Genomic DNA, 72,089 nt, shown 5'->3' with positions numbered 1-72,089 from the left:
TTGTATGGGGGTTCCTGGCATAAAATCATTTCAGATGGAGGTCCACAGCCAAAGACACAAATTTAGAACCACTGCCAAACAACTGAATGGATTGCTATGGAATTATCTGAGCATGAATGAAATGTCCCATACTGATTTTGGGGACCCCATGGCCATGGCCTTTCATCTAGTGCCACCATTTGGCCTAAATGCCCACTCCCAAACCAGTGTGAAAGTGACTTGTTGGATTGCCATAGAATTAACTGTTCCGCTTTGTGCTCCCAGGTGATGGTTTCCACTGATGTTGGTGACTCACCTTTCTTCTACTGCCACCATTAAGCCACATGAACCATGTTGATTTAGGTGACTGACAGCTTTACTCTGGTATCATCCGACTGGCCAATTTCCAGTTTAGTGTGATGAGCAGCACAGCCTCTGGGGGCTGCTAGCGGGGCTTTGAGACACTTGGTATTATTTTCTTGACAAGGTAATCTAAGAGAAATGCACTTCGGGCAGTCACTATAGTCAGGGGCAGAACTCTTATGTTAATATTGGCGAATAGGAGGACCGGCTTTGCGGGCCATGTCCATGTTTTCTTCCCGTAGCTGCCTTATACTCGATCAGCGGTGCAACGTAGGTGTAAGAGCCGCACAGAGTGGCCCGAAGCTCTAGTTACTTTAAATTCACAGAGAATAGAGACTAACATAAAAATAAGATCAAGTAGAATATGATTAAAACTTTCAACAGCTTTCTTCTGCAATTCATTAGCTAAAAAAAACATGGACACAGGATACAGTAGTGGGCCGTCAAGCAATTTGATAGGGAATATAGAACCGGGACTATTATTTTTAGATTTGTATCTAAAGCTAAGGTGATGAAACTCAGGAAAACACCTCAGCTCACAGGCTTTTAATTAAGGAGTTGCATTTGTACGTGTAAGGCTGAGAGAGCGAAAATGTGTTAACCGTATAAATAAAAACATCTTGGGTTTGTGCATATAATGTGAGATCCTTTCGATAATAGAAGTAAGATGGTGTGTTTGTATTAACTTCACCCAGCTGATGGCTGTTTAGAGGGGGGTTAGTGATTAAGGTGTCTTGCTCAGGCAAACAACACGCTGGGCCGACCAAGAAGCAAACCAGGGCAGGCGGCCTTCTGATCACCAGACGGCCCCTAAGCTACGGCCACCCCGCTAAAGCTGACTGGCAATCTGTTGAACTTATATCAAAGATGGCTATTCTGTGCTTCATATAAACAGCACATAGCATTAGTTCTGGCAGGATATGATAGCCAAGCCTTGCGTCACCTGCTGAGTATCAGCGTATTGCTGCCAAAACCATGGGGTTGGCCTGGCTCGCTCCTCTGTCATTCTGTCATTGGCCATTCACGTTACATAGCACTCTTAATAACCGCTTCATCTGGCATATTTCTGCCGCAGTATAAGCAAGCTACCCAAGCTTCTTCTTCTTAATGCCTGTCTGGTTTCATCAGTGTCTGTCTGATGCCATTATTGTCGCTTCTGCTCCGTTATGTTGTATACTGTTCGCCATGGGTCTTCAACAGGGGGTCTTGAGGGTCTCAGAGTTACTACTGGGGGTCCTCTAAATCTTTGAGTGATAGAAAGTTTTTTCCTACTTTTTTATATTATATAATATATCCATATATTCCGTGAACTTTAGCCAAAAATAGCCGATCTACAAGCACAACACCTCGCGCTGCAAGGCGTGTGAGCTTGTAGATCGGCTGTTTTTGGCAAAGAGCTTTGGTTTAGAGGGAAAAAAGAGCAGACTAAGTACAGAGTGAAAAGTCATCTATCTATAAATGCGAGAAGTCTCTGCGTGTCTGTCTGTCTGTCTGTCTGTCTGTGTGTCTGTCTGTAATCCGCGTATCTCGAGAACCGTTCGGCCCACCGGCTTCAGATTCGGCACGCGCGTTCCCCGCCGCGGCACGGAGTGCAGTGCCGGGTCTCGACCCGACCCGACGCGCGGTTTTCCCGAACCGGCGCGAAACGTTCGGAATCTCCTTATTTGATTGTTGGTTTATTTGGTTGATTGTTGACATCAGGCTGTTCCGGAGGAAATCGGCGAAAGCTCTGACTCATTGTGACATCACTTCATAAAAGGCTCTGACATCACGTACGCCACATGAGTCAACAAAAAATCTCTGTGAGTGTGTATGTATGTATGTAATCCGCGTATCTCGAGAACCGTTCGTCCCACGGGCACGCGCGTTCTCCATATATGGGCATAAAATGAATGCCCCCATATATGGGCATAAAATGGATTGCAGACAGACAGATACAGATATCTCCATATATGGACATAAATGGACAGAGGCAAACAGATGGTCAAAGATCTCCATATATGGGCATAAAATGGACGCAGACAGACAGATACAGATATCTCCATGTGCATTAAAGGGGGAACCGGCACTGTGTCTGCAACACAGTTGGAGGCACAGACAGATACTCCATATATGGGCATAAAATGGACGCAGATAGACAGATATCTCCATATATGGGCATAAAATTGACCCAGAACTATAACTGCAGTGATCTCCATATATGGACATAAAATGGACAGCGACATACAGACAGACAGATACAGATAACTCCATATATGGGCATAAATGGACACAGGCAGACAGATGGTCAAAACGGGTCCTATGAAAACAGGTATAATGGGGTTTGCATTAAAGGGCGGGGCATTCATTCCCTATTTACATTGTTCCGAGTTGGCCAGGTCGCCGACTAGACGCTGGGCCGCCCGAGCTTCTAGTGTTTATTAATTATTGAAAGGTCAAGTGGTTAAATATCTGAAAACACAAATTGACATGAATCGATGATGATTGTGCTGTCAAACAATGAAACTAAATGGAATTCTATGAAAAAGTTGTGTGGGTCCCTGCTTCATCTCTCTATCAACTTAGGGGTCCTTGGCTTGAAACGTTGAAGACCCCAGGTATAGGCTAACCATGTCAGAATCTGTCTCTGTCTCTCCTCACCATGTAGCCGCAACTGTCTCTCTCTGTCAATTCATTCCATCTGTCTCTCTGTATGTCTATCTCTCTACTCCATCTGTCTGCTTGTCTGTATCTCTTTCTCTCCTCTGCCTCTCCTCTCCATCTGTCTCTCTGTGTCTCTGTGAGGCAGGTGCCTGACCACTGTCCACAGCCCTCCTCTGAGACACAGAGCGAATAGACAGAAAGTGTGCCATCTTGTAATGAGCATTATAGTGATGAACACTTATATGAAGAAGATAATTATTTTGAAAATGGGAGATGTGGTCCTCCATACTATAGATCTCCATATATGGACATACTGTATCAGTCAGATCGGCGGTGCGACGTAGGTGTGAGGTAGCAGCCCAAACTGTAGATGTGAGGGCCACTATTTATTAACCCCTAGTATTATTAACACATTTTTGCTGAGTTCCCCCTGAAACCCTCTAAAGGACCGATGTTTGAGAACCACTGCTCTATCTACATCGTTGTATCTCTGTCTCTGTCTCGCCTCTGTCTCTGCTCCCCATCCACATCTCCTTCGACTCCCCAGACCTGCTGTTCCCCCATGTTCCACCAGATGCCCTCAGACCTCCCCTCCGTTCCCCACCAACTGCTCACATTCCCTCCACATCACCTCATTCACCATAACCAATCAGACCGTGTCCTCCCTGACACACACCATGACAACCATGCGGGGTCTTTGCTTGCTGCTCTCAGACCCTGCCGACTGTATATAGCATTCCAATTATGCACATGTAAGAGCAGAACAGAGCCCTGCCACCACTGAATATTGCATGATTTACACACATTCGAATGTGCAATTGAAATGTTTCGCTTTGACAAAAGTGGTCCTGACAGAAATGACATTTTGCCAAATAGCTACTGTAGGTTCAGGGGTTATAGCAGGCATTGACACTAAAGGCCTGTCCATACTATGACCGAAACCGCCGTTTTCGGTCAAAAGGTAAGGTTCGACTACAAAATGACGTCACTCGCAACTTCTGAAAAGCATTAGACCGAATGAGAGTTCGGAAATTCGCCCAACTCGCCGAACATTTCTGTCAAAGTATGGAGAGGCCTTGAGGCTTGCCCACCTTTCAGGCAGGTGAAGTTTCCTTTCAGGTTGAACTGGGCAAGGGCAAGTGCTCATTTGAGAGGGGACGCAACCATCTATAAACACAACACAAGATATCTGTCTAAACACATGAACGTGGCTAGCTTGCTCTGTTTTCTGGTGTGTGGAATGTAACAAGTGTGAAACCATAGACATATTCCCATCTGGTCTAACCAACTTGGAAATGGAACTGTCACAGTCTGCTGAATCTGTAGCTCTAACAAGTGAGAATGACAATGTAGATCCTCTCAATAGTTATTTTAATGACAAGATATTCAGTCTCATTGAAATTGACGTTAATAATAAATATAACATCTGCATTGATCCTGACCTGAATTGTCTGAAATACGCAAACGAATCGATCACTAGTGAATATTTCAATGTTGAAACATTTAACAGATTACAAGAAAGTATTAACTCCCACTCAAATATGTTTTCTACTTTTCACCTGAATGTTCAGCGCCTTACTAGCAGTAATAAGTATGACCGTCTTGTACATTATCTATCTTCACTGAATCAGGAATTTTCTATCATTGCTCTCTCAGAAACATGGCTCTCAGAATCAACAAAAAACCTATATGACATGTCTTTATATAATGCTATTCACTCCTGTAGATCAGAGAGAGAGGGAGGTGGTGTGTCAATTTATGTTCATAACAAGCTTCAATTTTATGTAAGGGATGATCTTGCTTTTGAGAGTCATACAACTGATGTTGAGTCACTCTTTATTGAAATACCTTCATGTTCACTTTTGGATGGCAAGAATGTTATAGTGGGATGTATCTATCGTCCCCCTGATACAGATATAACAACTTTCAATGATAGTTTGTCACTGATATTAGATTTAATTAATAAAGAAAACAAGTTATGTTTCCTGCTAGGAGACTATAACATTGATTTATTTAAAAAAGAACATGCAGCAATTGCTGATTTCCTAAATTCCATGTACTCTAACTGTCTTTATCCTGTGATTTACAGGCCAACAAGAGTGACCAGTTCTTCTGCCACTCTTATTGATAACATCTTTACAAATTCTTTGAACGATGTAGCACAATCAGGTATTCTACTAACGGACATATCAGATCACTTTCCTGTATTCCATTTTTCCTTGCCAAATAAAAGTGGACATGTAGAAACAAATAATAGCTATAAATTTCGAATTTTTAATGCTAAAAACATGGAGCAGTTTGGAAGGTTGATTGACAACATTTCCTGGGATGATGTTTATGAACATTCTTCTGTACAGCATGCTTATCATTCATTCATTAATTCTTTTAATTCTGTCTTTCATCGCTGCTTTCCTTTGGTTAAACCCAGGAAGAAAGCTGGTGAAGGTCTTTGGAAACCCTGGTTTACAACAGATCTCAAAAAATCCTCCATTTTAAAAAACAAATTGTATAAAAAATTCCTCACTAATCCGACTCCACTTAATTCTGCGATTTATAAAAAATATAAAAATAAATTCATTCATCTATTGAGGATGTCAAAGAAAATGTACTTTTCTAATAAATTCAGAGAATCATCAGACATCAGATTCACTTGGAAGGTTGTCAATGAACTTCTTAACAAAAAAAAGTGTACTGCATCCCTCCCATCTCAGTTTAAAGATGGTGAAAAGATATATAATGACCCTGTGGTTATAGCAAATGAATTTAACCATTTTTTTGCAAATGTGGGATCATCTCTGTCAAAGGATATGGGAGTTCCCAATTGTAATCATTTAGATTACATTAAGGGTAACTTCCCTAGTATTTCGCAGTTTGAAGAAACTAATGAATCAGAGGTGTTGGAATTAATTTCCAACTTGAAGATATCAGCAGCTGGTCACGACGATATTGGTGCTTCATTGGTCAAATCAGTATCTTCTTCAATCATTAAACCCCTTATTCACATTTTCAACTTATCTCTGAAATCTGGGGAGGTTCCAAATGATTTAAAAATAGCCAAAGTTATTCCCTTGCATAAATCTGGTGATTCAAGAACTTTCAATAATTATCGCCCAATATCAATTTTACCATGTTTCTCTAAAATATTGGAAAAACTGGTTTATAACAGAATTTTGCACCATTTAAATGAACATAATATCTTATATGAGCACCAGTATGGTTTCAGAAAAAATCACTCCACAGATATGGCCCTCTTACAGCTGGTAGAAAAAATCTACTCATCCATTAATGACAAAGAATTTGCTCTTGGCATATTCTTAGATCTTTCTAAAGCATTCGACACTGTTGATTATACTATATTACTTGATAAATTATATAATTATGGTTTTCATGACGTAACATTGAAATGGTTGTCTAGTTATGTTTATAACCGTGAACAGTTTGTCTATGCTAATGGTTGTTGTTCATCCAAAGTTAAGATGTCATGTGGAGTTCCTCAGGGATCTATACTTGGACCCCTATTATTTCTTATTTATGTAAATGACCTAGCTGCTGTGTCTTCATCCTTTACACCCATTTTGTTTGCTGATGATACCAATTTGATTCTTACCCACAAAGATTTTGATTCGCTCATCAAGGAAGCTAATTCTGGCATAGCTATGCTTTCAGAATGGTTTCTTGCAAATAAATTATCTCTAAATATAAAGAAATCCAATTTTATTGTATTTGCAAGTAAAAACAAAAAATACTGTCATGATAGAGCTAAGATTTCTATTGGTGGGATCGAAATTAATCAAGTTTCATCCACCAAATTTCTAGGTGTCCTAGTCGACGAAAAACTGTCTTGGAAAGAACACATTCATACGGTAACCAACAAAATTTCAAGATCTCTTGGTATCATCAGAAGAATCAGGGGTTTGGTTAATCAGGCTTGCCTCTTAACACTTTATTACAGTTTAATTTATCCATATCTCATTTACTGCAATATTGTTTGGGCAAGTACATATCCATCAAATTTACACAAATTACTCATTGCCCAAAAGAAATTTGTAAGAATAGCTACTTCTTCTTCCTATTTGGCCCCATCTGCCCCTCTGTTTAGAAAATTAAATGTATTATCTATCTATGACATTAACATAGTCCAATCCTGTTCTTTCATTTATAAATGTACATACCTTTCAAATATGCTTCCTAGACCTTTCAAAGAATATTTTAAGACCAATTCACAATTTCATGATTATAATACTAGACAATCGGACAATCTTCATCCTCCCTTTAGTCGCATCACACATAGCCAGTTCTCCATTAAAGACAGAGGTTCTTCATTCTGGAATACACACATACTTATTGCCAAATCCTCATCTTCAATTAGTAATTTTAAACATAGATTGAAGGCCAGCCTGATAAATCAAGCCTCTACATTTAATTCTACCACTTAAAGTGGCCATGCTTCTGCATACGCGCAAGCACGCACACACGCACACGCACGCACGCACACACGCACACGCACACATACGCGCAGACACACACTTTCGAGGGAAAATTGTTTTTTAGTTTTCTAGTTTGAATATTGTGTTTCAACTTTACTTGTTTATTACTTAAGGTGAGAACCTTGTATAAGCCCTTTATGGGCTTCCTTTCTCGCCTGCACATATTTTCATGCTTTTTTTTAATAATGTTAACATGTATTGTTTGTTTTCTTATTGTGCAAATAAATAAATCAAAAAAAATCAAAAAAATAGCTATGGAGGTATTTGTATATGTATATGGAGGTATTGACATTTTTATCGCACCGCCCCAGAGAGTAAAGAAATAAGTGTTCAATTGAGCGAAAATGTAAATCTTACCTATCATTTTAAAATGGACGATTTACTTTTCGGGCAAGTGGGCATGACCTTTGGGCAAATAGAACATGACCTGTACTTTCCCAACAGGCAAGTGCCTCTGAGACCTTAGTGTCAACCCCTGTTATAGTAAGATCTGGATTCCTTTATGTATGATTACTTATTTGCATTTTGAGAAGAAAAAATTAAATTATTACTAATCCATACCATATAACTTTAATGGAGGCAGTGGGTGCCTACATTCATTACAGTTGTACACAGTCTAAAACCTGATTTATACCTTGTCCTGTACGACAGAGTTGTGCACTCTAAATAGCCCATATGCAACCTCACTACACGGTGTGAACGCGATGCGTTGTGAGCTTGTACTGCTATTTTCAGTCTGCGACACCGTCATATGACAAAGCATAAATTAAGCATTACACAGCAGGTGAGTGTAAGCGCCTTTCACTTTGTTGTTCAATACCAAAAGCTGCTGCCAAGATAGAAACTGGAGCCCAGTTTGTTTTGGTGATGCTGTTGTGTTCGAAAGCACTGCACAATCCATCAAACACAGACTCCAAGCCTCTTGGATTTACTTTGAGATTGATCTGTGTGAACGTTGCCACATTGGCCTTTGTTCAAAATCCAGGACAAATAAGGGCAATTAGATTTTACAATCCATTTAAGACCTGGAGCTGATGCTTTTACCTCGTGTGACTTACAGTGAGGGAGCTGCCAGGGGTTCAGCATATGGCTGCTGGAACACATTTGGACACTTTCAAAGATCCTTTCCTCGCTAATGGTATGAAAGGGTACATACTTCTAGTCCGATCTCCTACATCAGTGGTTCTCAACTTTTTCAGACTGTGACCCCCTAAAATAGTCATATTTTAACTGTCTGGGACATCCCCACCCTGACAAACACTTGGAATGTAAGAGTTGAGGCATTACACATTTAGTTTGCTCGTTTCCACAGATACATATTGTGGGAATAGCATGTAACTCGCTTGAGCTTGTAAGAGACTTGCGTCCTGCTTCTGGTCTCCTAAACCAACATGACACAGAAAGAGGAAATCAATCAAAGTTGGAGGTTAAACCCGTGCCTGTTTAGTTGTCTGGCTCACGCTGCCTCCAGCCAGTACCCTGCTACACATCCCATAACTCAGTGCCTCTCAACCTTTTCAGGCCCCCCCCCCTCCCCCCCAATTAATCATAATTTCAATTGGGGTCTGGGGACCCCCCCGCCCTGATAAGCTCTTGGAATGTAGGAGTTGATGCATTCAATTTAGTTTGACTATAACAGATAAACAGACAGATAAATATTGTGAAAATAGCAGATCTACAAGCTCACAACGCCTTGCATTGCAAGGTGTTGTTAGCTTGTAAATGTTTGTCTCTTTATATTATTTGACAATTTGGCCAATATTTGACCACTTTTTAGAATCATGTGGGGACCCACTGCCATAGCTTACCTCTGTTTTGGGATTCTATAATATACCAATTTCAGTCTGCTGGATGGATAAAATAAATACTCTCTCTCTACAGTTTTCAGTCAAGGTGTCCCTTGAGCAAGGCAATTGACCCCCAAATGTCTCAGTGGCTGTTAAACACTCCACATTATGTCTGGGTAGGTGATCTGTGTCCTCCTTCTCTGTGAGTCTCTCCTCTCTGCAGGCCCCTCCAGTCTTCAATCACCTCGCTGTCTATTGCCAATCAGCCTGTTATCTTTCACTCCGCTGTCCACCCTCCCATTCGCTGCTCCTGGTCCTCTACCTTCTCCTCTTTCCTCTGCTGGCTCATAAAATAAAAGGCCTGGGTGGCTGGGTCTGTGCCACCGACCGCCCACTCTCTCTCTCATCCACTTCACCTGTATTGATGTGCTTTTTGTGCTTGTGCAACCCAGGGCAAGTTTGAGTAAACTTTGGATTGATTCTCCTACCTTTACTGTGTGTATGCCCTGGTAGTGGTACACATTAAACAGGGGCATCTATATAGAGAGCATGACGAAGGAGGGTCTTTGTTATACACACATGACACACATTTGCACTTTTTGGACACTTGTTAGACTGTTAGTTAGGCAAGCAGGCTTTTGTTTAAGTAACACTTAATTATGTCTTTAATTATATAAGTCAGTCCGTCTTGTTTTCTAACTTTACATTTTTTAGCTTTTCTTTTTTCTTTTATTCTTTTTTCCCCCTCAGCACCTGTGTCCCTCGGCTTGTGGTTTTCTTATCAAGCCTTGTACATTTTGTAAATACAACTCACAGTAAAGCACATTCTTGAATCTGCAACCCTGTTTCTCTTATACCACACACACTCAACGTTTTAACTCAGTTAAAAACAACAGTTTGTAACAGAGTTTGTAACAGTGGCCAACAAGAAAAGACTGAGGTTAGACTGGCCAGAATAAGCACTTTGTGCGTTGCTGTAATGTAAAGCAGGTAGTTGGTTCAGGAAAATAACATAATGTTACTTTTTTTAATCTCTTAATGGAATCGTAATGAAAAAGAAAGGGGAAAAAACAGACCTTGATACTGATAGTACATATGATACCGTTAAGGGAAAAAACTATCAAAGGAATCAAAGGAAGTGAATTCAAATCGGTCCTTTTATATTGTACCTTATTTCTAATCTCTGTTTGCTGTCCATAGATATCTTCACCGAGAGCTCTCTGCCCCTATCTATATCTGTCCTGTGTCATACTGCGCTGCTGCTAACACAATTTCCTTTGCGGAATCAATAAAGGTTAATCTATAATATACTATATCTCTCCTCTTGCAATACCATCTTGTTTCTCCACAATCTCTACGAACATTGACACCCTGTTAGTGTTCATGTTGCTTGGAGGTGATTATTATATGCCATGTACATGTGACAACAAGGTTTACACATGATGGGTTATCAAGTTAGGAAGTAAGTGATGCAGTTCGGAGGGAAAAAAACAACCATGGGGTTTATTTCAATGCGAGAGAGGTCACTGCCAATGACAATGAAAGGGATATAGTCCTCTTTCCGGCTTGATGAGCGACTGTGATAGCTACATCGCTGAGACAGATAGGGGGTAGCGAGATATAAAATCTCTCAAGGAAATTGAAGTCCAACTGACATGCACGATTGCACGTGCACTCTCACTCACACACACACACACACGCACGCGCGCACACACACACACACACACACACACACACACACACACACACACACACACACAGACTTAGAAATAGCACGTCATTCAGTGATCTTTATTTCCAAAAGGCACTCACTACATTTAATGTAATGCCAGGTTTATACTTGGTTGTATGCCGTATTGCATACCAAAAATAGCCGATGTACAAGCTCAAAATTCTTCACACGATGTGAGCTGATAGAACTATTTTTGGTGCGCAACATCGCGCACAGCTATGTATAAATCCTGTGTAATGGTTGCAAGTTAATACCGTGAACAACGTCCAAATACTCGCTGTGTGTTGACTTTTATTGTCTGTGCCGCCTCAAGGCTGACAAAATAAAAGAAAGATCCTACATTAAAGAGTGTCCTCTTGAAGCAGGTGGTGGTGATGGTACAATCAATACCATATACATCAGAGTTTCTTTTTTCTTTTCTTTGCAATATAGCATGCTTTTTGGAATTCCACATCATAAATTTAGTTCGTTTTTTTATAAGCATTGAAGTTTTTTTGTTTGTTTTTTTCATCCTTAGAAGCCTTTTTACAAAAACACATTGATAGTTCTTTGACGCTGCATTCACACTATAGGCTAACTCTGTACCCAAAATAATGCACACAATAGGATCTGGGACAGTGTACTATGTGGAGTTTTGGTGTGAGTATATTGTGAGGCTGGGGGAGGGGGGGGTTAGTGTCTGAATGTGTGTGAACAAAGGTGAGTTAATCAACCTCGCACCTTGCAAGTACAATCAGTGACCAAGCTCACAAACCGTTATGCATAACATAGTGTCATTCCCATTAGTACTATGAGACTGTTATGACAATATAACTGTACTTTGCAGACATAAAGGTGGTGCACTTGGGTCAAGTATGGTGATATACAATGCCACCGTTAGCATACTGCTTTCAAGCTTAACCACTGCACTGGTCGACTCAGGACACTTCCATTGACCAGCACCTGCCCTTAAAAACCTCCAAGTCGTCCATCGCGCCATTGGCATTCGGCCAACGACTTTAGGATCGTACCGCAACTTGCATTATGGCTTACTTAATCGTCCAGTTCTGCCAGTTTGAATCTGTCACCCTCAGAGTGCTTCCCCTGCAGTTACTTTCTTTTTCTTTTGTTTAGTTAAGTGTGAATGCAGCATTCAGTAGACATGTCAAACAGCAAAGTTGCCTGATTTATACTTGTCTGCGCGCTAGTGTCGCGCACCAGAAATAGCCGGTCTTCAAGCTCACGCGCATCAACGCAAAACTTTGTGAGCTCGTAGATCTGCTATTTTCGGGGTAAGTACTGTATAAACCAGACTTTAGGACAAGCCCTGAGATTGTTAGTGTTAAAAGAGGTCATGATCTAGGTAGCATATTGGTACATCGTACTCTGGGACCATGCACAGACGACATGTGGCGGCTTGTTTATGTAAAGTGATTTTCATTCATTTTTGCAAGTGCATTTTTCCGCAATTTGGGGTCGAACTGGAGCAACAACAAAAAAAAACGTGGGAACAAACACATTGTGGAAAAGATATGTTTAACGAAGACTCATTGGGTGTTTCACCATTCAAACTCTTCCTCTGTGGTGTCCTTTTAGTGCGCGTGGAACACAGCGCCAAGCCAGCGGTCCTCGTGCTCATATCAGTCCCGACACGCATGTGCATCTTCAAAAAAGTCTGCTACAGAATTTTATTTGCTTCGCCTCACTGGCATCCATCCATACTGGCACTTTTTTTATAAGGAGTCATACTTAATGTCACAACCAGTGTCACAACCATTGACTCTTATTCATAATTATTTATGCCAAGGTCGTTCTTTTCCATGAATTTATTGCGTTACAACAAGCCCATGGATCTGACATCAACTGGCAATCAGGCTTGCCTTCTGCCTGACCTCGCTACAGCAGACAGCTTTTGCTCTTTCAACTGTATAAGACACCGCAGAAGAAAGGCTCCCTGCACACCGTCTTCAAATGCAAAGAAGTTGATTTGCCTCGGTCTGCCCTGTGGCCTCCTCCCAGTGGGACGAGCCCAGAGGACCTCTCTAGGGAGATGCCCAGGAAGCGTCTATACTACAGTAGATGCCCCAACCATTTGAACTGCCTCCTTTGTTTCCACGTGTAGCAGCAGCGGCTTTACTCTGACTGTCAACAGAGTGACTGAGTTTCTAACCCCATCCCTAAGGGAGAAGCCAGCCACTCGTCAGAGAAAACTAATTTGGGACGCTTGAATCCACAATCCTATTCTTTCGGTCATGAACCACACTTCATGAGCATGTATGATCGGATGGGGGATTATATATCTCCACTCTGGGCTTGGAATGCTTTGGGATTCCCCAGGATGAGGTGGCTAATGTGGAATGTAAGTCTGGAGCTCTCTGTGCCTGTTTTCACTGCTGTTGCCCCCGCGACCTGACTCCGTTTGAGCGGTTGAAGATGGATGGATGGGAGTTTAATTGCAAACACAACGTTTCAGAACAGAGAATTTCATCAAGTTATCTGATCGGTCTCTTGGACCGAAACGTTGCGTTTCCCATTCAACTTTACCTTCGCATTTAAAGTCGGTGTGCGGGAAGTCTTTCTTCTTCGTTGGTCTCCTGTCGTTCTGTAGGCGTGCAAAAGTCTTGAAAATGTTTTACTTTAACCGACAATCATTTGGCATAGTATAAGCCCACAGTACAAACCTTAGCCAGGCTCACCGTCTTTCCTTGGAACAGACCTCATCCTGTAGCTGTCATGAAGCCAACTCAACAATGCATCCCTCAGATCATTTGGGCACAGTGAATACTTGAACATTACAGTATACATTACAGTATATATCGCAGAAAGGGACTCGTGTAGCCCCTGCATAAGCACACAGAGGAATAAGAACATAAGGCACATTGCGGTGGTGTTTAAAACCTCCTGTGTCTTCACAGTAAAATCCTTAGTGCTAATTTTACCCCGGAGAGTGTACAAATGTGACCTACATTCAGGGTCCGTAGAGGATTTGTAAAAAGAAAACAGAGAGGGGTACATTTTCTTAACCACTCAAGCCCTACACACTTTGTTGTACAACAAATAGCAAAAATAGCCAGTCTACAAGATTGCAAGCTTGTAGATCGCTGCTATTGCTATTTTTTATTTGAAAATCGATTTGTGGTTAACAACACTTTTTTTGTATTAAATTGTTAAATTATGATATTATCAAACAATTTCAATCTGACTAGAAGCGGGGATGGGGGGGGTATAAAAACAGAGGCATGGATGTACCCTCCATCTCCTCCAGGCCTGTCCACATTTGTACACTCTTAAATGAATAACACTGAGGATTTTACTGAGTAGGAGTGAGGGCGGGGGAGGGATGCTCGATGTCGACCTGCACCTCTTTCTCTTCAAGTGTTATTTCTTCGCCCTCGCTTTCTTTGGTCTGTGGCGTCGGCAGCACAAAGCCGTTCAGGGGCTTGCACACCTCCACGAACAGCGGGAAGTCGGACAGGCTGGTGTTGCACTCCTTGTCTTCGATCTCGATCTCGTCCTCCCCGTCGTCCTTCGCCCGGCCCCCGTCCTCGGGAGGCGGCGTGCGGCAGTTGTAGGTGGGCGTGCTGCAGCCGAAGGTGTCGCTGTGCGGCCGCTGGTCCGGGATGTTCTTCTTCAGGTCGCGGTTCCGGTTCCGCTTGGTCAGCTTGGTGACCGAGCCCAGCCGGTTGAAGATGTTGTCCTCGGAGGCGGTCTGGGGGCTGCCGTCGGCGCGGCTGGGCTCCAGACCCTTAAGGCGCAGGTTGTTCAGCTTGATGTCGATGCTCTCCTGGGAGCTCTTGAAGCGGGTGGGGTCCAGGCTGTTGAAGGCGGCGCGGCGCTCCGGCGAGAGCATGTCCAGCGAGACGGCGCGCTGGTCCAGGCCCAGCTGCCGGCGCTCCATGCTGCGGATGGTGGCGGCGCGCTGCAGCTTGTCGTGCACCTCCACGCTCATGCGCCGCCGCGTCTCCCGGAACTCAGCCCGCACGTTGGCTTTCCATTCCACCGCGTGGGCTTTGATCTCCCCAACCTAGGACGTGTGGGGGACAGTGAGGTCAATAATGCATTTGGCATTTACAGCTTTGTTTACAGCAGGGATCTTCAACGTTTTCAGGCCAAGGACCCCTTAGTTGAGAGAGAGAGGAAGCAGGGACCCCCACAACCTGTTCATAGATTCCATATAGTTTCATTGTTTTATTTTGTCAATGTGTGTTTTCAGATATTTAACCACTTGAACCGTCAATACTTAATAAACTTGACCTTTCACTCTGTACATAGTCTGCTCTTTTTCCCCTCTACACCAAACCTCTTTGCCGAAAATAGCCGATCTACAAGCTCACAACGCCTCGCAACGCGAGGCGTTGTGAGCTTGTAGATCAGATATTTTTGGCAAGTGGTTAATATAAAGGAGAAGTTTCTATCACACAAAGATTTGGAGGACCCCCTGTAGTAACTCTGAGGACCCCCTAGGGGTCCCGGACCCCTTGTTGAAGACCCTTGGTTTACAGGGTTTAAAGCTCAATTCACACCAGCAGAAATATTGAGTTCCTATGTTCTCAGAAAGCGGCGCTTTCCCCACCGCGGCAGGAGGCGGTGCCAGCAAAAAGCAGAGCGCCGAAGTTGAGAAAGGTTCAACTTTGCCGCTTTTTATTGCATTTTGTGATAAATCGCCTCCGCTGCTGGTGTGAATTCAACATTAGGCTTTAACCATGAGATATAAGTATTCCAGCAGTTATATACTGTACTATGCAACCTGGTCTCTGTACATCAAAGCTGTCAGAATTCATCGATTGTCCAAAACGATCAAGTCGAGTCCAAAACGTGGACCATGTCAATGTATTAATAATAACATCACTCTAGCAGCTGTTCAATTGGTTAAGGTTAGTGTAAAGATGTGTGGGGTAGGTTTCCCCGTGGTCTGTCTCCATCAAATATTGATCTCAAAGTTAAATTTTTATTTCAAATATTGGACTGTGGTATTGGACAAATGTCAAATTCTGAGACCAGGCTGAGATACACTTCAAGATTGGATTCAGCTCCAATGGTATTTTTATTACCACCGAATGACGTTTTAGTAGTTTCTATTCCTCAGAGCCACTTCAGCTCGAAATATCACCCTCGAAACGTCACCTTCAGCGGTAATAGAAATACAGTTGGAGCTATATTTGCTTTTATTATTTGTCTCTGCCCAGCACCTGGCTTTTAACTTTGGAATGTGTGTGCTTTATTTACTGTTTTAGATACATTTCAAACTTTATTTATTCTCGAAAAGCATAGAGGTTACCCTGAGTTTGACAACGACCGCTTGGGAACCGGAAGGTTCACAGTTTGATCCTAGCCTCCCCCAGAGTTACTGTCTAAGTGTCCTTGAGCAAGACACTGAAACAAGTCCTCTAGATGAACAGTTCGTGGATATGAATACACCTTTTTACAATACACTATCATTAACAGGAAACAACAATAAGACAACAAACACAGACAGGAGGTAGTAGCTACTAAATACTAAGATACTAAAAAACTATGTTTGAGCCCTGCAAAAGAACATGGCATGTGGCTAGTAGCATACCTCTTCTTTTGTTTTCTTGGATATAACCCTCAGCCAGTCTCCGATCATGCTCAGCACTGCGGCAAAGTAGGCCAGACCAACCAGTATCCAGAACCACACCAGTGGTCTGTACCACTTGCGGTACTCAATCCTCCGGTCTCCTCCTGAAGGGGGGGTGGGGAAAGAAAAATCGATAAAATATTCATTGTCTCTGCACTGGCAGCCAGCGTGTTTCATATAATGTATTATTTATTTGTTACATTTTGGGTTGGTCATTATCTAGGCAGAAAGGCAAAAAGTCTGAAACGTTTTCTCCAAATTCTGGAAATTTCTGAAAGGTTCTGGAAATGTTCCCAAACGTTCAAATATAAAAAACAAACCTTTTCTTAGCTTAAAATAGCTTCAGTAGCGCACAATGCGTTGCATCACGACTTGTAGATCGTCTATTTTCATGCAACACTGTGTTACTAATTTTAGACACTCAGTAACAAGACATACGTATACGCACTTGAATATTTATCCTCTTTCTTGCAGCCAAAGTCAAATTTCTAGTGTTGAGGAGTGATTGGACCAGAAATCACTGGTGATGTGCAGACACAGCGAGCACGGCCTGCGCAGCTCCATTAACGTATTCCATTGCGCTAAAGCAATAAACAACCGCTGCTCACATTAACTGGATGTCACCGGTCCACAGAGAGGACTACATCCATCACACAAGAAAGCCACACTCTGTGGAAAGTTAATCACTCACAGGCAGCGGAGATGGAACCCCAACTCTTGCCAAGCCCATCTATGCAATGAAAGCATTCCTATAAAGCAGCACTGACCTCACATTAGGTCAGACATGAATAATGATTGCGTGGAGCAGATGTTGGAGACCATAATCAATAGGACAACTGAGAGGAATAGAGGATGAAGCCACACGATCGAATTTAACCCCTTTTAAGCTCTATTCTGGGCTTATCATTATAGGCTCAAAGATTTTCAAAAATATGAATATACTTGGCTAAGATAGCAGATCTACAAGCTCTTTTTTACAATGTCTATTTCCACCATTCCTTGTATTCAGTGAAGTAGGCTACAATATAAATAGGGCTAATGCTGGGCTCTCACTACAGGATAATCGGAAACGGAATTATCTGGCAAGACAATCCTGTAGTGTGAGAGGTTCAAAGATCCAATCATAATCCTCCCAGTTTGCTCACAGACGATCAGGCCGCCCCTATAAATTATTAAGCATGTCTGGATGATGTCTGGACGATTACATCACTACTGTCCGAGTAGAACGGCAGGAGTGGAGTGGCACCTCACAGGGACAAACAACTAAAAGTAGACGTTCAGTGAATGAGAACACATTTGACACGGTGACCTGTCAAAACAAGGGGGCGGTGGCCGGGGTGCACAGCTGAGGCTTGTTGATACAGTATGTGGGAAGAACACAACTATATAACCTGTATTATCCTCCCAGAATGTCGACAGGTTCTGCTGTTTACACCTGCTTTCGCACGTGATTTGAATTAATTCAATTGATTCCTAGGAACATTCTATTTGTTGATGCAGATCTACAAGCTTGCAGATTGAGATTTGGTGTAGAAGGAAAAAAGAAGGGTACAGACTGCTGGCTGGCCCGGTCAATGAAGCACTGCATATACCTGCTTAATAATTAAGTAATGTACTTAAAGGACAATTTCAGCACTTCAACCTATCTTCATATAATTGGTCCTCATTAATGTTCATGATACAACAGCACCATTTTTTCCTACTCGGTCTGATTCTCATAGGGGGGCTGTGGGCAGGTCAGAAACCATCATCCAGTGACAGCATCGATGGGGAATCCAAGCTAATAGAGAATGCAGGTTTTCTATTCCTGAAAAGTCGCAATGTTATAATGGAAGCCATAGTTCTCGTCATAATAAAAATAAAAATATTCTTTCAAAAATATTGTTAAAAAAAAATCAATGATGTCACTGGATGATGGCGAGTAGAAAGAAATGGTAATATTTTATCATGAACATTAGTGAGGACCAATTATATGAAGATAGGTTGGGGTATTTGTACTTTACTTGAGTATTTCCAATACTTTTACTTCTACTCCACTACATCTCAGAGGCAAATATTGTGCTTTTACTTCACTATATGTATTTGAACACTTTGGTTAGTTACTTTGTAGATTTCGATTATTATTATTATTGCAAAACAAATACTTCAGCCCATTTGAAAATAGTCGATCTACAAGCTCACAATGCATAGCATTGTGAGCTTGCAGATCAGCTTTTACTTTTGGTACTTTTGGTACTTTAAGTACATTTTGATACTTTTGTATTTTTACTCAGGGTACATTTTGAATTCTGGACTTTCGCTTGTAACAGAGTATTTCTACATTGCAGTATTGATACTTTTACTTAAGTAAAACATGTGAGTACCTTTTCCACCACTGTTAATAAGCAACTCCTCCTTACCTGCCACATAGTCACCAATCCCAACAGTAGTCAGGGTGATGACAACGAAGTAGATGGCGTCCAGAGCCGTCCAGCCCTCGATCTGTTTGAAGATGACAGCTGGGATGGTGACGAAGACGATGCAGCCGGCCAGGATGAAGAGGAGGGTGGAGGCCACGCGGATCTTAGTCTGGCTTATCTGTCTGTGTTTGTTCTGTGAATGTGACGGACACATATCCACACACACATTGAAAACCTCAGCGTCCAAGCAGACGATACAGACGCAGATAGACTGAACGTCCTTTTGAACATACTCTATTCTTTTCTTTTTTGTTTTCTGATAATATCAAATATACATAACCTTCCTTTTTTTTACCCACGCTTACACGCACACGCACACACACACACACACACACACACACACACACACACACACACACACACACACACACACACACACACACACGTAACGTGTCCGTGTACTGTATGCTGTGACTGTCCGTGCGCATAGGAATTAAAAGTATCAGAAGGGCTTTGGAGAGCTGGCTATTACTTTCTTACCAGACAGATAACCTCAGGAAACAGGTATCCATGACAATTTTTTTCCCTAGTTTTAGTATGCTTGTGGGGTGCATTGAAACACATAAAGAACACACAGAGACATAATGTACACACACAGCATGCGCAATTAAAGCCATAGAACACCAAACACATAAAGAACACACAGAGACATAATGTACACACACAGCATGCACAATTAAAGCCATAGAACACCAAGGCCATGTCACGCAGGGGGCAGATTGTGTTTTGGCTTTGCTGGCAACGACAGAGGACATTATATGGCACTGACGAGCTACTGTTGTTAGCCCATCAGCAAGACCACTCATTATAATAAGGAAGGAATTTTCAATCTGCATCAACAAGCTGCTAGGAAGGCTTTGTAGCTGCCAGGAGCCTCCTGCAGGCTGCTTATATGCAGCCAACTTCCTCCACAGGACTTCTCATTTGTCTGACCTCTAGCTGAGAAGAAGTATTGAGACGAGGCTAAACACATCGCACTCTAATCAAGAAGAAGGACAATCAAGAGGAGCTTATTAATTGTCACTCACTCATATGTAGGTACTGTACAAGCAGCAACAATGTTGGAAGGACATTTTCCCCAAAGACTAATACAACAATACAGCAAGATAATAATAATAATAATAATACTGGATGTACTGAAATACAAAGGAAAAAGAATAAGATAAGATACAAAACATTACACCTATATAATGTACTTTAGTGCAAGTAAGCCTAAGGTTTTACAGATTGATTGCAGTTTGTTTCTGTCCTTGTCCTTATCCTTACTCAGGGCTCTGACTACCACAAGGGAAAAAACTCATTTAACTATAAATTAGATAACGCAGTGTTAAATGGACACTACAACTTTTCAAAATGGCCATTCACTTACCCTGAACATTTTCTCTACCCGGGCGATGCTTTTCACAAAGAGAGTCCCCAGCTGGTCCCCAACTCCAGCCAGGAGGAATCCAAAAAGAGGGATGCCAAATATTGCATACAGAATACAGAAGATCTTCCCTCCCTCTGTGCTTGGGGCGATGTTACCATACCCTAGGGAGAGAGAAGAGAGGTGTTTATCAATGTGTTATGTTTGGTGAGCACCAGTATTTTAGCACATGTCTCAAGGTCGAGGTACAACTTCTATAGTTGAATTAACAATGTTACAGCATGTGTCTGCAAGGTAACCCGAAGGCTCGCTCCAAAACATAGTCGCCCCCATTTTTGTGGTGGGCCGCTCGCCCCCAGCAGTTCTTGTGTTCTATTAGTTTTACTGAGGTTAAGGTTAGGAATAAGGTTAGGTTTAGGCATACTTTTACTGAGGTTACTTTTAGGGATAGGGTTAAACTTAAGGCATAGTTTTACTGAGGTTACTCTTAGAAATACCTGGTGCCGACCATTCCAAGGTTGGCGGATTCTACCTAGGGCGAGCGTGTTTAGGAGTGAGCGTTCTTCTTTTCGTCTGAAAGAGTCTGTCTGTCAGTCGGTCTAAGGAAAGAATGGGGGTGGAATCAAGCTGAAACCTTGACAAATATGGAGTCATACATCATAGACGCATCATAGACGACTACTATCATAGACTTTTCACATGAAAGGTTCACATAAAGCCACGTCATTATTAACCCTCAACTTATTTTATACTGGTAAAAAAGATATATATCGTAGTGGAAACAAAATAATATGGTCTGTTTTCAAAGACACACATACAATACATCCAGCTTGTATGTGATATTTGACAGCCAGCTTCTGTCGGTCTGACAGCTTCCATGGAATCAGATTTCATTTGGAGTGATGTATGGGGGTCATGAAGGACAGGGTCAAGCATGCAGGTCATGGAATGGACAAGAGCCGAGGTTCTATTTGACGAGACACTGACTGACACCTGCTGAACCTCATTAGCCTTCTCCAGCTGGTGGGAGAGAGAGATACTCTGGAGCACGCACTGTGCAGCAACAACAACAGTCGCGTTTACAGTCAGTTTACAATAAAAGTTCCCTATGTCCTCTCAACGTATTAAAACGTTTCACACAGGCTGGAAACTGGACAAAATATCAATACCTGTAACAACGATCAGGTACTAAGTGTAAATATGTAGACAATTGTTTGTTTTCTTTGATCTCTCTCTCTCTCTCTCTCTCTCTCTCTCTCTCTCTCTCTCTCTCTCTCTCTCTCTCTCTCTCAATAAGGGTGATTATGCGATTTATGTAATAATTGTGACAGCCTAGCCTGGAACCAGACCAATCCGTCTGGGCAAAGAAACTAGCCCTTGGCGAATATGGGCCCCACTCAATTGTGAATCCATTTCCTCTCCCCCAAAATGTGGGGGAACCAATCAGGGCCCAGCATTGGTCTGGTCTAACCAATCGTGTCCCGAGCCATTTCTTTAACCCACCCCTTGGAAATGAAAGTTCTGCTTGCGAGTCCATACTAATATCCGATACGCAGTGAGGAATTAGTATGAGCAACGCCAGGCTATGACACCCCCCCCCCCCCCCCCCCCCCCCTCCCCGGCTTTCTTCTTCTTCCCTTTCTTTTGTTATGGAAATAACAAAGCTTGCAAAACAACAACTGTCACCCATTGTTTTACACCAGTAAACCTGTGATGTGACAATAAAGCTGATTCTGATGATAAAACCTCTGTCGGGTTTATTTGAACATGTTCCATGGCATTCATCGTGATGATTCATCCAGACATCTGACAGGGTGTGAACACAGGATGATGTCATCGTGTGCAATCAAGGGTTCCAGTGGGTTGAGCTAGAGTACCGTGTTCTGTTTCCATATCAGTTCATCTAGCAGCTTTAATCATGTCACTTATAACCATGCACATGAAACAGTTTTTATATCCACCTGCACCAGAGGCATTTCTGCCTTCCATCATGCTATTAATCTATTGGTATTTCTAATCATATACGCCTTATTCATATTTCATTCATTTAACCGTGCCTTCATGTTATGTAACTGTTCTTGGTTCCTTTTTTCATTTTCCTTCCAGCTCCAAATGTTGAGAGCTTGCTCAATCTAAATGATTGATTTCACCAAATCCTTTACACCTGTAATCCAACAATGTGACAATAATGTGATTCTGATTAGTTGGCTACCTGCTAGACAGTGCAAGTATCATTGTTTGTTCCAACTCTGATACTGATAATCTGAATTTATTTTCAGGTGTATTATTATGTTAATCTAAGGTCACATTATGATTTGAATTCCTTCCACAATTATATTTCTACAAGATGAAGAACAACATTGGTATTGGCTGTGTGGGTGCTTGAATATGGTATGCATATAAATAAGTAAAAACAAGGTTGTTTAGGGATACAGTCAAGTCGAGATTCCTTCACATATAGTATCTTGTGCAGGGCCGGATTAACCCTTTGTGGTTCCCAGTGCTACAACCCGTTTTGCATACTTGGACCCATATGCATGGTAATCAATTATAAAGTAATTCTACTACTACTGATATATAGAAGAGCTCACTACTCATTTCAGGATGTAATATTCCAATAATATGATATGTAACAACGTCATTACTTTATGGTAGAAACTCAAGCTAGTGCTAGAGACGTCGGCTAGTTATTGAATCCATCAGCCTGGTGACAGGATGCCATTTTGATTCTATGTTGTTAAACTTGCCAGCGAGATGGATAGCATTGTTTTCAAACAGTGGCGGGAGAGAACAGAATGATGGAGCGGTGTGTAAAACATGTCAAGTGCAGTCAATGCATGAAACTGGAGGACAATAAACGGAGGTAATGGTGCAACCAAATCTGCCTGCAAGATGTAGTGTAGGGATGGAACGATATAACAATTTCATATCACGATTATTGTAACAAAAGAAATGGCGATTTACGATATTATCGCGATAATCTACATCCATTATCCTAGGGTGGAACATTTGCCAAAGAATAGCAGATCTACAAGCTCACAACGTGTTGCGGCGCGACCCGTTGTGAGCTTGTAGAACGGCTATTTTTTGGCAAAGAAATTTGGTAGAGAGTGAAAAAAAGGATGCGTATCAAGTAAGTATATTATAAGTACGTTTTACCAATAGAGGGTTTAAATGGTACCGGATATGCAGTTCGGCAAATAAAAGGTGAATTGATCCCAGTGCACAACGGAGGATAATTTCACAATAAATTAAATCTACGTACATGGTGTTAATGTGGTTAAGAATAAACCTGCAACAAGAATCAGCCAGGATCCATACTAATTGATAATTGATCAAAAACTATTGTTTGGCTCTATTAATGTAAGCACATTTCTTAAGATGTTATTTAAATTGATTGGGTCTCAACATGGTAGCACCAATTTAACATGGTAACGGGTAGACCATTCAGTAGAACTAAAGTAGAAATAGAAAAATCTTGCTTTTCTTCCTCATAAAAACAATCAAAGAAGGTCTGAATGGACAAATGTGAAAATATGAAATCAAAACATTTCCCAACAGCACAGCTTCATTATATATGATAATATATGCAAAACAATTCCCTACATCCTGAGGGATATTTTGTTCAATTTTGCCCAAACAGCAGAAATATCACAGCGGGTAAATTACACTGTCTGCTACTTCTAATGCTTCATTTGACCATCGTATGGCAGCCGATGTACAAGCTCAAAACACAACACAACACAATACAATACAACACATCCACAACTGATTTCCTGGTTGATGGGTAAAAATAAAAATAAAAGAAATACTATCTTCATGGCAAAGATTTCTCCCTCAAGACATATGATGCTGGAATGGTTCTAAATGTGATCTCCAGGCCTTTATTATATTGATCCAATAAAATACGATATGGAATGTGATAGCCACCAAGTCAGCTTTTCGAACACATGGGTAATCTATCATGAGAGACATAACAAACCCACAAACCGAACCCACAAACATGAATAGTCTTTTCTACTAAGCTATCGATCTATTCCCTCTCTAAATAAAGATCTGCCAAAAGTCAGTTTAGATTTCGGATGTCTTTCAGGACAGGACATTCCAAGATGGTGGATTTTAATTCTCTTAAATAGTGGTTTCAAAACTGGTTTGCAGACACCAATGGGTGACGTCACGGCTCCCATTGTCCATATTCTTTACAGTCTATGGTCTGAACCTCTTGCTGCAATCCAGTGAAGTGCCATCGGTACACTTACCTATGGTTGTGATGACGGTACCAGCGAAGAAGAAGGAACTGCTTAGGTCCCAGTGGCTTGAGTTGTAGGACGTATCTCCCATGGGACTCACCCCAGCATTCACTGCATCAATAGAAGTCTGTGGTTGTAATATAAAAAAAAAATAATAATGTCAAAGCCATTGTTCTTTAGTCTACAGTTTTTTATTCTACTAGGTGGTTAACCACTTCAACCCCATATACTTTGCTGATCGGGGTCTCCCAGAGGTCTGTACTTCTTAGTCCCCTACTTATTTCCCTCTACACCAAATCATAGTTACTCTCTACGCCAAAAATAGTCGATCTACAAGCTTGCTTTTGCTGTGCAGAATGTTAGCCTATTATAATAACATGCTGAAAAGGTACACTAGGGTTCATGGGGTTAATTCGTTCTCTGTTCTGGTTCTGTGGACCCTGACTAATGCTAGCTTTGTATAAGAATTCAAGGGTGCGTACGCATAAAAATTATGCAAAGATGGGTGAAAAGGAAAATTGACATGAGCTGTGTGTGTCCCCCTTCCCTGTTATTTTTCTTTCCTATCCAGTGTGGCCTGTTGTGACTTCAAATATTGGTTTCCTGTGTGTTCCTTCATTTTGGGTCCTTAGCTGATCCTGAGCCTTATCGTGAGAGCATCTCTCCACATTGTACTGCTGGTGGTTTATACAGGTTTTCAGGTAGTGTGTTTTGGCGACAGAGTCAGAGGAGAGATTATAAAGAAGCAATTATAAAAGCCTGTGTCAATATACTGTAATTTAAATTGCAGTGTCTGTGAGTTTGTCTGTGAGAAAAGTGTTACTTTAATACACATTATAATTGCATGAAATCAATCTGAAATGTTTCTCTTCAGTTCAATGCACGTTTCCCTGCCGGTGCAAACCATTATGAATGAGCCAAAACATTTCTCATAAATACTACTTATTGCAGGATGCCAGTCTAGTCTGATCCAGTGGAGAGAGCTCTGCAGTCCCCTCTCCTCCTCCAGTGGCTGACTCCTATCGTGTAGGCACTGTTATGCTTCTTGTCCTCCCTTTTTAAGCCCCCCCCCCCCCCCCCCCCCATTTCTTCCTCTGAGCCAACGCTATAGCGTAAATATATTTACTGCATGAGTCAATTGACTCAGATCATTACAGCTTCATCATACTCAGGATGAACAGGCTATGATCAGCATAATAAGAGTCCTCAGTGTCTCAGTCAGTCAGTGTAGCACTCTGCCAGGTGCACAGAGACAGCCCTCAGGAGCCTTTGACATCAAGCTCCATCAGAATGTTCCAGTCCATTACACCCAGTTGTGCTTTTAACCACTTAAACCACTGTTTTCCAAACAGTGGTTTAAGTGCTCACATGTTTATGGGTCTCTTAATTATTATTACGGTATTTCAAAACATTAAAAAAAAAACTACCACCAAACAGTGGTTTAAGTGCTCACATTTTTATGGGTCTCTTAATTATTATTACGGTAGCCTATTTCAAAACATTTTCAAAAAAAAACTACCACTGACTTAAACCATATACTTTGCTCACCTGTATCACCCAGGGGTATACCTTGGTTCCCTCTCATTCTTTCCCTTCTACACCACATTTCTTCCCCAAAAATAGTTGATCTACAAGCTCTCAGCGTGTCGCGGGTGCATTGGTGAGCTAGTAGATCCGCCACTTCCATCAAATGCTTTCCTATTTTGTCCTACAGTTATATCGTCTACTGTGACATGCCCAGAATAGTGACGCTATAAAGAGGTTCATTCTACAGCTGCAGGGCAGCACCTCTGCATGGTCAATCAATGTGACAAGAAGCGCCAGGATAGAAGGATGGATGGTTGGAGGATGGAGAGAGAGAGAGAGAGAGAGAGAGGGAGAGAGAGAGAGTGACCAGGCAGTGCCAGGTAGGTCTTCATGGCCATAGCAGTCACGCTCTGTGGCAGGGTGCCCTGAGTGATGCCACCGTTAACAGATGGGACTCGGTGTGCGGATGTTCTCTCAGGGCGTGAGGAATAGGTGTGTGTAGTTAGTTGGCTGAAGGGCAAAGCGAGGACGTGCATCCGTTGATCTCCTCGTGAAGCATCAAACTCTAAGAAACGGTGTTTGTAACAATTGCCGCAGTGAACTAAATACAGTATACAAGAAGTGTTTTTGCTCAGATCAGTGAGAACTAAAAACTAAGAAGTTGCTGTACGAGTGGTTGAGCAATTAAGCAAAGCCTTTTTCCTGCACCTCAGCACATGCAACGCTACACTGGCACAAAGGAACTGCCTAATTATGCACCAGTCACCATTTCCACTCATAATTGCATTTGACAGCCACAGCATGCACCAAAACAACATCTCTTTTCTCGAGCAGACGTTCCAGTTACAATCTCTCTCGCTGGATACACTGTGTCAATCAAAATGACAGTGAGTGTCCCAGCCACACGGCTCACTCTATAAAACATGGCAAAATGGATGTATGAATCGATTGCATTACATCCTTGAATCGATCTGTGCTAGTGTTAAGTTATGCACAGCTGTGCCACCCTTGTATTTCGCTTATTTACAAAGTTCTCTTTCTTTTGTGTTTGACTGCAACTACAAGAGTCAAGACAGGGTGTCTGTTATTTGTCAACCTCAATGTCATTTGTCAATTCATCGTTGCATTGCATGTGCGTTCTATCTCTTCCCATCTATCACTGAAACTGTAGTGTTGAGAATGGCTTTACAGAGACAGTTAGATGGCAGCTCTGTACGCTGCTTTGCTCTCATACCGTAGGTATTTTATCACTGTGCATAAAAGGCATGGTGCTGGGCACAGCATGCATGGCCTGTCGCTGTCCATTGCCAGTGGTGCTGAACCCCACCATTCGCCAATCGATAACTGTAGAGTGATGTGTGCTGTCCTTGGTTTGTCCATCTGTCTCACAACAACTGGCAGCTTGTCTTGCGGGCTTGCTCGGCTCATTAAGTAATAATTTGTGTTCATGATGATAGGATATTGGTTATTTTTCCAGTTCTTTTTTCAGTTATCAGAATCGCCCCTTGAGATCGCTCCAACCCCTCTTTGCTGAGAGTCGATCTCCGACCCTGTCTCCAGGGTTTGTTTTGTAATTATACAATGTGCTGTGATGACTAAGACCTTTGACGCAGTAAACTCTGCAGTCTGTTGCCCAGGGTACCGCTTCACCTCCCCTGGAGTCCCACATGGATGATCCACAAATGAGACTGGGCATAATATGATCCTGCACCTTTTTTTGACTGTTTTGTTAGGCAAACATTTGGCAAAAATAGGTGAACATTGGGCAAAAATAGCAGATATATAAGCTCACAATGTGTCGCAACGTGATGTATTACCCCTTACTGTATAGTGACCCCATACTGCCGGTCACTCCATCCATGCATCCATCTATCCAGCCATCCATCCAAAAGTAGTTTTGCCACAGTGAGAGCAATATACAAGAGCGATGTGAAGTGCATCGTTTTTCTTTTGCTTGTTTTACTCAGATTAAAGAAAACAAAAAAATAAGAAGTTTGCTGTACGAGTGATTGAGCAATTATGCAAAGCCATTTCCTATACCTCAGCACATGATTTAGCCTATTGTAAAGTTGCACTTGGAACAAAAATATTTGGCAAAAATAGGTTAACATTTGGCAATGATAGCAGATGTACAAGCTCACAATGTGACTGGGAATTGGATTTAGAGATGTCATGTTGCAGTAGAGTATATCTACCATTTCACAAGAGCCCTTCCTGTAGCTTTGAGCTAGAGAGAAGTGAAATAATACATCCAACTAAGATGGCTGGAAGAAGGTTAATGAATAGCAGTGACCTCAGAGCCTGCCTTTAGCTTTTAGATGTTTATAAGTGGCTAGGATAAAGGTTTCTTTGGTATGCTGCCATCAGTGTCTTAATATTGCTTCCCTTTTGAGCAATGCAGATCCAGTAAGACGTTTTCATGTAAAACTATGGTCTCAGCAGAGAGACCATTACAGAGCTACAGTGGCTCAATAACCATTCCACACGACCCATAATCTGCTGGAGAGGAGATCAGCAAAGTCTGCAAATGTCTGTGTACAGTAAAACCCTGTGTTATTTTAACATTGAAGTGTAAAATGTAACCACATTTTGTACATTTGTACACACTCAATAAATTATGATAAATTATCACTGAGGGTTTTACTGTGTCGCTCCTAGAATAAGCAGAAAACCCTAAACATTTCAACAAGGGTTAATCTCTGGTGTGGGTGTACTTATGAAGAATTCTGCAAAAATAGCCGATCTATAAGCTCACAATGGAAGGGTCCCAGCTTCCAGTCAATGACGTAGGCCTATCTAGAGTTTAAGTGGTTAGAGAAAAGCACTTAAATGGTAAATGGTGCATTTATATAGTGCCTTTATCCAACGGCGCTTTACAGATATTGTGCATTACATTCACCCATTCACCCACACATTCATACACCAATGGCAGAGGAAACAATGCAAGGCACCAACCTGCTCACCGGGAGCAATTGGGGCTCACAGTCTTGCGCAAGGACTCTTCAACACTACTGTAACTCTGGGGGAGCCCGGGATTGAACTGGGAACCCTTCGGGAACCCTCCGTGTTTTAAATAAGGTTTCTCTACGCCTGAGCCAATGCCGCCCCACTTGCACTTGTACTAGACAAATGAAAATGTAAGTTTGAATATTTTTGACAATTTCCCGAAAATAGAGATGCCAGGGTTAATGTGTTTAATGTCCAAATCCAAAATAAATAATAACAAACATTAAAGAGGTGGTGCCATAGTTTTGTACTACAAATATGTCTTCCCTCTTCTCGTTACTTCCTGAAAGCTGAACACCTCTGAGATCAAAAGGCCCAATTGAAATACACTGATATAATGACATCATAATATCATCCCCTCCCCTTTTTACCATTCAACAACACTAACTCCAGCTGGGTCACCACCCACCTGGCAATCAGGCATACTTAATGAGCAGGTGGGTGCAGCCACATAAAAACATAACACTTTCTGTACACTTTTTTGAAGTATAATCTTCCTCCAAGTATAATCATAATACCTGATGTTGTAGGGAGCACAATGTCTTATATGTCTTTATAATAATAATGTAATAATTAATAATAATTTAGTATTCAGTGTTCGATGGAACAGGTAGTCAGAAACAGATGGATGAGGCATAGATTTGCTCTCTGTGTTATGTAGATTTCATTAATATTTTATGGCTGGACTTATGGATGTTCAGCATTAGTTAGTTTATTGCAATTTTTCCCCCTGTAATTTAAAGCAATAAAATATGTATTTATTTTGTTTTGTGCAATGTCCCATAGATAGAAATGGACCTTGACTTGTTTGTTATATACAGTATCTCTCCCCAGCAGGGCTCTATAGCCTTGGTGTCGGCCTTCCTGTCCTCAAGGTTCTGTCTCCGGGGGTTTAGGAGCCAGAGGGTTTGGCAAACATCCCAGCTGTGTTTATCACCTGCCTCTGTTGCTCCTGCTACCTTCCAGTCACCTTTCACATTTCATTCGCTGTAAGCAAGACTCAGGCCTGCAGTTCTTAAAAACACGTTTGCTGAAAGGTACCTAGATGCAATATAATGCAATATTTCACTCATCTCATTAAGTGTCCCACGAAGCATGGCCAAAAAGCCAGATGTAGGAGCGGTTAAAACCTTTCAAACATGCTCTATCCACTGTGATATACACCTAAAGCATATTGTGTACTATTATTATTATTATTGGGTTCCAGGCGGTGCCCTGCTTAATGATTGATAGTTTTAGACCAAATGGAACCTCACAAGTCCATCTGGTGTCATTTGTACAATCTCACAGTTAAATTAACACTGAGCCTTTTGCAGTGTTGATAGGGGTCCCGGATAAAATTGCAATAGGGCAGGACACGCCTCAGCTGTAATCAGCTGTCAGTCTGATGATTGCTTTCATCAGCCACGCTTTTCTACACACCAACCACACCTCATTCCCTCAATGTTGCCCTGCTTACATATCGCCCCCAGCCACATTGGATCTCTGCTTTTTCAATTGCTTCCACCCGTCTGCAGCTGCTGGCAAAGCTTGCCTACACCACCCCTGATTTTGCGTAGCATGCTGCTTAGCTAAATTCAGAGAACATCTTAAGAGAGGAGCCATTAACGCCAAGTTTAACTGTATTCCATTTGTTGCAATAAACGGTTAAATCGACCTATGACTTGAGTGTTGCTGACTGAAATGGGGTCCGTGGCCTGAAGCATATCAAACTGGGGGTCCTGGACACCTGCATGCTGCAACCTGCATTTTACTGTGTAAACGTTTTCACCTGCAACAAGGCAAGCTGCTAATATTTAAAAAAAGTAAGGAAGTGTCTCCAGAATTGATGACGGCACAGATTTTGACATTACAACTTAATGAAACACAGACTAAGGTACCGGCAGCGATCCATTATGCAGCAGCACTCAAGAGAGCCTAATAGGGATCGTGAATGAGCTCATGATCAGGTTGATAATGCGTATACATTAGGGAAACTGTTTTCATACTTAACAACCCCATGCACACTCATAAACATAGAAAACCATGGCTCTGCCTTCTTCCACCGCCACTATTGCTGCTGCTGCTGCTGCTGCTACAGATCAGATGTTGCCATATAAAAATGATGAATAATTTATTCCCCCGGCAGATGCTTTTAAGACCTGAAGACTTAATTTAACCTCTAGTGTGTTAAAGATGTGGGCATTCTTTTGCGACATACATCAGTTAGGGCAACTCTTTACCATGACCAACAAGAGCGTGGGTGGAAATGAAGGCACAGCTGCTGCTGCATATTTCACGTTTTTCTTTTTCAGTATGAAATCTATGTGGAATTCTACCTGCATGCACAACAACAGAAATAATCAGCGCTTCTACCGTATGTAAGTATTGTACAGAGATAATTTATATCAGTCATATATTCCTATACGGTATATTTGGTTTTAATTCTCTATTTATACTCTGATGTATGATGGTGTCGTGTGTTGAAAATAGCCAATCTACAAGCCTACAACGTGTCTCAGATGCTTGTAGATTATCGCACAACAACGCACACATTTCAGCACACGACAACATCAAAGTTTAAATCTGGCTTAATACGGTATGGTCTCGTTTTGCAAAGCTTTGGTCTATACTTGGCTTAAAGCCCACCTGAAAACCGCAAAACTCAAGACCCATCTTGGATATGACGTCAGGGGGTCTGCATGTTGGCTGAAGCCATCAAAAATAGAATTTGTTTTTCCTTTCACCTCCAGCAGCCTCCCTGCAAGAAGCAAACCACATCTGCTGCAGCAGCATGGGCACATGAAGTCAGTCAGCCTTAGCAACTGCATTCACACTCCCTCCCCCTGCTCCCCACTGCCTCACTCTCTCTCTCTCTCTCTATAGTCTCTACAGCTGGGCCTTTTGTGAGGGGGGATCAATCTATCACTGGATAGTAAGTACTCTCTCTGGTGTAGCCCATTTCCCTAGTTTTGCCTAAGAAAGATAAACGAGCGCTCTCGCAGTGCTTGAGAATCAAGGAGCTAATTCCTATTTGTGGCTCTAATTAAGCACATTGCTATTCGTCGTTATTCAGCTCAGAGTCCGGCTTGAGTTGTGTGTTTCCATTATTTGCTACTATCGTGTGTGAAGTCACAAATTGGACATGATGCCGTTCCACAAAGGCCTTTGTCTGGTTTAAGCCTTACCCTGTCCATTATCATACAGGGTTTCACTGCCGCAGGGTCAATAACTGGCCAGCGAAAACACTTGGGTGTTACTCCGCAGGGCTTTTTACGAGGGTCAGTGAGCTGTCTGTCCATGAAAGAAAAGCACTGGAGCTTGCACAAGTAGGAGTGCCGCAGTACAAGTTAAATTAAGTTCCGTTTATAAGACATGGCTGTTTTCACTCCGAGCCAAGACTCGTCTTTGGATCTGGCTTTAATCTGCTAAAGGGGCGGTTGGTGATTTTTATGATTGATGCTGATGGGTGTTTTATTTTTATTTTATTAGGCTATTCAGAGGGATCAGATTTCCTTATCACAGCCCTAAGGATGGAAAGATTGGTTGGGCAGAGTAGGCTAACCCAGAAAGTCCACTTAATCAAGGCTATAAAATAAATATCAATTGTACTTACAGTATAATGCATGTGAGCTGTTATGTGCAATCCATGTAACTAATTCTAGACAATCTATATTGTTTGCAATGCTTTGCCTTTATGTGAATTCCTGAAAACCTCAATCCACACTTCCACGTAAATAAAGCTATTTCATCCCCTCCATTGTCATTTCCTACCTAAAACCTGACGTAGAAAGGTGTTCTTTCACGTAGGTGGTCAACGATTTTCCTGTGCAGAGAGCACAAGCTATTGACACACAGAAACTTTGTTGTGCCACCTTGTGTTGTTTTCAGTGTCCTCTTGAAACTACCATTGTTACATTCAAATCGTTGCCAAACTGCAGCAGTAGAGGGATTTACTATAGGTAAAGAAAGGAAAGGCATGAAGATCAAAGAGGGACATTACATACAGTGTGCAGTGGCTCTCACTTAAATGGGATCACATCCTTTGCTTGAGTATGACTCACGGCAATCACTTTCCAAAATGCCTTTCCGCAAGTCGTGTCCCTCGTACACCAAATACTGCTGCAGCATCTCTACACAGTAAAATGCTGGAGTGTTCATTTCTCTCTGAGAGAGTATAAATGTAACAAAGTGGACCCGAATGGATACATTTGTACACTCTCAGAGTTACAAATGGATACATCACTGAGGATTTTACTGTGTGTATACCGCCACTCTCACGACAAAGAGATCAGCCCGGACCCTTTGATTGCAGTTTTTGGTGTGGTCCCTGGTGAAATGACAGTTTCTGTTGCTCAATCCGATGGAATAGTCTTTTCATATCCTATTTTGTTCAATTGGAAATCAGCCATTTCACCATCACATCGACACTGGGTTGGAGATATGATGGCACATTTAAAACTGGAGAAGCTTAAGTATTCCACCAGGGGCTCTGTCCCGAAATTTCATATAATATCACAGGACAGACGCACACCCAGATACCAGGCCTATCTCCTAATCCCTGTCAAGGCTCAATGTTCAAGGTTTCTTAAGGGTAAGCTTCCACAACCTGAAACATTCCAGAACCTCTGAGGTTTTATGATGCTTTCTTCTTTACGTTTCCTTAAACCAGTACCACCCCATTTTAAAAAGTCATAAAAAAGCTAAAATTGCAGTTTGTTCTACAAACTCAAAACATGGTGCCTTCTTGTGACGTGTTGTGAGATTACAGTTTTCTGTTATTGTTACATTTGAGTTTTGGGAACCATATCTGAATCCCAAACATTGAAACGAATCCAGAACCCATGAAATATGTTTCACGGCACAGCTCAGTTCGCATAGTTCTTGTAGTCTAAAAGAGCCATTAGTGTTACATCTTATGTATGGGTAGCAGTCCCAAGCTTATTTTTTCCTTTTTCCTGGCCTGTTCGTCCATCAGCCTGATTGTCCGGAGGGAAGAAACTATTTAGCAATCAACTGCCAGCGGCTCATCCCTGTTGCTTTACACTCGAGAGACATTTTGAAGCGGAAATGCCAGAAAAGGTCATCTTTATTTAAATCCAACGCAGGTTTTCCAGCCATACTCTAATAGTAATTAGTGTCATTAAGAATGGCCATGGGGGGTCAGTCTGGCTGCCACAGACAGGACCTGAAGGATGTCACACTCCCTGGCGAGTGAGCGCTGTCATCATGTCTTGCTGAAGGACACAGCGGACATCCCACACACACACTAATATTTTAATTAGCAATTAAGAGTCACCCGCAGGGCAGGTGTCCACGGCACAGGCTCTGTAAGAAAAATACATTTGTTTGACTGACTACTAACACCTGCTCAGGCTTCAGATCAAATTAGACAACTTTTCCTTGCAATTGCCGGATGAAATGCAGTGTATAGAGCCAAAGACAGTCAAACACTCAGACTTGGTATTACCATTTTTAAAAATATCGTTCTCAATTGAAGTGGATGAAAGCTGAAGGTAGCGTCCACACCACAACGATAACGCCGACATATCGTTATCTTTATCGTGCCTGGTGGGAATGACGCTTTACCCTGGTGTCCATATATTTTGGGACTACAAACTCACAATGAATCGTGGCACACGTTGAGAGCTAGTAGATCTGCTTAAGTTCTTATTGGTCATTAATTGACCACTTCTTAAACCCCATCCTACATATAATTTAAGAGGGTCATGCTCTCAGTCAGTCACGCTCTCATTTCCACATTTATCTACTCACTGGCTTCAGCAACTGATCTCAACTTTCACATGGCATTGACCATTAGCATTATTCAGACGGTGAGGAAACCCGATTTACATTTTGTCAAAATTCAAGCTGTTAATTAGCGTTTTCTTCACACTTCTGTTCAACTCTACGGCCGGGCCACTAATTTTATTTTCCATTGTTAGCTCTTGATGCTAACTGTTAGCGTCTACAATGTTCCCTGTGTGTGTGTGTGTGTGTGTGTGTGTGTGTGTGTGTGTGTGTGTGTGTGTGTGTGTGTGTGTGTGCGTGCGTGCGTGCGTGCGTGCGTGCGTGCGTGCGTGCTGTGTATTCTCGACAACGAGGAACATCATTTCTCTCCATTGTGGGTCCACGGTGTGATGCACAGGTGCGTTACCGTGTGTGTACATATTTCTCTCTTCTCTTAGCCTGTCATTAGCGTGTCCGCCGCTGTGTGGGTTGCACGCATGCGGCCGTGCCCTACCATGCACAGGGTACACTGCTACAGCTGTGTGTGTGTGTGTGTGCGTGCGTGCGTGCGTGCGTGCGTGCGTGCGTGCGTGCGTGCGTTTATGTGTGTGTGTGTGTGTGTGTGTGTGTGTGTGTGTGTGTGTGTGCGTGTGTGTGTGTGTGTGTGTGTTGTAACTGTCTCATCTTCCAACGGGTATGGAATACTGTAACTATGTGGAAGCAAGCACAGATGCCAACCCCCTGCAAATCAATGAGGAGTTCAACACCAAACGCACCCAAATATCCACCCAAATGTTGTATACAAATACATATTAACACATACCGGTACATAATCCCCATACTTCTATTCACCTAATTTTGATGTTACATTCTTTTTATTCATCATATACTATTGGTAGTGATGCTACTTTCATTTCAAAGTATGATCTAGGCAGCGTTGGGAAAGTTCATTTCATAGTTCATAATTCCATATTTTGAACTAAAGTTCATGGTTCCCCAAAATGAACTTAGTTATTTTTAGTTCTTTTTTTACCATATTCTTTTAATACTTTTGGCTATATTTTTTTGTAGACGTTGCTGGGAGCCATCGTTTGTCAACATTATTGACACAGCCCATATAGAACCACACACAGTGATTTTTTCTAATTCGCCAGACTTCAAGGACACGTGTGGTATGTTTGAACCCTGCAAGCCTCCTCTACAGGTTTCTGTTTTTAACGTATTTAGGCCTAGAATTATTGACTGTTTTAACTATTGAAAAATAGCAGATATACAAGCTCACAGCGCGGCACCGAGTGCCGCGCTGCGAGCTTGTAGATCTGCCATTTTTGGAAAAAGTGTTCAAATCTTTGAATATATGTATTTTCAAAGCAAACGTTTGTAACTCAAATTTTGCTTCTGAGGGGGTCCCTGGAACAAAATATTTTGAGATGGGGGTCCGTGGCCAAATAAATATCATTTTGGGGGTCCGTCACATGAAAAGGTTTGAGAACCACTGACATAGTAGTCTCTCAAGAACAGACTAACTGAGCTCCAGTTAAGTGAAAAGGACCTTTTCTTTGACGACGGCTGGCCAGATTGCTGACATAGAAACATAGTTTTCTTTTAGAAAACCTTAGAAGGATTCAAAAGACACTTATAGAATCGGGTCAAAATTCTAATTTTCACGATTTTTCAAAAATAGCAGATCTACAAGCTCGCAATCTGCTATTTTTCAATAGTTAAAGCATAAAGTAATGATACACTATATGTGTACCCGTTCTAAATGAGTTAAACACACAGTCCCCCTATTAGTGCGGTTTGTATCCAATTCCAGGACGGCTGACATTGTTTGTATGCACAGAGTGCTTTGAATAGCTTGGGATCAATGTGGCGCTCTGGTTTCAGTTGATCCGAGTCCACACCAGGGACAGGGAAAAAGCTCGCCTATCGACCACGTCCACGGGCATGGCGAGACAGACGTCTTACCAGTGGTGTAAAGTAACTAAGTACATTTACTCAAGTACTGTACTTATTAGTAAAACATTTAGGTATTTTTACTTGCTTACTTTAAGTACATTTTGATACCAATACTTTTGCACTTTTACTCAAGTATATTTTTATTCCAGACTTTTACTTAACAGAGTATTTCTACATGGCAGTATTGATACTTTTACTTAAAGGAGTAGTTCACCCCCAAAATATTTTTTTCCTATTAATTACTCTAGCCATGGAGACTTAAGTTCAATAATATTTTTAGTTTTTTGTCACATTCATAAGTCAATAATTTGATTACAATAAATGTACCCCCATTGATTCCGGATGGAGACCCAAATGCATTTGGGTCCCCATCTGGAATCAATGGGATAAATTTACTATAATACATTTTTTGTGTTAGGAATGCAAAAAAAGAAAACACTCCGTCTCGTCTGTTAACCCAGGGAACATGGGTCTGAAATCCGAGACTTCTGTAGTCTATGAATGAAGGGCTGCTGGGTCTAAGTTGTGGTGAACTATTCCTTTAAAGGGGTACTGTCACCTAAAGGGGTTGAGGGGCAGATTACACTGTGACATGAGCTTCTCTGAAAACGGTCTGAAACAGTCTGAAGCTCATGTCACAGTGTAATCTGCCCCTCGCCCCCCAACAACAACTGACCAGTACAGTAAGTAGTCATACGGTCAGGCTATACAAACAATTAATTTGATTGGCTTATAATTGTGCATCCCCACAATGACATCATAAAAAATATGAACTTGTTTTTTTAAGATGATTCTTAAAGTGACAGTAACCCTTTAGGTGACAGGCCCCCTTTAAGTAAAACATTTGGATACCCTTTCCACCACTGCGTCTTACCTTGATGAGTGCCTCCAGCTCGGCGGGCGTCACGCAGGGGTGCTTCTGCAGGAAGGCGGCCTTCTCGGCCGTGATGGTGATCTTCTGGTTGCTCTCGAAGGGCTGCTCCAGCGCCTGGAACACCAGGCCCCCCGCCACCAGGTAGGCCACCACCACCACGAACACCGCCACCACCGTCTTCCACTTCATCACCGTGAAGGCCACCGCTGTGCCCTCGGCCGCCCCCACCGTGTCGATGCCCGCCGCCATGCTGCTACCGGGCCGCGGCGGCACGGAGATGCGCGGCATGCTGCACCCCATGGGGTTCTGCATGGTGGCCACGCTGGCCTGCACCAGGCTGGTCTGCAGCATGCCCGCCTTGATCTTCTTCGGGGGCACCAAGTTGGGCTGGATGCCGACGGCCACTGCAAAGCAAAAGGAGTGAAGGAGGGAGGGGTGGGGGAGTCAAAAAGTTTTTTTACAACAAGGACAATACAATTTTTATTTCCTCGACTTGTTCGTTCCTATTGATTTCAGGTGCATTTTGCGTAGGGGCGAAATACATAGGAGATAGAATAACAGAAGGAGAGAGTAGAGAAGTCAAGACACCGCATCTGTGCCAATTGTTGCCTTAGGTTTTTTTTATTTATTCATATCCTTTCCTCGCTGCTTTTTAACACGTTGCCTCTAGTTTTCAACCATGGTGCAAAGAATGTTAAAATAAACTATGCGGCGTGTGCACACATTTACAGTTTACCTTGCTGATTAACCACTAGTCTCATGGAGTCAGACTTTCAGAGATCTCTGCCTACTGATCAGTCTGGTGGTGCTCTCATTCTGTGAGAGGGCTAGCCTGAGGTGGGTGGTAACGATCACACAAAAAACAGCTCTGCAGAACCAATGCGAAGGACGGAGGGCGGTCCTTCCAAACCTGAACGGTGAAGGCGTGTCCTAAAGAAAAACAAGGGCTTTGTCATCAGTCGCTCCCACCAGCTGTCCAAGCTCATACATGAATTTAGATGTATCCAATTAGGCAGAGATATCCAATCGTCTGGCTACACAAGACTAATTAAACACTTATCCCTATACTGTATACCGTTGTTGTCGGGTAGAAACCATGTATGTCCAAAACCTTTTTTTGTTATTATTTTAAGAACGATTTAAAATAGTGAAAATAGCCGATCTACAAGCACACAGATGCGAGACGTTGCGTGCTTGTAGATCAGCTATTTTCACTATGTGCGACACTTTTGTATGACGAAGTAGGGCTTTAATTTACGAAAAAACATACAAATTTGAAACTTGGAGGTACAAGGTTTCTGCCCGACAGTGACAATATAGTACTTTATTGATTTATACTTGGTACCCTCCTTTTTTCCCTCTACATACAACAAATCTTCACCAACAATAGCCGCTCTACAAGCTCACAACACAACAAGCTTGAGGTTGTAGCTATTTTCAAATATTTGGCTGCATTTTACTTTTGTGACATGCCCAGAATATAGGGATTGTAGCGTTCATTAACGATGTTGATGGGCAACAGGTTAAGTGCAATGCAATCACTGGGGTGTTTGCCACATATCTTTTATACAGGATGGTGCTGTATCCATTTTGATATACGACGGTAGGTTTCAAGGTGATGATAATAACATAAGATCAAGCAAAATCACACCAGTCACACAAACGGAGAGGAGGAGTTTAATATCAGCGGTGAGCTACAAACTGAAAAGCTCTGCGTGGCTGTGTGAGATTGCACTTCTGAACTGAAGCGACAACACGGTTGAGTACTACAAAATGGAACGTTACAACCAAATAAAACTGGAAATACTATAAAACATTAACTACACAATAAAACAGGGATCGCTTCTGGCAGCACCAATAGTAATGATTACCCTTGGAATGTTCCACGCACATGAATCTAAGAAGTCAGAGAGCTAGCCTTTTCCATGGATGGCTGATTATTTAACTTTTTGTGAAAATGCAAGGCATACGTGTTTATGTACAATGAACATGTGTATCCATAGGCATAGATAGACATTGGACAAAGAGTCTTTATGTGCAGTGTGTGTGTGTGTGTGTGTGTGTGTGTGTGTGTGTGTGTGTGTGTGTGTGTGTGTGTGTGTGTGTGTGTGTGTGTGTGTGTGTGTGTGTGTGTGTGTGTGTGCGGCGTGCGTACGTGCGTGCGGGGGTGTGTGTGTGTGTGTGTGTGTGTGTGTGTGCGCGTGCATACGTGCATACGTGAATGTGTACATACCGTACACACATTTATGATTTGTTCAGAAGAAAGAGACAGAGTGTATCAGTGAGAGAGTATGGTCGGATTTATGCCCGCCACTGTCGTGATGCACCACAAAAATAGCTATTTTCATTTCAGTGTGCGACAAGATGCGCAACCTCATAGAAATCAGGCGTAAAGCAAGAATCAGAGAGACACAAACAGGAGGAAACAAAAAAGAAGGAATGATTACATGCATCTATTGCAGTGAAATGGGCAGGCAGGGGTTTCATCACTTCAGTTAGACGTCTGATTGATCTGAAATAGAGTTTTGGTTTGAGGGCAAAGAGTCCCCAAGCATTGAGCGTGTCATGTCTCCAACATACAGTCTGTGCTATCGATCTTCTACAAGGTGACAGAGATGCATGCCTTTTAGAAGCCCTCTACCCATGTCACCTGCTGACATGCTGTTGCAAACACAAGTTTGCACTCATAGTCTTTTCAAAGTTCAACCCCCCCCCCCAAAACCCCTTCATGATGCAACGTTTTGCATCACAGGACTTGTGACATGGGGCATGAAGCTTAGGGAAGTGTCCCTTTCTTCTTGTGAAGAAAAAAGGGACAGCAACCCAATCTCCAGAGAAACCAATATGTCATTGTATCTCGATATTTCAAGGCAGGCAAGGCCAGCAACGGGCTTGCACCCAGATGTGCACCTGAACAAGGTACCAGTCGAGCGAGAGCCCACACCGATCAGTTTGAAGTCTGCTTCTGCTGGAATGCAACGTCTTTTCGCATTAAATAAACATCCACATTCTATATAACCTGTGATTTGCAAACACTTACGGTGCCAATGTTTCTTCTGCCGAGCAGGCGGAGTGAGAAGAATGAAATAGAGTTTAACTTGTCACCTGATATTGATTTAGAAGGGGAACATTGACTGGAAGCAATTGATTTTGAAGGGGGTAGAATGAAAGAGAGAGCGAGAGAGAAAGTAATAGGGAGACAAAGAGAAAGAATGAAAAAAGATGGAGGGCTAGAGAACACAGGGGAACACAGCGAAGGAGGAGAAGTGAACTGCTATTGATGTGCTGCAGTTTTTCTATCACACCTCTACATGTCAGTGTTTTGTTTCTAATTCTAAAGGGCCGTACACACCAAGAACGAGGACTATAACTACAACTCTACAACTACTATATATTGTTAAACATGTTGAGTTATTGAAGCAATATCTTTCCAGTTATAGTTATAGTTACAGTGCATAACTCACGTGGATGGCAGAGTCCATAGAACAACTAGGACAGTGAAAGTGCTGAATCTTATAGCTATAGTTATAGTACTTAACTTGGAGGGCCCTTTATACTGTATGCATCATTTTGATGCTGGGCTTTTATCACTTCACTGCCGTGTTTTATCACTGCAAATAAATGGTGACTATGCAAAGCAATGAAATCTTACTGCTATACCAAACAAGCGGCAACAGGTGAACAGCATCATATGAACGCTAGTTCATATGCTGAGGAATCCATGTCAGTGGAATTTGTTCAAAGAAAGAAAGAAAGAAAGAAAGAAAGAAAGAAAGAAAGAAAGAAAGAAAGAAATTAAGATATCCTCGACATCACAGGAGGATGAAATCATGTCAAAAATCTGTCCAGGTTACTTGTGAGTCTCTCTCTCAGCATATTTGATGAAGAGGAGGAGAGGCTGTGTGTGTTTGAGGAAGAAAAGTGATGATGGATTCTGCAGCGCAGTGCAGGAGCAGCAGGGGCTGCCGGAAAAAGGCTGAACCTCTAATGTCTTTGTGCGTTTTACCAAAAGCCATTAAGCACCGCTATCTGAGAGATGGAATATCCTCCAGCAGACCATTCCATCAGCCACTCCAATCAGAAACACTGGACAAGTTCCAACGTCGATGAAAACACCAGCCCACAGAGGACGTGACCTTATAAAGCGCTAAAGCACGCCAATGGAAAGATTGTTGTAAATATAAAGCATCTTACATTACATTACATTTAAGCACTTATACGCTTCTATCCATAGCACAACCAAAATACGACTGTGGAATAATCTTTACTTATTGGTAAGTGCATGCAGGGATAAATATAGTGTTCATAATAATGTATGACTCTCCTGTAAGGTAACTGGACAAGAAGAGGGGTGGACACACACACACACACACACACACACACACACACACACACACACACACACACACACACACACACACACACACACACACAAACACACACACACACACACACACACACACACACACACACACACACACACACACACACACACACACAACAAGCCTGATGTCTGGAAACAAGGTTTGTTGATTCACTTCATGAATGCTCATTTGCCTTATTTCCCCAACGTCCAAACCATTTGTTGTTTATAACACCATGCAGCAACATCCAATTCCTTCATCTCAGACGCAGTAAATACCATTAGCCTGCGCAATGATGTGTGCGAGAATCGTGACCACATGTGTCACGTATCTCACAGAAAGGGCCAGACATGTGGGAGCCAATGGGAATTAGCTCTATTTGATTTATGTAACACGGGCGGCAGCAGCGTGGGGAAGATTGTAATTCCTTACACTGGCTCTGACAGGTGCAATTCATTGTGATGCGCGCACACACGGCGTGCCAGCACCTCCAAATCAATGGCGTGGTGTGCATTGTGCAGGTAACACTTGACGTGGCAAACGTAAAAAACTGAGCTCCGCATTCCTCCTTGGAAGGTCATGAAAAAGAAGGGCATAAATCACCTGCACATGGCTGAAACGGCTGAGTAAAAACGTGATGATGTGGTGTGAAGCGGTAGGACGTGACACACATGCCTGATTGGGGGGGGGGGGGGGGGGGGGGGTCTACCCCACCAGTGGATGAGGTAATGTACAGCCTATACATCACTGCTGCATCACACAATCAGGCTATACCTTCTGCTTCTATTATCTCCATATTGACTGTCATTTTCCCCATATTGATTAAAGACATCATTGTGTGGTCAATAAACAATTAGAGTGTTGTTGTTGTTGTTTTGTGTGAACCATTGTTTGGCCATCTTGGCATGAATCAATGCTGCTATATGTGACGATCACCTGGTGTTGTGAACAGTGAGAGGTGGGGGGCACCAAAGTGAGACAGCTGCGGTAGAAGTCATGTAGGGACTAAGCTGAATCAGATATTCATATAGAATGAAGATATTATGATTTTAACTGAACTATCATATGAATAACTATCACGAAGGTTTGACCACCTCTTTGCTATTATGCAGAGAGAATTATTTGTTAGTTGTTACCCATTCTGTGGTTGTCTATTCTGAAACAACAATAGGCATTCTTTTTTCTCTCTCTCTCTCTTTTTTTGCATTCTATAGCATCCACAGAATTAAATAGATGACTGTTAAGAAGATTTTGCACAGTAGAACAGACTAATGAAACTGGAGAGAGAACAGTTTGAACACTGACACCAGCTTGCACCATTTCTCAAATTTGAAAAGCATCCATGCAACTCCTGCTGACATACCATATGTTTACACCTGGTCTGAATTAATTAATGCACAAGTTTGATGAACTTTAACCAATTCCTTGCACTTAAAGGAATAGTTCACCCCAAAATGACTTGTTAACTATTGATTACTCTCCCCATGGATATTGAGTCCAATCATATTTTTGTTTTTGTCGCATAGGCCTACCTAAGTAAATCATTTTATTGTAATACATTTACCCCCATTGATTCCGGAATGCAAATGCATTTGTGTCTCCATCCGGAATCAATGGGAGTAATATGTAGAACTATAATTGTCTTAGGAATGCGGGGGGAAAAGAAAAAATATAGGCCTATTGGACTCGAGTCTCCATGGGGTCAGGGGAAAAAAGTCATTTTGGTGCAAACTATTCCTTCAAAATGGTGAAATAGGCATGTATGCTATAATATTGATTGGGTCAATAATAATAGACTGTAGGCTACTGGGCGTTACTTGCCAGGATCCATATATAGCCGCTGTTAACGAAAATAGCCTAACAACACAAACCTGGTGGGTTCGTGGTCCCGGGTTTTCTTGGATTCTCGATTGGGAATTTCATCTTGAAAACGTCTCCTGGGTCGTCGTGACTGTTGGGGAGGAAAAGCAAAAGCCTCTTTATGAAGAACCTCTCATCAACGCCCTTTCGGTCGAATCTGTTGGCTTTAACCGAGAGAGGACGTTGAACGGCAGGGAATAAAAACACATCATATGCGTCTTATCGTCTTCATTTAGCGGTGGAGTAAAGGTGCACTTCGGGGTAGAAGGTGCCCGTCGGGGTAAATCGATGCGTAAATGTCCGCTCCTCTCCACCACCCATCCAGCAGCGCACGGCCGATCTAACCTCTCCGCTGCACCACTGTCCGTTGGGTGCCTCGGGTCTGCCTTTGCATTGTAGTAAACACACAGTGGGAGTCTATTAGAGTCAATTGCCTACTGTTCTCCCCAGCGGCATTGTTGAACTTGACGCTTACATCTTTGAAGGTAAATTGAGGGGCATGCGAGCGATGCAAGTATACGACGGAGCTGCTTGTCTGCAGTGCGAGTCATCAGCCTGCGTGAACAACCACCTGCTCCTCTCTCCCAAACCCAACGGCGCTTTGGATTGGCGCACGTGGCGTTCCTTTCATTATGTGTGGTGCGCTGCTGTTGAGCGTGTCACACTGCCAGTGGGGTTGTGTGTGGACGAGAGGTTCGTCACATTAAAGACACACCTTATTTCCCCACAAAGGGGGAAGCACACAAAGGGAATTGCCATGGATGTGGTGCAGTGACAGAACAACAGGACGGTGCACACTGACACTAAGGTTAAGGTACAAGGACAGGCACACCAGTGCAATACGACATTGTAGTCAGAACCAGACAGTAGCCTCCTGGGACTACCATTCAGCCTCAGCACCACACAGCCACGTGTGCCACCCACCACAGATGAGGCATGCTTTCTTTTGTTCTTAATGGCAGATTGGCCGGGCAAAATAAACAGTGTGAGGACCATTCTTAAGCTTGACCATACCATTTATTTATTTATGTTTGGGCTTTGCATTTATTTTGAATGGAAAGTGTGGGTTAAGCACATTGAGGAATATCATGCAAGAGCGAGCCATAAGGCTGATTCATATACTTTGCATCAAGATATACTGTACAAGATTTTTGCCATGTGAGCTTGTTGATATGCTATTTTTCTGTACATGGTATGAGAGTTGTGGACCAGAATACAGTACAGTACACAGACAGACACCATTACATCATCTGAACATGCAGAAATACTGCATGTACGGTAGACTGCACTTACCTTTTGTTTTAGCAGACTACTCAGTCTGTGCTGGAATATTGTGTGCATTGATTTTCACACAAACCAATTTTTTGTTATATGGATCTGCGTCTGCTAATAAAGATTTAATTGAATTGGGGAGATACAACAATACAACTTCAGCAGGTTGAGACACAACCTAATTGTATCCTTTGTTAACAACATTATGTGCTTTCAGGTCCCCATGCAATTGGAATTTCACTGGATCTGAAAGATTTGGAAAAGCCCCAAACTATGTCAGGATTGAAAATAGGCCTATAGTTCATCATTAATGCAGAATCACTGCATCTTAACCTGATAAAGCTTTTTGTCAGGATAAAGCCAGTCTTCCATTTGGTACGATTATAGGAATCGCTGAGCTGAGCACAAATCTTTATTCACCCGGGGAAGATTTGCTGAGCGTGCGTACTGTTTTTCAGCAACACCTTGCTTCAATATCATTCAGTTGCAGGCTCTCATATAGTATCCAGGTAAACTGAAACTGGGCCAAGTGTTTTACTCAAAGGAAACCCAACAGAACTCACAGAGGCCATGAAAACAGTCAGTTTTCGGTAAGGTCAAACGAATTTACAGAAACAAGAGTGAATGTGTCTATAAAATAGTTCACATTCTATAAGCTTTATGGATAATTGTATGTTCAGGCAGCCACTCTCTTAATTTCATGGTTAGAAGCAAACAATCCTATTAATAGTCTACCAGCTGTAAACTCGAGTTTGAACGACCTACTCTGTCTCTGTACAACACAGACACCCCAGAGATCGTCTCCACCAAAAACAACCCACATGCAACAACAACAACAGCATTGGGAATCACAAGGTTCCCGGTTCATTCCCTGGCTCCTCTTGGCTTCATGTCTGTGAGCGAGAAATTGAACTGATAATGGCTCCCTAGGTGCTGTTAAATTGCTATGATAGCTTCCTCATTGGTAAAATGCTGATCATTCTATGTACTTTAGTACAAACTTTCGCTTTCCCCCGATTCAGACTGTCATAGCTGGGATTTGACCCATGAGTCTCCGGTCACAAACCGATCTCTCTCTGACTGAAATGTAAAAATCCTGAGTTAATTTTTTAGTGCATTTTTGGGTTTTTTACACTGGTCAAGCTGGTCAAGAGGTTTTCTTAATTAAACATTTAGGTAGTCCAGTGGACTTACAGTATGCAACTTATATTAAATATTTAGTGTGCTATTTTAACAGTTTTATGACTAAATGCTTAATGCCCATTATTTGTCATAGTAAATGGTTAGTGAGGCTGCTACATACTGTATGTTGCAGTATATATGTTTTCATACAGTTTGTTAACACCGAATTGAAGGGATTTATGACTAAACTAAAAGACTAAAACTCCCACTTCAATGTCTTTTTTTTCATCTATACTTTATTCTGCATTCCAGTGACACACATTGGCATATACACATGGTGTATAACGTGTGTGTGTGTGTGTGTGTGTGTGTGTGTGTGTGTGTGTGTGTGTGTGTGTGTGTGTGTGTGTGTGTGTGTGTGTGTGTGTGTGTGTGTGTGTGCTTATTGTACTCACAATTAATTTCCTCCGGTCCAGTGTAAGCCAAGCCATGCAAGTGATCTACTGTTACAGTTCAGCACCATGGACAGCTCCCTGCCCTCAAGGTTGGCAGCCTTTGAGATTTAATCTAAGTTCCAGCACCCTCTGTTGGTAGATATATATATATATAATAATGCTTTTTCTATTCCATGGGGTGAAAAGTTCTTCTTAGCAGATAAATTGTAAATTGTAAATTGTAACAGAGACAATGTCACTGAATTAGATTGGAGTGGATTTGATAGACTTTAATGTCCCCATGGGGCAATTTGGTTCACAACAGCTAGTCAACACAACCAGTAAGCCTACACAAAATACAAATTAAACAAGTGAAGTAATGAATACATGAAAACATAAATGCATATAACATATACAGTAGATGTCATCATACTAAAGTTGCAATGATAAAAGTGTTAACCACTTAGAAGTTAGACCACTGCTTTTGGCTAAGTTTAATAATCAGTCTGTTTTTGTTAACAATGCTGATGTTGCCAAGCCAACAAATCATTGCAGATGTCAACATTTACTGAAAACGAATAAAACATTTTCAAGCTTGATCTATTAACATTGAAACAAGAAAGACTGTCTCTGATTGGCTGACTCTTGCAGATGGAGTCAGTGTTGGCATAAAAAGTCTTTCTGTCATTCAGGATGGTGCCCATGAAGTACCTACCGTATATCGTCTTACTGTCTCCACCGCATTACAAATGAGGACTGCTTAAGTGGTTTACCTGTAGTATTGCCAACTATATATGTCTTCATCTGATAAAGTGGTTATACCTGCAACTTTTATTCATTTTCTTATTTTATTACACTTATTTTATTACATCCCACAGTTTCGCAGAACCTTGTCACATTGATTTCACTGCTTGTACCTGGATGAGAGATTGACAAATAAAACCCTGTTGAAGTATGAGACACAGTGGTGATGAAAGTACTCATATTCAAAGAAAAAAGAAAAAAACACTCCATTCCCATTGAAATGCAATGGCAGAATCCGCCCTCATAGGTAGAATATTAGCATGGTGTGACCATGCCCTTACAAGTCCAGAATTAAAAATGTATTTGAGTAAAAGTACAGGAGTATTGGTATCAAAATGTACTTGTAGTACCAAAGTAGAGAGTAGGCTACTCACATTATGCAGAATGTAGATTTTCGAATGGCCAAGTAGTTAGTGTGTAATAATAATCTAAATCAAAAATCAAAAATAATTGTAGTTGTGTAAAAGTACAATATTTTCCTACTGAAAAACTAAAAAAAATACACCTCCAAATTGTACTTAAGACAGTACTTGAGTAAATGCACTTAGTTACTTTACACCACTGATAAGTGATGATACATCACACCATTGATGAAAGAATCCAAGACAGGACCATGATGGTCCAGCTCATGGTCCTGCCCGGAGACTGACAAAAATAATCAGCAAAGATTATTTTTAAGGGGAAAAAAAGAAATAATAATAATGATTATGTATTTATTTCTTCCTCTTCTTCTTCTTCTTCTTCTTTTAAAAATCAAAAATAGAAGATCTAAATGCTCACAATGACTCGCAATGCATCAGCTGCTATTTTTGCTATTCAGCATACAAATAAGTTTAATGGGCTTTAGTTGTTAATATGGGTTCTCTGTGACCTCATTGTCAAGTTGTCAAGTCGACCAGCAAGCATACGGTTATGCCAAAGTCAATGCTAGATATTCCACCGCACTTGCATGTTTATTTGCATTAATTCTCTTAAAACATACCCGTTCAAAGAAGCAGTCTTGACTAAGAAAATATATGCTAAAACATACAGTATATGTCTCAAATGTCATGTCAGGAATTCCTTCATCAAGGTATCTGCCAACTATAGGGTGACATCTGCTGGCTTAATGATGCATGACACCCTCTCTGCCCTTGCTTTCGTTTCCCTCTTCACTTCACTGTTGTGTGTGTCTGGACCTATGGTCTGGAAACAGAATTAACCACTTGAACGGCAAAAACAGCAGATCTACAAGGTTGAAACGTGCCACACGTTGTGAGTTTGTAGTTATGCTATTTTTCATTAGGATATTTAGTATGGGGTAGAAACAGAAGAGAGCCTAATACTGGGACTCCAGACCAGTCACCTTTGTTTGATAGCCAAAAACTTAAATAAAAGCTCTAGCTATTATTATTTTATTATTATTACCACCAGTAAGACGCCCTAAGAGCAAAAAGCGGGTCACGCACATGGGCACATCCACATGGGCCTCAGGGCCTGTGCATGCATCCGCCTGGGTGACAGCAGACTGCTGGGCGAGCACTGGCGCTTTGGCATGGGATCAACTTTGACCAAACAAATGCACAGACCTGGTTGGTTGTTTAAATTGGACAACATGTGGCCAAAATGTGGCCATATTTTCCAAAATACGTCATACGTCATAGACCACATGAGACTGACACAACATCCACATAGGCCTACAAATGGGCATTCCCAGATATGGGCTTGATATTGATGACACCAGGGACCTCCATATACTGTATGAGCATAAAAGGGATTGTATGATGTCAGACGATGTCAGACAAGGATGGAACTCATTTGTAACATCATTGTGATGTCATGCAAGTCAGCTAATTGCGACCGTCAGGGAGCAGTTTACTATGAAAACCTCCACCGGCCGTCCGTCGGTCGGTCACACGTCACACGTCACACCTTTGCCCTGCTCATATCTCCGCATCAGTATATAGGGCTTGTTTGTTTATTGTATGACATCACGCCACATCATCAGCTGTGGACTCTGTGATGTCATCGTATCGCATCAGTATATAGGGCTTGTTTGTTTATTGTATGACATCACGCCACATCATCAGCTGTGGACTCTGTGATGTCATCGTATCTCCATATATGGCCATCTCCGTATATGGAGATATAAGTCGTCCATGCCCAAGTATGGGCTGGTGAGGTCAGACTTTGTGTGATGCGTAGGTTATCTCCATATATGGAGATTCAACATTCCAGGCAATGCTCTCTTCCCTGGTGAGAATTGCCCCTTTATATAGGGCTTGTTTGTGTATTGTATGACATCACGCCACATCATCAGCTGTGGACTCTGTGATGTCATCGTATCTCCATATATGGCCATCTCCGTATATGGAGATATAAGTCGTCCATGCCCAAGTATGGGCTGGTGAGGTCAGACTTTGTGTGATGCGTAGGTTATCTCCATATATGGAGATTCAACATTCCAGGTGTAACTATGGCTACCCGTATGACGTGAGAGGTGGAGGTTGTGATATTTGTGGAGATAAGCGACCAACGGTCGCTTATCTCCCGATTAGGGAGTCTTACTGGTATCAAAACCTCCACCGGCCGTCCGTCGGTCGGTCGGTCACACGTCACACGTCACACCTTTGCCCTGCTCATATCTCCGCATCAGTATGACATCACACTGCTGACATCAGTATGACATCACACCGTACACAAATGACCCTTATATAAGACCGGCATTATCTACCGACAGATTAGTAACAATATGTCAAAATCGTCTAGGAAGGATAGTGTGAGTCATGCTGGCAGTGATGACCTGCCTCGTCTCAATATATTGAATCCACTTTCACGATGTAAAGTCCAGTTCAACATTTCAAACACCAAAAATGGTAAAATATCAAACAATACAGGTTCTCAGGGTTCTTGAAGATCAAGAGTCTTGGTCAAATACTTCTGTTGGTTTCTGCACTGATCATTTATACAATTCAGCTGTGTTTGCTCGTGTCATCATGATGAGGTCATAAATCAGCCATGCCCAAATATAGATTTTACGGGTTTACATGCTTACTCAGTTATTCGTTATGTGAAAGTCCTATGACGTCTATGATATCTGACATCACATACATTCCCTTTTATGCCCATAAATGGAGATCCCCTCTGTAGAACCAGCCACTGACATCACTGTAATGTCAAGGGAACCAAATCCCTTTTATGCCCATATATGGAGATCCCTGTGATGCCAGGGGAACCAAATCCCTTTTATGCCCATATATGGAGATATGGAGATCCCCGTGTTGCCAGGGTAACCAAATCCATTTTATGCCCATATATGGAGATCCCTGTGATGCCAGGGGAACCAAATCCCTTTTACGCCCATATATGGAGATCCCTTATGTCATCAATATTAAGCCCATATCTGTGAATATCTATGGGTACCAGATGTCTCCATATATGGTTAAATGGTCCGATATACATCACTGGCCAGAAGACCAAGAAATGGTGCAACCTCGCCCTTTGCTTTTCTCCCTTAGGCATCTTACTGGTAGGTAGTTTAATGAGGAATGCAGTATGGTGGTAGGTAGGTAGTTATGGCCTTTGATGTAAGATTTTCACTTTCTAGGATAACTATATTTGCTATTCCCAGATGATGCCCTTTTAGGGTACCCCTCATGCCCATATATGGAGATCCCCAGGCTTTACTAATTAACATAAGTTTTATGCCCATATATGGAGATCATTGTCCCAATGTCATCAGATATATGGGCATAAATGGACACAGGCAAACTAGATGGGCTGTATGGATATCCAGATGTGTGATGTGTAAGTGTTTTATTCCAAATGTGGCACCCCACAGACATATTTCCAGAAACAAAATCCCTTTCATGCCCATATATGGAGATTTCTGATGTCATCAATCCCAGGCCCTGTAAAAAACATGGTTGCTATGGTAAACAGTTGGTTGCTAGGGTAAACATTTGGTTGCTAGGGTAAGAAAACATGGTTGCTGTGGTAAACAGTTGGTTGCTAGGGTAAACAGTTGGTTGCTAAGGTAAAAAACATGGTTGCTATGGTAAACAGTTGGTTAGTAGGGTAAACCTTCAATGATTTTGACATCTTGTTACTAATCTGTCGGTAGATAATGCCGGTCTTATATAAGGGTCATTTGTGTACGGTGTGATGTCATACTGATGTCAGCAGTCTTACTGGTATCCTTCTGCTGAGCTGGGATGAGGTGTCACGCACTGTGACGCACGCTGAGGTGTCACACACACTCCGACACAGGCACAGGATCTGGAGGTTTTCATAGTAAATGCGACCTACGGTCACAATTATTTCTGTTCTCTGCCTGTATCTTGAAGTCATTTCTTGATAAGGAACCAGTGATGGAAAAGGTACTTGAGTAGGCGTAGGCCTACATGTACTTGTAGTTACTTTCCACCACTGGCTGTGCTCTCTTTTGGGATGTGGCGATGTGCACAGCAAGATTTTCACTGCAAGGCGAACGAGGTGAATGTTCTAAACTCAGGGTGTTGCTATAGAAACAGGAGGTGTTGCTATCACTTGGTGTGCCTGCCTGATATCGCAGACAAGTCGATCAACTTTTCATAGCCATTGGCGGGCATGTGTGTGTGTGTGTGTGTGTGTGTGTGTGTGTGTGTGTGTGTGTGTGTGTGTGTGTGTGTGTGTGTGTGTGTGTGTGTGTGTGTGTGTTACTAGGATCTCATCTCATTTTAGTTGACCTTGTCCTTGTACCAGTGAACTGTACTGTCATGAAACTGTGCCTCTTCCTATGCAAGCTTCTAATAAAGTCTTCAATCAATCAATCAATCAATCACTGCTCTATCATTCATTGGCTGGGACAAGAAGACTGCGTGCTGGCGCGTCATCAAGAAGCACCCTGGTGCGCCGATAAGCGCTGATGACAGCCAGCTGCCTCATTTTCTCGATCCAGTAGTGAGTCAATCTTTCCAAACTGCACGTCGCGCAGCACTCACTTACTTCACTGCACGCAATCAGCTTCGTTTGTGACTGTGACCATGAGCACAAGGAGGAGGTAGTAGGTATTTCTATTATGTAAAAGTGAGATTGGTGTTCTTCAATCTGCATGTTATTGTCAAGTTAACTTAAAAAGTTAACATTTAGGTTGCGTCCTAATCCTGGCTAGAGACATGGCAAGTCGAGAGCAACAAATGAAACATCAGCCAGTGTGAGCATATACGCACCTGTTTTTAATTTACACTTAACTTTTTGTTAATTTAAAAACTAGGCCTAGGCCAACTCAATTCACTTCGGGAGTGCAATGTTATCAGGGGAGACTCGAGTCATGCAGGATTTCGGTTAACACAGTGAAGTGATATTGACATTTAGAAATTAACTTTAAGCTGGAACAGGTTCAAATTTGTAATACTTAGAGAGGGTGAAATTATTTTACACACACATTGGCCTACATGGCCTACACACACTCTGCACTTCTAACTTGTAAACTGGCATAAATGTTGTGACTGTTTTGGCTTGTAGGCCTACCAGTTTTGCCAAGTAGTTGATGTGAGTTTACCAGCACAGTGATGTGACTTATGGCTCAGCTGCTAGATGAGTTTTGTTGATTGTAATAGGCCTGCCCTACATTCTCAACTCTTAATTTTCCTCTGGCAACTTATATTATGGAAATATATTTGTAAAAAATGTAATACAGGAGGAGTTATGATAAACAAATTAAATGTAATAAATATTTAAAATAGGCATATGTTAATTGTAAAGTATGCTTCAATTCTGTTTTATCTAAAAGGGTCCAAATGAGCATATACACTTTTACTAATGGGAATGTCTCTCCTATTCTTCCAAAACTGTTTGAGATACTAAATTTGTTCTCTGCTTTTAAGCAAGCTCTTTCTGTCCACTCCAGATCTGTTATAGCCTTTATATGCCTGTGTCCTATACATTTTTCTGGGTATTTAATATACCCAGAAAAAAAAATGTTTTCTGGGTATTTTCCTCCTGTATAGAAAGTCGATGGGAGACCGACTCTAGCGGCTGATAACATCAATTAAGCTGAGGGTTATCATACCAAAATGTAAACTAGAGACTTGTAGGAAGTCAAAAATGTAAAAGATTTATGGTCACCTTGGGTGGTACCAATTTGTGAAGATATCAGAATTGGCCCCAGGCCTATTAGCCAGACTATATGGTTTTACTTTTTTGCGCCGTATTTGACTGATGATTCCAGGCTAGATCTGTTAGACCAGTGGATCTCAACCTGTGGGTCGGTATTTTGAGGGCCCCCCCAGATGATTAACTAATGTGCAATATTGTTTTCTCCCTCAACAATAAACAAACCAACACCATTTTTTTTAAGATTTGTTTTTGGGCTTTTTATGCCTTTATTCGATAGGACAGTAGACTGACAGGAAATGAGGAGAGAGATGGGGAATGACACGCGGCAAAGGTCGTCCGGATCGGGAATCGAACCGGCGATGCCAGCAGGCACCATAGCCTAGTATGTGGTATGCGCCTTGACCACCAGGCCAGCGGGCGCCCCGGCTATGCACATTTCTAAAGTGACAATTTAAAGTTTTAAACTACCCCTTTTCAATATTGAACTATGTCATTAACCCATTTGTAGCCGATCCCGAGAATACTCGTGAAAAATACTCGAGTACTCGGAGTGCCGATCCAGAGTATACTCGCGTAATATACTGTATACAGTAAAGCTGGCAAGCTTACCCTACGGTCCGTTGGAAAGTGCTGGCACGATCGGCCTCGCCGATTCATCATCGCGGATTCGCGTCCACAAAATGGTAATCCCTTAACATGGTAGCCGACGGTCTATCACATCTTTAATGTCCATTTTCTCGAAAAAACACTTTTGAAGCCAAGGATGGCATTAGATACTCGCTACAATAACATAATAACAAAGGGAACGATCTGCCATTAATCCAACCGCATGGGGAGATGACCACTTCCGGTGAATGACGTCATGACGTCAAACAGGAAATGTTTGCGCAATCGATTTCTGGCCTTCAAAATAAGAGAATGGCCGCGGACGGAGCAGGCGAAAGGCACGCTGGACATTTAACCCGTTCATGTCTGGAGCACTAAATGGGTTAATATACATTAGAGGAGTTGTGTGGAAATAATTATTTTTGTATTTCCACAGAATTCCAATGGGGTATTATATTAATGACCTAGTTCAATATTGAAAATGGGTGGTTTTCCCCTTAAGGACTTTAAATGCCTCTAAAATGACAAATTAAACATTGGCCAAATTGACAAATATTAGAGGCAGAAATTGTGAAAATAGATTAAGCGAGTGAGCATGTAGATAGATCTGCCATTTTCACATAGAACAGTGTTATACAAAATGTAATTCCTCAGCTCTTAGTGCTCGTCAGGGTGAGAATATTTGGGGGGTCGCGGCCTGAAAAGGTTGAGAACCGCGGTTAGACTATCACACTGTTACACTTGAACCTTCTCTAACTTGACCTCATTGTTCCTTTGATTCCAGTGAGGTCCATGCAGAGGAGGCAGTGATCTACCTCAGCAAGGCCTTGCATAGACTGAAGGACATTTGGGAGGATGTAGGCATTCTAGAAGAACAGCGTGTACAGAGAACACACATTGTGTCTAAACACATTAAAGTGAGTTTCACATTATCTTGCAAAAGTCGTTATTTGGTAACCGGATAGCTGATAAACATTCTGTTTACTTGTATAAAGGAATTGCTGGACAGAATGATTGTGGAGGAAGAGAATATGAAGACAAGACTTGTGAAATCCATCAGACAGTTTCATCAGGAAATCGACGTGCTGGGCAAAGCACTTAATCTGCCACCTTTTGAGGTACATTCCCAATATAGACTCATGTATTGTACTTCATGTGTTTTAGGAGGTCCATTAAAGTCCTTTGTCATCATGTGTCCCTAGGCAGAAAGGGGAGACACCCTGCTAGACCTGGAGAAGGCAACTCGCACATGTGTGGAGGATTTGCGGAGACAGAAGAGTCACAGAATGGAAGAGCTCGGCGGTCTTGTGTTGAAAGACCGTAAGCTGTGTGACTTGATGTGCTGTTCCCCCTACGCCATCAGCCATGACGATGTACCATCCCTGGAGCAGCTACAGCACTACCGCGCCTACCTGGACAACCTGGCCAAAGAGAAGGTTTAATAAGTTTAATAATTTTGTATCTATCTGTGTTGCACTGTCTGTAGTTGCTGCTCGGTTTCTGACATTGTATGGCTACTTTTTTGAAGCACGGGAGCATGGTGAACAAATTACTTTTGGAATTGAGTGTTGTGTGAGTGGGTGTGTGTTCGTCTCACTGGCCACCCCTTTCTCTGTCACTGACCAATGACTAGTAGGTTTGACTTGTCTGTCAAGTAGCTGACAAGAGCTTGTAAAACTGAAAATTGCTGCCTGCAGATAAAATCTGTTTACAAGAATGAGTGCGGTGTGTGTGCTCGTATTCTTCAGTAGTGCTGCCCAAATGTTAATGAGTCAAGTATTTAGGTTTGACTATTGTTATCCTCTTAAATTGTTGTTTTAAATTATCTTGTGTTTTTACTCCACATTAGTTGTCAAGCTTTAGGTCTTCAGGGTTTCCTGCAGGAAAAAGTCTTGACCAGGGGGGGGATCTCATGGCGCACGCGCGAAGCGCGTGCGCCGAAATTTTTTGATAATTAATTAATTAATTCGAGTAATTAATTCACTTAATTTTTTATATTAATTCTTATTTTTGCCCTATAAAAAACACATGAATGTGCCCATGATGACGGAAAACACAACTACATGCTATCATTCACATTTATTCAACATTGAATAACTAAGTTTTTCACAGGACAGTGTAACTTGTTTTTTTCCCCCAGGTTAATCAACCAGCACTCGTGCCATATAAATAGAAGTCTACAGCACAGTAAAAAAAAAGAAACATTGGTGTAAAGTAACTAAGTAGATTTACTTAAGTACTGTACTTATACTGTACAAAGGAGACTTTCAGGTATTTGCACTTTACTTGAGTATTTCCTGCATTCAGGAGATACCAGCCCTTATGTTTTCTTCAAATGTAAACAAACATGGCTGCCATGTTTGAAAGATAGGGTTGGTATGGGGGTTAAACATGCAATTTCGCGATCGCGATCATGCCTAGTACATTGTTGGAGGTCCAAAAAGTTTTTTTGAGAAAAAAATTTTTTTTTGAAAAAAAAAAAAAAAAAAATTATCATTTTTTTTTTTTTTTAATACCCTTGGGGGGGCGGGGGGGTTTTCAGGCCGGGCGGGGCGCCTGGCCTGTAAAGTGCTGCAGGAAACCCTGGGTCTTAGCATGGATAGGAGTTTGAGAGTGCTTGTATCAGCTATTCATGTTTTCACATCACATTGGAACTAAAATGGGCCTAGTTGTGTATTACTTTGAACTAGCTGCCAATCAGAACCTTTTTTCTTTTGGACTGACTAGGTTCATGTTGTAAAAATGCCCCTCCTTACTCAAGAGTACTCAACCTATACATTTGAATCACAGAAACTAAATGGCATTCCTGCTTACTGTCTGCTTTCTCAGGAGGGTAGGCTCGAGGAGTTCATCAACATAAAGAAGCGGGTCATTTTGTGTATGGATGAACTAGAGTTGGTTCCTGAAACAAGTTTTGAAAAGCAGGTGTTGTGTGAGGATGAGGAGTATTTCTGCCTGTCGATCAACAACCTTGACAGCCTCAAGCAACATCTCGGTCAGGTAAAGGCTTCAGTTACACTTAAACACCAGTTGACTGGAAGCTGGGGGAGGGGGTGTCATAGAAAGACTTGCCCATAATTTTTATTGTTCCACCAGATGGAAGAAGCAAGGCTGCAGAATGAGCAGTATTGTTCCACCATTCGTTCCAAGATCCAAGATCTGTGGGTGAGACTGCACATTCCTCAGGAGGAGAGGCAGGCCATGTCTGACCACATGGTCAATTCCAAGAAGAGGAATCGAGTGGCAGTAAGACATTTCTGTTTGTTATACTTTGTCATTGTCAACATTTACTGATCAAGATCAATGTCATTGCCTGTCGTGTGTGTGTTCTGTCCGACCAGCTCGAACATGAGCTCCAGCGTGTGGAGGTGCTCAAGTTGAAGAGCATGAAATCCTTCACCGAGGTCATCAGAGCTGAGCTTGTCCTGTTGTGGGACCAGTGTTTCTACAGCCAGGTGCAGCGACAAGCCTTTACTGCCTACTACGATGGTGAGTGGCTGACCCGACACCTAATCTGCTATGGAAATATGTGATTATTAATAAGGGTGCAACAGTTAATGCATACATGATCTGTCCCTATTGATGTGGGCATGTCATTATAGGTGAAAACATTTTTTATTTATGTTGTAAATGGCTGATCCACAAGTTCACAACACATGAGCTTGTATAATGGCTATTTCACAATTTGTGCACAACACAGAACAAGTATAAAATGACAGTTTGTCTCATTTATATTAAAACATTTAAATAAATGTGTCATATTTGCCACGTAGCATCCCTAATTGATAATCCGATGAGTCACTTGTTAGTTCAGCATTATTACCAGTTTTGCGATCCTTGAATCTGCACCTTTGTATTGTACACATGCGTTTGCTTTAGTAGAATAAAGGGTTTGACAAACTCCATTGTATAGAACTGCAGACTCACTACCAATTTCCTGCCATAATCGGAAGACTTGCCTTTTCAGACACCATCTTAACCCTTAGTGCTTGAGCTAGCCTTGACACGCAGTCTTATGAAAAAGTTCAAATGTAATTTGGATGGATGATTTTTTTTTTTTTTTTGTATTGTACTGTTTAGACTTTAGATTCTTGGCTTGATCTAGATTACTTAAGCACTACACTGTCTCTGCATTTGATGCATGTGTTTACCTTGCCTCGCACTGGATAAAGGGGGTCTTTTTAACGACCATGCTTTCTCCAGATCAATTCACAGAGGAGCTTCTCAGCCTGCATGAACAGGAGGTGGTGATTCTGAAGAAGTACTATGAGGACCACAGAGCGCTGTTTGAGGGAGTCACACGGTGGAAAGAAAATTGGGAATTGTTTGTGGAGCTTGATGTGAGTACTCTGTATGTCTCCTACATTGTGTTGACTATACAGTGTCTTTATATTTACGTTTTGTTTTTCTCTTACTGAATATGCAATATGAATCTGAATTTGGTAACATTAAATAAGGATAGTCTTTTTTCCCCCAGATAATGAAGGTGACACTGTACAATTTTGAGTTTAGTAACAACTCTTTGTATGCACAATCTTCCTCCTCAGAAAAAGGCCAATGATCCCTCCAGATTAAACAATCGAGGAGGGAATCTTCTTAAAGAACAGAAGCACAGGTCGGATGTACAGAAAGGGCTGTCCAAGGTGAGCAGATCTTTAAATGCTTTTTATTGGCACAGGGAAGATGAATTTGTCTTCAAGCTTGCCTTATTAGGGCTTATGTAGACCTTTTGAAGTTTCAAAAGGTCAAGGCTTGGTCAGACTACATGTAATCATTACTGTTTGTACATGCATTGGTAGTGGTGGTACTTATACAGCGCACAGAAATCTTCTGTGTTAAAATATGGACCTGTTGTCTGTTTCGTCTCCAGCTAGAGAAGATCCTCAAGGCTCAAGTTGAGGCATGGCAACAGGAGCACGACAGGGAATTCTTCGTTAACGGACAGCAGTTAATCAAGTACATCGAAACGCAGTGGAACAACCTCCAGGTGGAGAAGGAGCTGGAAAAGACGGAGAGGGTAAACCACACTGGACAAAAAATGGAAGTCTGAGTCTCATAATCTCGTTTGGAAACCGATTTCCAAAATGTGTTCTTTTTAACAGCAACAGAAGAAGATCAAGCAAAAGGAAGATGAGATGCACTTCGGCACTAGAGTGACTCCATCCAGGAAGAGGCTGATGACCACTTCCACCTTGCCAAACTTAAAGGCCAGCTCCACACCTGCCAAAATGACAAAGGTAAGCTTGAGTGATGTGACTCAAGCTTTTTGCTCGCCATTTGTGGGCCTGTACGACAAAGGCTTAATTTGTTGTTCGGAATAATCGATTTGTTCAAAACTAGTCTATAGCGGGGCATCATGTAGTAGGAATATCACCTCGGGTGAATGAAGAAAGCTTGGTGTGTGTGTGTGTGTGTGTGTGTGTGTGTGTGTGTGTGTGTGTGTGTGTGTGTGTGTGTGTGTGTGTGTGTGTGTGTGTGTGTGTGTGTGTGTGTGTGTGTGTGTGTGTGTGTGTGTGTGTGTGTGTGTGTGTGTGTGTGTGTGTGTGTGTGTGTGTGTGTGTGTGTGTGTGTGTGTGTGTGTGTGTGTGTGTGTGTGTGGCAAGTATGTTAATCTGGCTTGATCTGCACTCGACCTAGCTCTGAAGGTTAACCACATTTGCACGGTGCAGTGCGTAACACCTTCGTCCTCAAATCATTTCATTGATCTGAGGTCTTGCAGGCTTGTTCTCCATGCCTAGGTTTTGATGCTGTATAATTGCCAGGCATTTCAAGTAGGACACCCAGTGGGCAAACGGTGTAACTGTTTTACTGCATGGTTTTAATGGTGGTGAAAATCTAACACTGACATCCTTACTGTCAAGAGCACATGTTCGAACGGGCAAGGACTAGTAATGCTTATATTTGTTTAGTCGCAGCTTCATCAGTTTAATTTTAAAATCCATAGAATAACTTTGTTGCATAAAACGTTCATTATAAAATTCTGCTTTTGACCATACACCCTTTAATTCCAGTCCGCTAGCTCCCCATCACTCTCCAAATCCAACACCACCCACAGTTCAGGCTTTGGGGGAGCCAGCTGTAAGATGACCCTCCACAAGACTACACCGTCTTCCAGCCAGGTAGGTTCATACTGATCTCAATGGTTTTATATGAAAGGTATTTAAGAATTCCACTGCATCTTTCAGGGATATACAAAATGTTTTTCCTCCCAGAAATGCACTTGTAAAACATGGAGGCACATTGAACTGTGTAATTAAAGGCTCTTTGCCACAATAATTCTTATATCCTTATGTGTACTCTCAGCTCTTTTCTTTCCACAATAATTCTGTAGAGTGAGATTTACACAACTATAACTGAAGGGTGGAAAACATTTTAACCTGGGTATTTTGAGTGTGTGTGTGTGTGGGGGGGGGGGGGGGGGGAGGGAGACATCTAAGGGACTTGATTTTTCTTTCTTCTTTTTTATACTTTATTGTGTCAAAACATGCACATCACTTTATCATAACATTCTTCAGAACTTTTAACATGTTATGTCCTTTTTTTGTTTAAGGACATTTTGACACATTTTTATATATATATATATATGTGTTTTTTCCCACCACCACGTAGAGCAACAAAAAAAAATCCACACAAACTGTAGACAAAAACATTACAAAAAAGAAACTGAAAAAAAAAGAGGAGACTTTGTTGTGTAATTGTTGTCATTTCATTAAAATAGAGAAAAAGCTGCTATTGTTTAAATTAATATTTATATCTAGAATACTTAAGTTTTAATACAAAAGGGGAAAAAACAAGAACAAAAGAAAAAAAAAAAAACAACCTTGAAAATTAAAAATACATGTTTCCCCTATTTAAGACATAAGGGGCCCACCTTTTTTCGAAAGCATTTTCTTTGCCATTAATTTTATAGGTCACCTTTTCCATAAGGAACATGTCCTCTGTTTTTTCCCACCATTTCTCTACCTTGGGAGGTTCCAAACTTTTCCAACTCCTTGATATTTGCTTGAGCGCTGTAATTCTCAAAATCCAAAAGAGATATAAATCTCGACTTTGCAGACTCTGGGGGCGTGTTCCAAGGAGTATATTATGATTTTGTAAGTTTAAAGCTCTCCCAAATATTTGTTCTATTGTTTGTGTGACTCTTGACCAGAAGGTTTGTATTTTGGGGCATGTGAGGAATACATGGGTGTGATCCGCTTCACTCTCCCCGCATTCCCTCCAGCAGCCAGAGTTTAAATTATACTTAGATATTGACAGAGGCTTTTGAAAGTACCTTGTATTTATTTTCCAGGCGTATTCCTGCCAGAATGGTGATCTTAAGAAAAGAAAAATGTCTTTGAAACTCTCATTCCACTCGTTTCCATTTATAGTAATTCTCAATTCTTTATCCCACTTGTCTTTAATGTGAGCTAAATCTTCAGGTTTATTTTCCTGAAATATTTTATAGAGTTGTCCGATTGTATTTCTGTATTCGTTTCTTTGATGCGATTTTATTATATCTCAGGAGAGGGTGAAGGTTTCCAAGAGTTCTAATTTTAAGCTGATCTTTGAGGTAGCTCCTCACTTGCAAATATCGATGAAATTGATTTCTAGCAATTCCATATTGATCTACTATAAGTATTCAAAAGAGACCACCTCGTCTTCCTTGTACATTTGATAGAATCTTGTGAGACCTTTCCCTTCCCATATCTTAAAGACTTGATCCATAGTGTTTGGAGTGAAATCTGAGTCCCGTGACATTTCTCTCATAAGAGTCATTTCTTGTTCTTTGATTTTACTTATTTTAGATATTGTTTACCAAATTTTTCACTGCCAATGCAAACTGCATTTTCAAGCAAGTCCACCTCTGAGACATGGCGAGTAGACGGAATATATCATCCTTTATCAATATAGTGAAGTCCCCAATATGGAAATATGAGTTGAATTGTTTAAGCCTATTCAGGCCGGGGTCACTTGTCTTGTATAGTACAATTTGTTTTTATAATATTTGATGTTTTTCATAATTTTTGATGTTTTTATAATTGATGTTTTCATAATTTGATTTTCAGAAAACTTAAGTCAGGCCTAAGGAGGTTTAAACATTATGGGAACATAAATATAATCACACCTATTAACCTTTTGTTTCTCCCAGGTGAAAGATGAGAACATCAACAGGACCCCGCTTGGTGGCTTGAGAAACGATGGCGCCCCAAATGGCACCTTCAGCCCAAGCTCATTGACTGGAAGCTATTCAGAATTTGCGGTAAATAAACGTTTTACTTTGCAAAAGTAAGCAGCAGCTCTAAACTTTCTGAATCTTACAGTAAGGGTAGACACTAAGCCTGGGAAATGTGCCACTGGTCATCTGGACAAGTGACTTTTCAAGATCACTGGCCCAGGAACATTTTTAATCGACAAAGTGGGCAAGAATTGACCCTCATAATGTGATCACTGAATGCAATTTTGTAATTAACCAATTTTACAAAACACCAGTACCACAGGAAACTAATGTGAAGTGGGGTGTTAATTGCATTAATTTGACTAACTCATTACTAACCAGACGAGCAAGGTAATACAACAAAATGGCCTTTATTTGACCTTCAGAATGAGACGACAGCGAACAAGGAATCCTGACAAATTAGATTGTACTTTAAAATATTCTTGTTTGACGGTACTGGGGTGGCCGTCCATAGTACAATAAGCCTTAGGCCGAGGGCACTTGTCATCGCATTTGCCCCCGGGCCGCACTTTGGTCAGATGCGATGCTTATTAAGCTATTAAGATCTGGGTTGAACTAAAAAAACATCACAAGAATTTCCCTCTTATAGAAGAGCAACATGTTGGGTGTTTATCTGCAATATAAATGAAGGTATTGTGTTTAAACCACAAACATTGACTGCCATAGCATTATTGGTGAATCTTGAGGTCTTAACAAAAGGTGAATTCTTGGCTACCTTAGAACTAAATGGTACCGAACATATAATCCTTCAGGAACCTTTTAGTATTGGCCCTCATTTTTCCTTAGTGTTGGCCCTCATTTTTCCATAGTGTATCAGCATTCAAATCTTTTATTTGCACAAATGTCTAGTCTAAAGAAGACTAGTAGTGCCTCTTGTATGTGAAAGGTTGTTATAATGATTTTTCTTTCCTTACAGCGAGAATTAACCAAGGCAGGAAGGTTGAACTCGACAGTCACTCATCGGTAACTGCAACCAGGAGCATGAACAGCAACATTTTTATACTTTTTATTCTATATTTGTTTTTTTTTTAATTTGAAATAAATGTATTTTCTTAAAACGCACGCATACCTTGTTTCTTTTTTATAATGACTGCAGAAAGAACTTGGAACTCAACATTTAAACAATGTTCCTCAGTTGAAAGCAGAACAATGTCCTTTTCTATTTCAGTGTTTGATCGTCATTTATTTCCCACACACTGGAGCTACTTTTCGCTTTCACTTCGTCATTGCACCAAAAGTGTTTAAAGTCCACATTCACATGGTTTCATCACCTGTAGTAAGGGAAAGTTAGCCTATTGCTACATCAATCTGGGAACTAAATCTAAATCACTAGCTTTCTTCACAAATGTGTTCATAAAGGTGTCTACTATCACCTCTGAACTTTGTCAAACCCAACTCCCTTGACATACTTTGTGGGAGCCAATCAAAGTTGGGTTACACAGGGCCTGGGGATTAAAGGGGGAAAAAAATGGCCAATATGAACGTATGAGGTGTGTAATTAGGGTATTGTTGGGCTGCTGAATCCATTCCAACCATTCATTAAAAATGACTCCTTGGCCATAAAAAAGGCCTAATTGGCTAAGGCTTAGCCAATCATGTCATTTGAGTTCACCTGTGTCCTGTTAGTCCCTATGTTTTAAACCCTGTGTTTGAGTGTTCCTTGTCAGATTGTATCATTTTATCCTGTGTGGCATGTGTGATTACCCACGTGATCTTGAATAGTTTTCATGAATTCAAACCCTACTACAACTTTTTTTTTATTGCCAATATATGTCTCATGGACACACAAAATGTGGCCTATTTTATGTCCAAGGAGTCATTTTAACTCAAAACGAATGGTTGGAATGGATTCAGCAGCCCAAAAATACCCAAATTACACACCTCATACGCTCATATTTGCCATTTTTTATTTTTCCCCCTTTAATCCCAGGCCCTCGGGATACCCAATAACTTTGATTGGCTCCCACAAAGTATGTCAAGGGAGTTGGGTTTGACAAAGTTCAGAGGTGATAGTAGACACCTTTATGAACACATTTGTTAAGAAAGCTAGTGATTTAGATTTAGTTCCCAGATTGATGTCGCAATAGGCTAACTTTCTCTTGCTACTGTGCTTAATGCATTTACTGGTGATGAATGGTATGGTGGCAGCTTCTACTGGTGTAAAATGTTAATGCTACACTGAACAAAAATTGCTGTATTTATATAAACCTAGCAACACACACCCTGCATGGAGTGATCTGTGTGGTTTTACTACAGGAGTCAACAGGTGGTCTGCGGGCCGTAGGGGGTCCTAGAATTGCTACAGGGATATCGGCATCTGTGGAACAAACGAAATATGTAATTAAAGTGTTTGTCAGGTTGGGGTTCCCAGTGGGTTAAATAATTATGAAAAAATATATTTTATTTACACTTGAGCGCTCTGCTCAGCTTGTCAAGTATGAAGCCATCTATGAAATTAAATTATGAAAAGGTTAAGTGCCATTTACTCTGAGCAGATATAACTATTCACTAGTGTTCTTTTTTTATAGGCCTATAGTCAGTGTGAAGTTATCCATTTGACTTAATTTTGTAGTTATAGTGCGTGCGAATGGCCCTTTAATCTGCAACAGAATTGCATATATTGGGGGGGCCCTGCTTCATCTTGGCTATTAAAAATGTTGAAGACCCCTGTTTTACAACATGGGCTTATGAGTTCAATCATTAGGCTAGTCCTTGGGCACTGAATAGTCTTATCTATAAAGCAAACAACTGAGCTACAAACTTGGGAAATGTCTCGTGTGAAGCTCACTTAATGTCGCACATTTCAAACCCTGGCATATTTCGATGGTCCCGGTGCGTTTAGGGTTCGTTTTGATTGATAATGAAACCATGTTAAGGAGAAGAGATTGGAGCGCAGGATATAGAAAGAAAATAAGGTGATGTGTTTGGAACAGAAAGTTAGCGAAGTTAATTCTCCATTTATATGAAAACACAATTGTTAATGGGGGCCATCGAGCAGAATATTTATCGGCTGTACTTTCCAAGCTATCGGACCAGTGGACGCAGCTTTCTGAACTGTTTACAACCGCTGTCAGGTCCGGAAAGTGAAACAGGTGAGCCTTATTCGATTTGTTAAACTATAAATACAACTGAGAGACATGGCAAATATTGGTAAACTGGTCTCCGAAAACCTAGTAATTAGTTTATTAATTCAAAAGGAAAAAAACACCATTCAAAATGTTAACAAAGGTATTCTTCTTTTGCTTGTGTCTAAATTCATGCAGCCATGGGTTGTCACTAAGTTGCACATGGATGGATCATACATTCAGACAGTACAGTGACAACTCCTTGCTTTTGCTGTCTATAGGCTTAGGCTGGTATTAGTGGCCTTTTATAGGATCATGAATGAAACATGTTTTTATTCTTTTGACATCTCACAGTGTCTTATGGATGCTTAATGTTTGTGTCAAACGTAGGGTGGAGCTTTTACAGAGGAGGATTCTGCTGCAGTTCCCTACACTCAAAAGCATTGGTAAGTTGAAAGTTCTGATTGATTGATTTAGGCCTAGTAGTACAGCGCCTAACAGCAGTATTTTGGGAGAATCGTTCACTCGGTGATACAAGCGTGAAAATTGGTACACATCATCTTTGGAGGCCACTCTTCGAATTAAGAAACCGAGCCACTTGAAAATAAAAGATGGCGGCCCCTGAAATCCAAGATGTCTGTCTGAAAACATGTCTTTTCCTTTATAACTCTAAATGCATTGATTTTCAGACCCATAAACATATCAAAGTTGAATACAAAGTTGGACATTGCGGATATTTTGGTACTAAGTATGTGTCTGTATCTATTACAGTTCTTGTAGTCTCGCGTGGCCAGACTGTTGCCTCCGCGATTTGGTCAAATGCTCCCAGCATACAGTCTGGCAGACGGAAATAGAAACGGTGAGTGCGAGATAAAGCGGATGTGACGCAACCGCTCCCTTAGTGCAGTAGCAATAACATGTCCTACTGGAAGCGTTATGTCTCCTTTCAACATTTCTGGGGGCTTTATTTTGTCTTTCTCTGGTGTTATTTGTGTCACCTTCATGATGTTTTCAAACGTTTCATAAACTATACACTCATAACAATAATAGGCAGCTCGAATGACTTTGTCTGAGCTATTGTGTTTCTGTTATGTTTCCAATGGGACTACAGTTCAGTGCAGCAGTGGCTACTTCCGATACTCGCCGTTCGGGAGCTGCTGTTCCAGACTCTATATAGCATTCGGAGATTGTGGAATAGTTGTCTGGCTACGCGAGACTACAGTTCTTGAGATACAACATATAGGTACTTTTAAAGACTCAGGTGTACCTACAGTATATGCTTTATCTCAAGAACTGAAATAGATACAGACATTTACTTGGTACCAAAATATCCGCAATGCCCAACTTTATATTCAACTTTAATACATATATGAATCTTAAAATCAATGCATTTGGAGAAAAAACATGTTTTTGGACGGACATCTTGGATTTCTGGGGCCGCCATCTTTGATTTTCAAGTGGCTCGGTTTCTTAAATCAAAGAGTGACCTCCAAAGATGATGTGTACCAATTTTCACGCTTGTATCACCAAGTGAACGATTGCTCTTATTATCTCCTGTACTATACCTTCCACTTCCAACTCCGCTGACATCCCAGAAAAGCTGCTACGGTATATGAAAGAATATATTCTCCCAATGGTGCTCAAAGTGTGATCCAGGGACCCCCAGGGGTCCTTGAGGGGTTTCAAGGGGGGTCCCCAGCAAAATCAGTGCAACCACTCTAAAGCACCTTCCAGATGGAGCTGCAGGGGCCTGGATCAGCAGGGACCGCACCGCGGCCTCTCATATGGAGACAGAAACACAATCACTCCACCAATTGGCCTAAACGCCGGGCGATATTACGCCTAGCAGCCATTGTTGTAGTCCTCCTGCGCGTCAGCCGGCAAGCGGGAAAAAAGCTGACCACGATCCAGCTCTCGCCGCCTGCGAGCGCATGCACGAACGAGCTCGCACACGGGAATTTCACAGGACCGCGCCCGCTCGCCTCGCCGCCCCTAAACCTCTCCGCGCAGCCTAAATAACCGCCCGCCTCTCATTGAAAATGAATTACTAGGACACGGCAACCGCGCTCCGTATGAAAGGCCCTTAACTCTATTTTATACTTTGGATGTTTTAAAATAGCCGATCTACAAGCTCACAACACACATATTTCTGAAAAAGCGTGTAAGTCATTTTTTAATCTTTAGGTGTGCATTGTAACAGGATAGACTCCATCTCCCAGAGGTCTATAGTGCATTGTAAAAGGATAGACTCCATCTCCCAGAGGTCTATAGTGCATTGTAACAGGATAGACTCCATCTCCCAGAGGTCTATAGTGCATTGTAACAGGATAGACTACATCTCCCAGAGGTCTATAGTGCATTGTAACAGGATAGACTACATCTCCCAGAGGTCTATAGTGCATTGTAACAGGATAGACTACATCTCCCAGAGGTCTATAGTGCATTGTAACAGGATAGACTCCATCTCCCAGAGGTCTATAGTGCATTGTAACAGGATAGACTCCATCTCCCAGAGGTCTATAGTGCATTGTAACAGGATAGACTACATCTCCCAGAGGTCTATAGTGCATTGTAACAGGATAGACTACATCTCCCAGAGGTCTATAGTGCATTGTAACAGGATAGACTACATCTCCCAGAGGTCTATAGTGCATTGTAACAGGATAGACTCCATCTCCCAGAGGTCTATAGTGCATTGTAACAGGATAGACTACATCTCCCAGAGGTCTAGTGCACGACAATAGGTGTACAGGGGTATTCTTTCTCGTTTCGTTTCTTTTCCTCACAGCTTCATTCGATGTAGTTATAAAAGGCAAATCCTCTCTCACACTTATGCCAGTGAGCCAGTGATTGGTAACGTGGCATTGGTTCGACCTCCCGTTGGTCCGACCACCTCGTGCCTACGTTGGTGAATGCTAAGCTAGTGAAATGCTAACCTGCCGACACTGGTGAATGCTAACTTGGTGAATGCTAACCTGGTCAAACCAACGGGAGGTTGAACCAATGCTCAGTCCTCCAGTGATCACCCTCCCCTGTGCCTAAGGTTGCCTCCCCTCATTCTAATCTAACTAGTAAGACGCCTCAGGGTGACATCGCGCCAATTCTTGGCCATCTGGCCAGTGATGTATATCGGACCAGTTACCCATAATCCATGTACTGTATATAGTGCATCTCTTTTATGCCCATACATGGAGATCCCTATCTGAACCAGCCACACGGATATGGGCCATGCCTTGGCCATCTGGACAGTGATGTACTGTATATCGATGATCATCAGGGATCTTCATATATGGGCATAAAAGGGATTCTACCATATATGGACTTTTACATAGTCACCTGTCACCTGTGATATCACCTGTGATGTCACAGTGATGTGTCAAGGGAACCAACCCATAGACAAAAAATGTGTACACACACAGCTTCACAGAGACGAGCTGTGACATTTCTCATGGTAAACTAATAATAAGGTACAAAGCCCAGCGTGTTATGACGGTAAACCTCCACAGAAGAAGGCAAGGTGCCCTGGGGAGCTCTGAAGAGAGCAGGAGGATGAAATGACCTGAACAGGGAAGCAGCTCAACTTGTGGTTCCCTTTCAGCTCATTTCTACCTTCCACTTCCACCTCTGCTGACATCCTAGAAAAGCTGTTACGGTACATGAAAGAATATATTCTCAATGGTGCTCAGAGTGGGGTCCGGGGACCCCCAGGGGTCCTTGAGGGGGTTCAAGGGGGGGCGGGGGGAATCAGTGTAACCACTCTAAAGGTCATTTAAAAAATAGCAGATTTACTACCGAGTAGAGTGCCGCGCTATGAGCTTGTAGGTCATATCTTTGAATAGCAAAGTATATAAAACAATAGTTAAAGTAGTTCAAATCTAAAGTGACAAACATGCTTTCCAGCTCTTAAAGGAGTAGTTCACCCCCAAAATGACTTTTTATCTATTGATTCCGAATGGGGACCCAAATGCATTTGGGTCCCCATTCGGAGTCAATGGGGGTACATTTATTGTAATCAAATTATTGACTTAGGAATTCGACACATACATTTATTTTTTAACTCAAGTCTCCATGGCATGAATAATGTGATCACCCTCCCCTGTGCCAATGTTGGCACGGTGCCTAAGATACAAAGCCTAGCATGTCCACAGGAGGATGATGTGACCTGAAAAGAGAACCAGCTCAACTTGTGGTTCCCTTTCCAGCTCCAAATGCATTGATTTAATCTATTACAGTTTTTGAGATACAACATATAGGTACTTTTACAGACTCAGGTGTACCTATATGCTTTATCTCAAGAACTGAAATAGATACAGGCATTTACTTGGTACCAAAATATCCACAATGCCCAACTTTATATTCAACTTTAATACATTTATGGGTCTTGAAATCAATGCATTTGGAGTTATAAAGGAAAAACCACGTTTTCGGACGGACATCTTGGATTTCGGGGTCCGCCATCTTTGATTTTCAAGTGGCTCGGTTTCTTAAATCAAAGAGTGGCCTCCAAAGATGATGTGTACCAATTTCCACGCTTGTATCACCAAGTGAACGATTGCTCTTATTATCTCCTGTACTATAGGGGAGAGTGGAGTAAACTGAGACACTGGGTAAACTGAGACACCCCCTGTATTTAGGAAATGGAACACATTTGTGGTCATGTGATGTGATTTTCAAGACCCTTGAATTTCCCCCTTGCCATGAAGAAGAGGACCTGATAGTGCTGTGGAAAACATGCTTTTTTTTAAAAATATATGTTTTTTGCATGTAAAAGTAAATGTTCTTGCTGTCAACTTAAAGGTATATTCAGTGATTGTATTTCATTCAAATAAAAATATAATTGGTACATTTTCCATTCATTCTCCTCACTAGAATGTGTGCTGACCATATAAGGACTTCCACCATGGCCCGTGTTGCGTGCATAGCTAGATTCGGTTTTCAGAGGTGGCCAGCCAGTCCTCGACCAATCAGAGTAGAGTATGGCCGTAGTTATGTTATGATGTTTAGTTATGATGGTCAAAATAAAGGTTTTGAGAACAACAGTCGCTCTGAATTAAGAACATCTGCTAAATGCCTAGATTGTAAACTACTGAACTCATAAAATGCCACAGTCTTGTAGTAAATCAGTATCATACATATCCTGAAGCTGGAGACGTAGGCCTACCGATATTCAGTGATTCTGTCTAATTATCAAAACGAGAACATTATAATGGTGTAAAAAATCTATAAAAAACCATTTCCACGCTGTAAGGCCAGTAAGGGACAAGATGACCCCCGGCCACTTTCATTATCACTGAATACACCTTTAATGAGCTGTTGTGTCAAAGCAAATTGATTCAGGGAGAACATTTTATATCATACATGTTGATGAACTACCAACTTATAAATCCATGTGATAAATGCTAGCTGAAGATTACCCTGAATTGATAAGAGAAGTCCTTTTTCCCAAAATGTGTCTGTGTGGGGTAAAGTGAGATATTTGCTTCGGGGTAAAGCGAGACACTATCTCACATTACCCCAACATGACAGACAGGGAGAAAGCAGTAAAAACCTGATTAAAGGTTGTATCAAACTTTTCTCAATTGATTCTTATGTATTTTTCCCGGTAGAATCCATTTCTGCAATGTACATTTTTGTATTGTGCATAATTAACTCACACTTTGAATGAACCCAGACGTATCAGTGATGTCAGTCATCTCCAAATTTTGTCACTGTTTCAACACATGGCTGTTGCCATGTCTGTGACGCATGCGCAGTACAGGTGGCAGTATCAGTGATGTTAGCTATCTCCAAATTTGTGCACTGTTGCATGCATGCGTGTAATCAGAGTCAGAGACATCGGACAGCATAATTATGCCAATCGGTTGGTGAAAGGCAGAGACTGACGATTGGCTGAGAGCTGAGTGAATGAACACGTCCAGCCCTGTAATTGAACCGACAGACACACATGCCCCACAGCATGTAACACTGCTCCTATAGTCCACCATTGACCATTTGAAAACACCTTTACAAGAATACCCACTACTTTTAGACTTCAGTCTAAAGTTATCGATGTTTTTTCTATGTCAAGCACTCTTACTTGAAATAATATCCTCTTGTAGTGTTTTAATGATTTATAGATTTTTCTCTTTTGAATCGTATTACTTTGCTTTTGAATTAACATGTTTGAAAATCTTCAAGTGAAAGTGCATTTGAATTGTTCTCAAGGAGAGAACACAGATGTTCTCTCCTGCATGGGGTCCTTGGCACGAAACATTTTCAGAAGGGGGTCCGTAGCCGATTACATATCACTTTGGGGGTCCTTGGCATGAGAAAGTGTGAGATGATTTAAAAGGCATTTGTAGAATCGGCCCCAGGTCTTAAAGGGATAGTTCACTTTAAAGAAAAGTAATGGCAAAATCATTCAGACATGCCCTTTCAGAAAATCCCTTAAATGAAGATGAAAGACCAAGGGCCCTATTTTCATCCATGCCTTACCCCTTATATATCCCTAAACATCTTTGCAAATTTTGAAATAGGTCAAATAGCCGATCTACAACGTGTCGAAGTA

General features: G+C 41.7%; 2 protein-coding genes across 2 annotated transcripts; one reads left to right on the top strand and one right to left on the bottom strand.

Moving 5' to 3' along the window:
• Window positions 1-14,280: 14,280 nt before the first annotated feature.
• kcnk10a (potassium channel, subfamily K, member 10a) lies at window positions 14,281-44,006 on the bottom strand (the record flags this gene model as incomplete). Its single annotated transcript, XM_080744929.1, has 7 exons — window positions 14,281-14,994; window positions 16,531-16,673; window positions 18,969-19,161; window positions 20,398-20,558; window positions 24,654-24,771; window positions 37,720-38,123; window positions 43,955-44,006. The coding sequence occupies 7 exons, from the start codon at window positions 44,004-44,006 to the stop codon at window positions 14,281-14,283; spliced, it is 1,785 nt and encodes a 594-aa protein (XP_080601055.1).
• Window positions 44,007-46,858: 2,852 nt separating this feature from the next.
• LOC308301030 (protein regulator of cytokinesis 1-like) lies at window positions 46,859-67,747 on the top strand (the record flags this gene model as incomplete). Its single annotated transcript, XM_080744928.1, has 13 exons — window positions 46,859-46,881; window positions 55,044-55,116; window positions 55,462-55,695; window positions 57,089-57,259; window positions 57,356-57,505; window positions 57,601-57,748; window positions 58,463-58,599; window positions 58,807-58,902; window positions 59,130-59,276; window positions 59,362-59,496; window positions 60,271-60,378; window positions 62,391-62,501; window positions 67,727-67,747. 13 exons carry the CDS (start codon window positions 46,859-46,861, stop codon window positions 67,745-67,747), a joined length of 1,554 nt encoding a protein of 517 aa, XP_080601054.1.
• Window positions 67,748-72,089: the final 4,342 nt, after the last annotated feature.

This window comes from Nannobrachium achirus, assembly GCF_963921795.1.
Source record: "Nannobrachium achirus genome assembly, chromosome: 16".
Lineage (NCBI taxonomy): Eukaryota > Metazoa > Chordata > Actinopteri > Myctophiformes > Myctophidae > Nannobrachium > Nannobrachium achirus.
The sequence above is the reverse complement of the archived record's forward strand: the minus strand, read 5'-3'. Positions and strand labels throughout refer to the sequence as shown.